The 72,089-nt window shown below is 45.7% G+C and overlaps 1 long non-coding RNA gene across 1 annotated transcript; it reads right to left on the bottom strand.

Annotated features, from left to right (window-relative positions):
- Positions 1-26,744: 26,744 nt before the first annotated feature.
- Positions 26,745-47,688, bottom strand: LOC106026308 (uncharacterized). Its single transcript, XR_010043198.1, has 3 exons — positions 45,698-47,688; positions 43,610-43,717; positions 26,745-28,091 (listed from the first exon to the last, which is right to left on the bottom strand). It is a non-coding gene; the product is annotated as an uncharacterized LOC106026308 (long non-coding RNA).
- Positions 47,689-72,089: the final 24,401 nt, after the last annotated feature.

Raw genomic sequence — 72,089 nt, 5'->3', positions numbered from 1 at the left:
CCTTAATGTCCTGTAACTTATTCTAGGGCAAAACTCTTCCAGGCCCCAACTCCCCAAGCATTAGTTACCTCTTCTCTAAAGCAGAGGCACCCCAGGAGCCTACTGCCTGGGGATGTGATGAGTATTAGAAGACAGAATCTGTCAAGGGCTCAGAAGAAACTCTGGTGTACAGTTACTGATAAATACTAGTTTCCTTTCCCTGGTTACTCCACTCCTCCAGGGAAACAGCCTTCATGCCTGGGTGTCCCACATGAGTACCCAATTCTAGAAGGTACACCCAGGGCTTGGCATATCTCGAGAGATTCCTAAACTTTCATTTCCTCACCTCTAAATTGGAACATCCAGTGCCAACTAAAGAACATCCTTGACAAGGTTAAATTCAATAATGAGTACCTGGTGGCTGGCTCTGGCTGCATGCTTGATGTTAGTCCCTGAATCATCTGAAAATGGTCCTCAACATGGTTAAAGAAAGGGTTATCAAACCAACGCCTGTGGCATAAGAGAAAAAAGAGCTATCAAAGCAACTCACACCAGACTAGCCTCCTTCCCTGCTGATCCAAGGTACCAAACTACCAGACCGAGTGCATTCCACAGAGTCATTCAAAGACATAAAGAACTTGCCAGAACAGACTCTAGTCAGATCACCAGTCAGCCTAGCCTTGAACCCCCAAGTAGACACGTGCTGCACTTGTCCAGAGAAAGCAGTGCCCACTTCCCTCTAGTTGGACAAGAAGAGCCAAGGACAGAGATCTGACCGCCAGGGATTTCCTCAAAAATCCAGGAAGACGTCTCAGCATCGCTGACATCTTTCATTTCTACCAGGTTTTCTTTTCCTTTTTTACTGTTTATTGTTTTATAAATGTTGTTTTCATTTTCTGCTCATGTAGGAGCAATCATTACTCTTAGATTCAAGTATTAATTTTTCTACCAAGATCTCTATAAGACAGATGCAGGGGATATAACAGTGAACAAAACCTATGAGATCTGTTCAGGACAGATAGACAACACACCTATTCTTACATAGATAGTCACTGACATGTTACTGATCACTGAGTTCTTTAAAAAATTACAGAAGGACCTACTCCAGTGCCTCAGTCGATCTCCTAAAAACTGTCTCATGAGTAGTGCCTAAGTCGTTACGTTCATTTTAGAGATGAAAGTGAAACTGCGGAGATCATACAACAGACACAACTACGCATTTGTTGTAGAAGGAAAGAAAAGAAGAAGAGAGATAGAGACAAAAACACTTGTGAACCGCACGGTATCTCGTATATGTAAAGGTTACAATGATGTCACACCTGTACGCTGGGTGCAAGCCCGCACCTCCATCACCCATGTGGTAACAGCTTGCATGACGGTTCCCACACTGCTGTCCTTTTTCTTGCCTTCTGTAGGATGGGCAGGAATAGGAACAGAGAGGAGGTAGATAATTAAGCCACACTCTGTTACCTGCCAAACAATTTCTTCTTGTGTAACAGTGAAGTGGAACAAATTATTCAGCCTTTCCAGATGTTCCCCTGCTTCACAAGAAGACGGTAACTGCAGTTACTGTCAGCAACCAATGAAGCAACATGTATACAGCCTGACATATACTAGGTGCTTCGGAAATAGCAAGAGTTTCCTTTCTCTTCCCTCCCTTTCCCTCCCGCTCCCTCAAGAGAGGTCACTGCACAAGAAGAGGGTCCACATTCTGGGGTCCTTGCCAGGAGCTGCTGTCAGACCTGTGCCTGCCCTGTCAGTGTGTGGCTTTGGTGTTGGCTCCAAGGAACTTAAAATTGGAAGGAAGGAAGAAAGGAAGGAAGAAAGGAAGGAAGGAACGAAGGAAGGAAGGAAAGAGATGAGATGCCACAAGACAAGAAAAACGTAGCCTGCCCCTCATGCTCAGATCCCCGCTGGCTGTTCGTGCCTTCCAATTGCCTGAAGGGTGAGCCCTTCTGAGCAACAGCAAGTGTGGGAGAGGTGGGGGAGAACAGGATGGAAGGTTTCGTGGTTTTTATTTACAGCTCTGACAGCTATGAGCAGTTTAATAAGAAACAATCTTCTCCCCATTCCCTGAGAGCTGAGCAGTGAAGCACATGAGTTCTCCTTAAACACGGAAAGGCTTGAGGCAGGCATCCCGAGTGAAGCTCGGTGGTCCTGTGCAGCATGTTAATGATCCAGGGTCTAGAGAATTGCTGCATACACCAGAACCCTCACGTGCAAAACTCACGGTGAAACTTGCACACAGAGAAGTTTTGCTTCCTCTAAAAAGCTCTTGCTTTTCTCCAGTGGTGAAAACAATATGTCCCAACTGCTACCTACCCTGTACCAAACTTTACTGGGTGCCCTTGGGCCTGGGGACGGGGCAAATAAAATCATGGCAAGTTTGCCCATGAGGCTCACAGATGACTTTCACAATGTAGCTGTGTAGGTGGGGATGGGAAAGAATCCCAGAGCGAGAAGCAAACACCTCGGGAAATAATGCTTATTATTTAACAGCTACAATGTGTCAGGGCATCACAGGGCTGCCTCTTCTTTCTTGTTGTCCATCTGGCCCTTTCATGACAATGAGGGGCAGGAATTTCCAGCTCTACCATCAGCAGCCTGCTGCTTATATCCGGGACTGGAACCCAGAGAACATTCGCAACACAGCTCCAAACTCAGGCCTGACTCCTTAGCCCATTCTTGTCTGGCTGTCACATAGCTAGCAGAGGGCTTGAGAAAGAAAGGCCAAAGATAAATAAAATTACTCTAGTAGGCAAAACTCAGAATGCACAGCACAGATGCAAAAATTCATTACTGAAGCAAATGTCACCTTATTTTTCTTAAATTATAATCTGTTGAATTAATGATCCCCCTGTCCTTAAGAAAAGGTTAGAATATGGGCAGGATCCTCTGCTGAAATAGGCAAGGAAGCATGTAATTAGTTTTAGAAAGACTTGCATCCAAAATGATTAAGTCAAGTTTTGGCACATGAAAGAGTCAGCTTCAGTTATTGGAACATTTGCTTAGGTGACACAGCTCATTTCCTGATGAAGCCAGATTAATGGGACATTACAAAACCTAATTCCTCTAGAAGTAAATGACTCACTTCTCCTCCTGCTGGGGTGCCCCGGGCTGAGCTTTCCCTGTGCTTGGCCTCCTCCCCTTCTGAAAGCCCAAGCCTCGGGGTGGGAAATTCAGCTGGTACAGAAAAGCAAGCAAATGGATTCTGTCTTGGGTTCCTTGTTATTCACTGATTAGATCTACAAGTAAATGGCATCTGAATAGCTAAAATAGATCCCCTTCACACCCGTTTGTAGAGTGAGGTATTTGGGGTCTACTGAGGAGGTCTGGGGAGATCAAGACGATCAGATGGGCGGAGTTCACAAAGAACAAGGCAAAGATGCTATCAAGGAAGTCTGGACAGGGGCCAGAACGTGAGGTTGTTTGTCTATGTAGACGTCCAAAAACAAATTATCCTCTACAAAGGAACACTCAACAGCCAGATGGTCAAGATGTGCTGTTTGTTAGCTGTTAGTTTCTTTCCCTAAACACCACCATGCTTACTCAGAAGGCTTATGATAATACGTTGGCCATAGTCACAAGGCAGGAAGTTAGTAATGCTATAGACAGATCAACTTTGGTGAGGAAAGTATGTTATTGGTTGCAGGTCTGAGTGAATGTCTAACCCATCACCAGCAGAGACAAATGCAGAGACTAGCGGATGGTATCATTTCCAGGGAACACACTCAGCCACTGGCCTAATCAGATGCCTGAGGCCTGCTCAGGACCATGAGTTATCTTCACCAGAATAGAGTCTAACAAGTATTTGGATTCAACCTCCCTGACCAATGTTCTCACAACAACACCCTCTGTAGACTTACAAACACCTTATTTTCAATCATGGAGTCTCACACACACTGTTTCTGACCAATGACCAAGGAATTCATTTTATAAGAATGAAGTGATGCAGTGGACTCACTGTGAGTCTTGCATGAATCCATCACTCAGAAGCAGGGACAGTGTAGAATGACCCACTGATCCTCACGTACATGGTACTGCTGATGAGGCTCCCTGCGATGTGGAGTATTTCACTACAAGCTGCATCATGCACTCTGAACGATCACTTCATGTTTAATGTCATTTTTCATTGGTGAAAACCAAGAAGTGGGAGGAACTTTTCCCACCATCACTCCTGAAGACCCACTCACAAAATGATTACTCCTATTGCAAATTTTGATTCTTCCAGTTTAGAGGTCTTCATATCCAAAGAGAGAAAGTTTCTATCTGGGGATACAATGTCTAAGTGGACAGAAGTTGGAACTGCCATGCAGCTGGCTGGTGTTGCCAGCTTCACTAAGTGGTAAGAGTTAACGGAGGCCATAGATATCGATACATGCAGATCTACTGTGGGCTTAAAACTTTCTACAAATAGTTAAAGTCACACAATAGGTGATGACGTGGCCAACTCAGGTACATGGATAAGAACAAAGAGAACGTAAATTCAACAGGAAGTATGCAATGTCATGATGTAGCTACACCCTTGCCATCAGAAGAACATCTACCTGCAGAGAAGTCAGTAAATTAGCCAACATTAAGGCAGGAAGACCAACTCAGATACAGGTCAGCCTGGACCTTTGCTCAGTCCCACCAGCACAAGTCCCCAGCTGCCAGCCCTCTTTCCTCCATGCAGCTGGAGAATCAAACACTCAACTGGAAGATAAGACACTGGAGTTCCTGGGTCTGGATCATCACAATACTACATACGTAGTGCTGGCCAATCCAGGCCTGGACTCCAAGGCTTTCCCCTGAGACGGCAGTGTGGGACTCAGGAGCTCTGGGAGTGCCTGCCAGCAGGAAACTCTTCATTAGCAGCAGGTCCTGCAAAGCATTCAGTCTCCCTTTTAGATGCAAGCCAAGCCTTGCCATATCCCTAATCTAAATCCAAAACCAAAACTTTAATTTCCTTTGTGGGAATAAGGGAATGGTCCACATAAGAATAAAAATGCTACTGGCCACAGGGGAGAGGAACTGAGAAAATCTGGGGACAAAGCCCACAGCTGGCTCCCCAGGAGCCCCATTACTGAGGACAATGGTCAAATTGTTCCCCCTGCAGCAAGAAAACCCTACAGCCCCCATCCTGGAAGCCACTCACTGTCTTTTTCTATTTTTTTCCCTTGAAATACAATTTATTGGAAGTTCTGCCAGATCTCCACGGGGAAAACAAAGGGCTGGCAGTAAAATGAAACACCTAATTAATGAAGAGGACTGTTCCTCTGTTGCCAGAGAGCTTTCGGCAAGCCTTCTGGCTCCTTGAAGGAAGGAGCTAGCGGGGACCCCAAGACCTCTAAACACCTGTAATTATTCTACTTTTCAAGGTTAATGTGAAGGTCAAAGGAGTTCGCTCATCTTGCAGAAGTACAAGCCATGTCGGACAAAACCAGCCACTGTCACAGTGTACCAGGCAGACTGTCACACTCATCATCACGTGACCCTTGCAAACCTCTGAGGTACAGGTCTCTATGCCCAACTCACAGGCAGTAAACTGAGGCACAGCAGCAGGTCAGTCACTAGTCTACACTCACACAGTTGAGGTGATGTGCCACTGTGCTCACTTTCCCGGGGACCAAGGACTTTCTCATCATATTGTTCAGACAAAAATCACAGATTGGCTGGGGTCTACTTAGGGCTGGTCCCTTGCCTCTCTGCTAGCCTCTCTGCTAGCCAACAGCACCAGTCGGGATGAGGGGACACGTAAGGGAGGAGAGGGCCTGGGACAAGCAGACCTTGCAGAAGAGTCCAGAAAGAGGAGATGAAAAGAGGGAGCACAGGAGAACGGGAAGGAAAAGGAAAGGGCCATGAGAAAGGAGGGCACAGACCTATCTGCGTTTATTTGTGCACTTACATCTTTGAAACCAGCCTTGATTTTAAAGGGTTATGCAGAAAAATAGCTGACAGCCTTTCATAGATCACCTGGATCCAAGGAGTCTCATGAAATCTCAGCCCAGTGACTGTCTCAGCTCCATCAATGTACGGCCTCGGCAACCAGCCTGCTTTCTCCACCAACTGCCCCCCGAGGAAGCCACAGAGGAAAACTCTAACAAAATGGGCAGGGCCCAGCTGGTCAACCCTGGCATTTCCCTATGGACCTGCAAAATGCCCCAAAGTCACTGTGCCCTAGGTTTGGAGTGCAGCCTTTCCTTCCCGCCTTGCCCAAGGCTCTGGGAATCTCCCTCTGCCAAGATGCCAGGCACTGCAGGCTAGTTTCATTTGTGTGTGTGTGTGTGTGTGTGTGTGTGTGTGTGTGTGTGTGTCTATGTCTTCCTGCAGGAGGAAAGCCAACAGAGCAGCCCGCCCCTCACCCCATAGCCCCAAATTGAAACAAGCTGCTTGCAATTGTGAAGGAGGCCAGCTCACACCAGCTGGCCCCACTCACAGTCTCAGAAAGCACTGTTTTATGTTCAGATGCAAATAACTGTTTCCTCTCCAGAGCATGCCCTAGACTGGGCTCCAGGCTGGAGGAGAGGGGACCAGGGGCTCCAGAGGGACACTGGGTCTTGGTTGTCAGGATGAATTAGGCCTGGACACTGTCCCTGAATCCGGTCTGCTTAGTGCTGGCTGCTCTGTTCCCCATGGCCACTGCTGAACCCCCAAGAATCACCATTTGCAACCTGATTCTAGAGGACTCAGAACTTGCCCTCCTGCCTCCAGACATGCCCTCTTCAGTCCTTCCAAGTGCAAGTTATACCAGAAATTTGATCATTATCTGAAAATCAGCCATCATTCCTAGCACACTAGGAGGCTGAGGAAGGAGGGCCACAGGTTCAAACCGACTGGACAAATTAATGAGACCCTGTTTCAGAATTTAAAAAGGACTAAGGATATATGTCAGTGTGAAGGCCCTGGGTTTAATCCCCAGGACCGTAGACAGAGAGAGACAGAGACACAGATCAGCAGTTGGATGCTGTTTAGGGACTACAGGAACAACTGAGCCATGAAGGGGAAAAGATTCCAGTCCTCAGGAGGCCATCACTCGGACATCCTCCACAGCTCCCCTTGGTCATGCGAATAAAATTAGACTTTTTATTGCAGATGGGACCCTCCAGGACCAAACCGAAGACCCAAATCTGCTTTTCAGGCTGAAGTTTCTGCTTCACTGCTGATGACCCAGTCACGAGCCTGTTGAAAGCCTTAGCCATTTGTCTTAAACCCTTTCTTCCATCACTAGGACAAAAATACCCAAGACCCTCAACTTAAAAGATGCAAGGTTTATTTGGGCTCAAGGTGTTCAGAAGTTTCAGTCGGCTGTCTCCAAGGCAGGAACCACACAGTGGAGGAAACCTGTAGAGTCCTGCCTAGAGAGGTGAGGTAGGTAGGGAGCAGAGGGAGCTGTCCCCTCCCAGGGCACGCCCCAGGGACCCGCCTCCAACCAGGCCCCACATGTTGGCACAGGACGCCCTGACCACCTCCTGCATCTATACCATAACACCCCTATGCAAGGTTCAGGGCCAGTGCCTTTTTGGAACCATCTAAGACTTCTGCTTTGGGTCCTCATAACAATTCCAGAACATTACAATGAGGGAAAATGGCAAACATGAGCCAAAAATTTACCCCTCAGCAATTCCTTTCCTCTAAGCTGTGCTGAGATTGATGTATGTTATAAATATGAGTCTGCATCCTTGGGGGGATTTAACTAAAATCTAGCGAGGTCCCAAAGTGACAAACTTTATCTCTGCCTGTACTCCACCTACTCACAGATGAGGAAACCAAACTCAGAAAGACAAGGTAACTTATCCAGGTCAGTACCAGATCTGCCTGCCTCTCCTGCTCATTCCCACAGCCACAGCCACCCCACCGGAGCACAGAAAGGCTCAAGCGCACAGCCAAGCAGGGCAGGCTCAAGGTTACAAGACAAACACGGGGCATCTACCTTTGGCATCCTTTGCACTCTGGTAAGTCCTTTAAACACTATTCGATGTCAAGAATATCTACATTAAAACCAGCCCAGATGCTGCACATTATGGACTGGAATGCTAAGACCGCATAAATTTTATAGATGAATGCGGGTCTTCTAATCCATCCTGCACCCGAGGAGGGCTGCTTTGGGCTGCGCTCCAGGCCTCCCAGCTGGTACCCATTCAGTGTCCTGTGCCACAGAGTATACTGGGACAAAATGGGGCTTTCGAATATTTCAAGGTCTTCCCAAGCCACGCATGGTCATCCCTCCTGAAGCTGGAGCCTGCATGTAGCAGGTCACTGGTGGATCTTGTGGTTTGATGGCTCTTTTCTTCAGGTTCTAAAGGGACCCTCAGTTCCCTCTCCTGAAATCCTCCACAAGGGTAGGATTTCAGCCACTGTGCCAGATAACAGAGAGGTTTGCATTGCAGGTGACCTGAAGGGGAAAAGACCCTCTGTCCCTCAGGTGACTCTGGGCCTCACAATTTAGAATTGATTCTTACTGGTACTGACTAGGAGAGAAAACATGTGTTTTGTTCCTGATTATCTGGCAGGAGAAACTCAAATACAACAAGCAGCGCATGAGCCACCAAGCTCCCCACCTCCCTGCTCTCATGTCTGTGGCTGATTTGACTAATCAGTCACAAACCTCATTCCTTCTGGATTCCAGACTGCAGTATCCTCCACACAGCACTCAGGCAACTGCTGCCTCTAAGACAGAGCAGGCCCAAAGCATAACTCTGCCTGCCCAGCCTGCTCTGGAGCTCCACTCCTTCCTGGAGGGAATCACTCCATTTCCTGGACAGCTCAACCGGCTGGAGCCTACTTTGCACCCATAAGCAGTGGAAACTGACCAGTGGTCCAGGTGCCGGCAGGGCTGAGAGTCCCTGGGGTCTCCACGGCTGCAGCTCCTCTGGACACGGTGTGGTGGAACACCTGGAAAGTCAGGCCAGCTCCCAGCAGAGGCCGGACGGCTCATCAGACCCTTCCAAGAGCATCAGAGCAGTGAGCTGTTCTGTGGCCCTCGGGCTCCGTGGGCGAGGAAATCACGGAGCACGGGCAGGCTAGGAGCACAGCTTCTCAGTTCCCCTGCTCACGCATCGCTCAGTGGTCTCCATGCACCCTCCCCACCCCCCCCCCACCCCGGCCTGGAGCTCCCCCTAGAAAGAGGCCTGAAGGAGTGGGGTGGCGCCCGTCAACTCTCCCTTTCCTTTGCTTGCTTGCTTACTTGGTGTTATCCCCTAACAAAATCAAGGGCAGAAGTGAAGTGGAATACACAAAGCTGAGAAGTGTCAGATGGAATATACAGGGTTCGGAGCGGATGGGAGCTCAGAGCTGTGCCTATGAACACAGCTAAACGGAGCACAGAGCACCGAGCCACACTGGCAATCACCCACCCAGTGCAGAGGTGCCGAAAGGCGACCCTCGCCGCGCCTGCGCAGTGCTGCTCTGAAGGCGCGGTGCTCGAGGCCTCTGTGGCTCACTTGCGCCTGGCCTGCGGGTCAGCAAACCACCAACACAGCCCCCCAAAAACTCCCTGAGGCGCCCTCAGCGCCGCCCAGCACCACTCCGGGCAGAGCTCCTCCTTCTGCATGAACAAAGGGCACCGAGGTCGGGCTGCAGCACCAGAGCGCGCGTGGACAGCAAGGACAGTGGACACCGCACGCCAAGCCCTGCTCTCCTGCAGTGGCCCACCGAGGGCCCACCGCCTGGCTTCCTGCCCCCCGACCCCCCAAATCCCCGCGGCATTCACAGCCCAGCAGCGCGCGCGCCCGCCGCACGGAGAAACTCTGGGTGACACGAAGGGATTGCAGCCAGAAGCCGGGTGTGGGCGACGTCCACGTGGGCCGGAGGGAGCCAGGCGGCCTGCACACGGGAAGCTCAGGGTTCCACTTTCATACAAATACCCACGTTTAACGGAAATCTCAACAAATTAGGTAAAATTTCAGCTTTGTTTCAATATTTTAAATTACTATATTCTTTTACTATGATTCATATTTTGCCTTTTGATTTATCTTAGAAAGTTAACTTCTGAAAAAACTATGAAGAACAACACTGATGTTTGTTTTTATATTTATTGAGGAAATACCCAAATGATACAGACTTTGAATACAATTACGTTTTACTTTTTAATCCTACAGAATAAATCATTGACCGTGAATATAAATCAAGATTATGATAGAAAGTATAAGGTGAGATCCAGAGAAGTAAAAAGGGAACGAAAGATTGAAAGGCATAGTCTTCTCAAAAGATTTAAACACACAGTCTTCCAACACAAATATGTAAGCGGTGCCTCTGTTCACTGACTTAATTTGTTTCATGATTGTGGGAAAGATGGCTTGGTTGTGTTCATTACCCAATGTGGAGTTCATAAATGCAAGTGAAATTTTGCTAAGCACTTCTGCTTGCAAACCAAATTGTTCATGAACAGACACGTTTTTGAACTGAGGTACCACTAATGTATTTCGTACATACATGTGTTTATATACATATATGTATACATATAAAACAATGCAAATGGTCACACTTCACTTGCATGCAAAACAGAAACAAGACATTTGCAATTCCTATTACTAAAATGAAGATTTTAACAAACAGCAAAATATTCTATTGCATCTGAAAGGGCAAATACTAGATAGTGGAATGTCATTTTCCAGGTAACATTATGTGTCCAGTATTTAGCCAAACACAATGAATAATAGTTTACTTGGCACTGAAAGCATGATATTTATAGGAAAGAAAGGAAGGAAGGAAAATGTTTAGGTTTAATCAAAATGATTTCAATGTTTGATGGTACAGCACCAGGGATTGTAAAATTGATTTTTAAAATAATGACACAAATCATTATTATCTAGAAAGAATTCAAAATGAAATTTCCTTTCAATGGGGGAAAAAATATTTTAAGTTTTAAAAATAACATTGAGTGACATTAATATTGTAATTAATGTTCCTCAGTTCAAGTAGATTGTAGCAGGTGTAAATGTCATGTTGACCAATTAGAAAACCAGTTGAAATTAGTGAATGGGGCTGGGGATTTAGCTTGGCTGCATAAGTGCCTTCCTGGCAAGCATGAGGTAGAGTTCAATCCCTGATACCAAAAAAAGAAAGAAAAGAAGAAAGAAAGGCAGGAAAGAAGGAAGGAAGGAAGGAAGGAAGGAAGGAAGGAAGGAAGAAAGAAAGATTGAAAGAAATTAATGAGTGTTACATTCATGTACAAAAAACGCAGGCTTTGACTTTGTACTGAACAGGTCAACCTCGGTGTCGGCTGAGGATCTGAAGCCTGCAGTGTAAGGCCGGCCCTGTGGGAAAGCGGACACTCAGACCAAACCCAGAGTAAGAAGACCTTACGGTTTGTAAGGCACGTATTTATTATTATAGCTCATTAGTAGAAGATTTGGATTCAACTATGCTAATATCAGTATCCCAGTGATTGCTCTTTGGCACCATTCAAAGACTATATTCAGTATTTTCAAGATACACTCAATGTTTTAAGGTCTCAGCGAAACATATATCACGTTTGACCTGCCAACTCTCTCAATCACAAGACAGGAATGTCAGCTATATGCATTCAAGTAATTAGATTTATTTTAGTTTTGAGACCTGTTTATCAGTATGTAATTTGGCCCAAAACACCGGTTTTGTGTATATAGATAAGCTGTGCCAAAGGTACACTGCAGTGTAGCCAGCACCGCAGCCAGGGCCTAGACACTCCCGTCACCCCAGAGACTCCCCCTGTGTATTTGCTGGTGTGTATTTCCTGCCTGACGCCCTCTCTCCTGCCCTGGACCACCACTGACCTACTGTGTGTACGAGGGGGTTGTTGGCCTGCTCTGAATTCCATAGCAGTGGATCATGTAGACTTACTCTTGGTTATCCGATTTCTCTCAATGGGTATTTCTTCTTTCAATTAGTTTGTGAGATGTGGCTGCATGTATGGATAATTTATTTCTTTTATCCTTGGTTAGTAACCCCACCATGTTTCAATGTTTAGTATTAAAGTACTTATACAAGATTTTATTTTCCTAAGTGTATATACATTTTTAGAGGACTCTGTATATGTCAACTATTTTATTGAATGATTCATAATAACATGAACTAGATACTTGAACTAGATTCAGTCTTCTGCATATGGATAAAGCAGTTTTCACAGGCCATTTGTTGAAGAGGCTATGTTTGCCCCACCGTATGTTTTTGGCCACTTAGTCAAGGATCAGATGGCTGAATGCACCTAATCTGCATCCTCTGTTCTGTGCCATTGATCTGCATGTCTGTTTTTTTCCCAGTACCATGCCATTTTTGTCACTGTAGCTTTGTAATATACCTTGAAATTTAGAATTGTGATGCCTCCTGCTTTCGTCTTGTCCAGGATTGCTTTTGCTATTTGGAGTCTCTTCTGGTTCCACACAAATTTTAGGATTTTTTTCTAGTTCTGTGAAGAAAGCTACTGATATTTTGATGGAATTAAATATCAATAGCATTCTTCACGGGGGACATCACATTACATTATGGAGATCTTTTTCTTCTTTGGCTGGGCTAATTCTCGAGTATTTAATTTTTGTGAAAGGGGCGTTTTCTCGGTTTCCTTCTCAGTGAGTCATACATTTCTAAAATAACTTTAGCTTTTATGTTTTTCTCAGTGATCAGTTTCTAGCTCATCTTCGTGTGTGGCATAAGGTGAAAATCAAGTGCATACCTTTTGAAATAAATATCCAGTTCCAGCACCGTTTATTTTCCCCCGGGACTACACTGGCACCTTGATCAATAACCATTTACCCTATTTTTAATTTCTTGCTCGACGCTACTGTGTTGCATCATCTGTGTGTCTGTCTTTGCACCATACCACTGTTATGATTACCATAATTTTATAGTAAATCTTGATGTCAGGTTATATAAGTCCTCCAAATTTGTTCTTTTCAAATGTATTTTGGTTACTTTGGGTTTGTGTTTCCATGTAAATTTGAGAATCAGCCGCCATCTTCTACAAAAATTTTTCTGAAAAGTTGTTTCAGAATTTAATTGTATTTATAGACCAATTTGACAGTTAAGTGACATCTCAAAAATATTGAGTTTTCTGATACTTGCATATCTTAATTTTAGTCACTGATGCTTTATATATGTCACAAAGCTTAATAAATATCTTCTAATAGTACTTTATATTATGTGAATTCACTTTCCAATTGTTCTTTGCTATATGTAGTATGCAATTGACTGTACTATATTAAATTTCAATTCTAATGGCTTTTTGGTAAGTTTACTTACTTCCTACAGCTTTTTGTAGTTTCTTTGGAATTTTCTACACATATGACCCAGTCATCAACAAAGATAATTTTACTTATTTTTTTGAATCAAAGTGCCTTTTCTTCATGTGCTTTATTGACGGTCCAGATCTCTAGTTATTATTGAACAGAACTGATAAAAATGCACATTCTTGCATGTAGGGGGAAAGGATCTATTCCTAAGATTATGAAGTGAATTGCAGGTTTTATTGTGAAGTGACTTTTATTAGAATACAGAAGTTCTTTACTATTCCTAGTTCACCTAGGAATTTTCTCATGAATGAGATTTTACTAGTTTCAAGTGCTTTATCTCTTTCTATTGAGATTATCATATCATTTCCTCCTCTATTCTGTTAATATCATTTTATTACATAACTGAAATTCAGATGTTAATCCAAACTTGCATTCCTGGGGCAAACAGGATATTGCTGGATGTGATTTACTAATGCTTTCCCAGTATTTTGCATTTATATTCATGGGGATATTAATATTGGATATTCTTTTAATATCTAAGATCAGGGTAATGCCAGACTCATAAAATGAATTAGAGAATTATTTCCTTTCTTTTAAAAAGATTCTTCAAAGACTGGTATAAGTTCTTTCTTAAAATTTTGGTATCATCCATTGTATATTAAAATGTTTTGTTGGAAAATTATTCATAACGTTTTATTCTTAAATCTCAGACATTCAGAAGAATTACTCAAAAAAGTACAAAAAAATCCCACTCACCTAAGTTTAATATTGCACATAACCTCAGTACAATTATCAAAAGATTTTTTTTAAGTAGCATTGGTATAGGGGCTGGTGATTTAGCTCAGCGGCATAAGTGCCTGCCTTGCAGGCAGGCAGTCGTGAGTTTGATCCCCGGTACCTATTAAAAAAAAACAGAAAGAAAGAAAAGTAGCATTGGTATAGTACTCGCAACTAAGCTGCAGGCTTTACTAGGATTCACCAGTGTTTTCTAGTGTTGCCCTATTTACATTCTAGAGTCTAATCCTGGCTGTTTAGTAATGATATCTTCTTAGTTTCAGTCCATCTGTGACATCTCCTCAGCCTTTCCTTGTTTTTCATGTGACTTTGAGGCTTTAAAAGTACTGATGAGTTACTTTTATCGAATGGCCCACACTTTTGGGGACTTGGACCCTACGTTGTGTAGTTTCGTGATGAGATTGAATCACTCATCACTGCAAGGAAAATCTCTGAGGGCAAGTGTCCTCAGGATGCCTGATTTGCAGGGGCACACGGCATTGCTGTGCTGTACCCATGATGTTAACCTTGACTGCTGCATTAAAGTGAAGTTTTCCATGCATAGAAATAGAAGGTCATAAGCCTTCTATTTTTACTTTAGACTAATTAAATGCTTATTTGGTGGAAATGCTTTGTGATGGTATCAATGTTCTGCACAGTTCTTAGAAGGGAGAAAACATTTTAAGCGTAGAAGTTACAGTATAAGTGATGGTGACTGACATGGTGAAATTGTCTTTTGTAACACTTATGATAATGATAATTCATCACATCTAACATATTTATACTATCTGAACATGACAGGTAAATGTTAGTTTCATATCTATGTGCTTTTTTATTTTAAAGACAGTAAAATCCAACAAAATAAGACAGAACAAAGCCAATCAGGACAATGCAGTGAAATTGGCACAGAACTTCAAATCAGGTTACCGGGATAACAGTAATAGGGACCATAGTATATCTCATTATCTTCACAATACTTGTGCATTCCATCAGGTATAGCAAAATCAAACCAAAACATTTTAAAACCAATCAAAAAGGATATGGAATAAAGCAAAGCAATTAATCAGAACAAAACAAAACTGTGGAAACAATATTGGACTTCAAAGATAGAAGGAAATCCTCCATATTTGCTATATTGCATACTGTCATCCTCCCAAGAGATGCTCAGACCTCTGGTCCCAAGTCAGCGTAATCAACCAAACAATACAAGCATTTAGTTTCTTTACATACCTTAGGTGCTATCAACTCCGGCTGACCTGAGAACCATCCCTTTGCTAACGGGGAGGGGGCCTATGGATGCACTGGCAGACTCACAGGAGATGCTGTCTCTTCTCTCCCTGGAATGCGCTTGGCTTGCACAGCTTACCAGGGAAGCTGGCTAGTTGGTTTCCTGGTTGGTCCCCCAAGTCCCAGCATTTGCGTGCTTTTTCAGAATCCAAAGTTTCATTTAAAGTTTGTATTGATTTGGGCTAGAGAAATAGCTCAGTGACATAAGCACCTGTCTGGCAGTCTCAAGGTTGTGAGTTCAATTCCTGGTACACAGTAAAGAAAAAAAGTTGTATAAAATTTGTATTGTTAATTCCTACTCCAGGAATGAATGTGAAGTTTCTCCATGTTAAAATTAAGTTTTACAGACTATTCATTAAAAGCACAATGACTCAAACAGGATGATATAACTTGATATTACTGTCAGTAGACTGTGAATTTGTGAAAATACTGGTAACAACATAATTGCTAATTCTGAAGAAATCAAGGTAAGAAACACTAGTTTTATAGAATAATTATATAAAAGTGGGCAAATTGTGTGTATAGTTAAACCACTCCACACATAGTTAGCTCATCAGTAGAACACAGACATTTTCAATAATAATTAAATTCAGTCATTTTTGTACTTTGCCAACTTAATTAATTTAAAAATTGTAAGTAAACATATTTTGTCACAATTTGCTACATAATACTTTATTGAGTTGATTTCTGACTTTTAAATACTTAGACGCATGGTGTAAGAGTTTTGTTGGAGTACCCTGCCTGTGTTGGGGATAGACTTGAATGCACAATTACACAAGCACTCACATCCCATACCGCCCAGATCTTCTGCTTCCATGTGGATATTCCCAGGAGACCTCCCTGTGCTAAGAGCCTCTGTCTTTCAGTGGTTGACACTGACACCCACGCCAGCCCCTGCCAGGATGTGACTCTCCTGCTGTCCGAAGGAGTCCCGATCCCTTTTATCCTAAAAGCCCTGCTCCTGGCCCTGGACTTCTGATTTACCTCCTGGAGGCTGCTGTTGGTGTTGGCCACTCCGTGGTCTGCTATCTAGTTTTTGGTGCAATTTTTCATCATGGTGTCACACGATAGCACCACCCAGACTCCCATTCCCATTTGGAGGCTGCTAGAACCAAGTAATACAGACTCATAGACTTGGTGGTTTAAAGGCTATAAAAGTAACAGAAACTTATTCTCTCACAGGTCAGGGAAATCAATTTCGTGAGGCCAAAATCGTGTGGGCAGAGCTGTGCTCCCTCTGGAAGCTCTCGGGGAGAATGTGTTCCTGGCATCTTCCAGCTTTTCATATCTAGCATTTCTTGACTTGTGGCTACATTTTTCCAGTATCTGCTTCACTGGCCCACGGCTTCCTCTTTCTTTGGGTGTCATCAAATCTCTTTTTAACAGCCTCGTACAAGGATACCTGTGATAGCATTTGAACTACACTCAGATGCTCAGGGACAATCCATCTCAAGATCCTTAGCTTAGAAAAGAAAGAAATTAAGACCGGATAGCATTTTGCAGCCTAATGAACACACACAGAGAGAGAGAGAGAGAGAGAGAGAGAGAGAGAGAGAGAGAGAGTGTCTGACCTATACTACCACCAAAGTACTTTTCTCCAAGCTCAAAATCTGGAGCCAAAATCTTCTTGAGCCAGTTCAAAATGTCACTCATGATCTGTCTCAGAATTAACAACTCCCAAAACAACTAACAGTGGAACTAGTTCCTCTACTCAAAAGAAAACTTATCCTGGCCACAAGCATGTGGCCTTGCCTCTTTAAACCCCAAAACAAACAAAAAATTATGAAACAGCATAAACTTGTGTGCCAAGCATTGGGAAACTCATGAGACCTAGCTGTGTTTACTTTGCTACAATTCTACATCATGAAATTCATTTGAATTTTTAAAATTTTCTTTCTCCTACAAACACCCTAATGTGGTGCTCTATATAGACACCTTGCTGCTTGGCACAGGGCCTGGCACTTCTGTCCCTCTTGCACACTCATCACCCCCTCCCATGGGCCTGCTGTTTGAGGCTTTGGAGGGATTCCTGTAAACCCAGAAGTCTTGTGCAAACTGAAAAGCCTGGGAATCCCTTTCTAAAGCTGTGTCTAACATGTTAGATGATTATAATAGCTACACTCAAGAACAGAATAGGGCCAAGGAGGAGACCTGGGCTGTCACAGCAGCTGTGCCTCCAGCTCATGGCACAGCCGGAAAGGCGTCCCCTCACCTCCCAGGCCTACCTTCCTCACTGGGATGGACGTACCTTCCTCACTGGTTGCTCAGGTCTCGTGGGGAATTCGTACATGAAAGAGCTCTGTACAATCCAGAGTTGTGCTCACTGCTTATTTTCATTCTCAACAACACTATGAGCTGGATATTGCTATCAGCAATTTTTAAAACAAACCAAGGGACACTCTGTCCCGAACCATATCTTGCTGGTAAGTGAGGGAGCCAATATCAAACCCAGAATCCAATTTTGATTCTACCCTCAGCAGTAAAGACCACAGATGACCTGTCCATATCCAGGGAGTAAATATGGGTGGACATTTTCCTTTCACTGTTAGAAGAAGGACAGTATGTCTTGATGCACACATCCTGTTCTAGAACTCTGTGTGAGGATGCTAGAACAGGGTAGGAGAAAACGGGCTATGAATGAGCACCAGAACCTTTTTAAATGTTTTCCATTCAGAGGTCTTTTTTGGCTTACTTCCCAATTTTCATATATGTATTCTAAAATATTTGTGTAATAATAAAATAAAAGCAGTAAGCACAATAATTGCTATTGTTATTTTCATGATTCCACTTTCGTTCTATTTGGCGTGGTCTCCAGCATTCACTAAGGAGGATGGGCAGGTTTGTGTCCTTTTGCTTTAATCATCTCCAGCATCTGGGGTGCTTCTTAACATTTACAGAACGTTTCCCACTCATGCCCGCACTTGAACCTCATGTCAGCAACACACTCCAGAGGAAGAAAATGAACCTCAGAGGGCTCCTGACCTTGCCCAAGGTGACACAGTTAGGAAGAAGTAGAACAAGGCTTTCAACATTGAATACTCTGGAAATCTCTGGTGATTAAAAGGAAGTAAAGAGCTTGCTTCAGACCTGCTGAATTGGACGGAAGTTCCCGCGGACACTATTCTAAGAAAGCAACAGAAAATGAGTGTTATAAAATAGTGGCATCGCCAAAGTCAAAAAAGAGCCACAGGAAGCTTCTGGGTGTGAAGGCTTCCATCCTGGGTCTGATATCAGCTCAGCCATCAGTAGCACAAGTCACACTGCTTGAGACAGAATTTCCATCTAATTTTTTTCTGCTTCACTATGTTGGTAAGTTCAATAGTTCAGGGACTCCATCATGCTGGCTCCCCACAAATGTCTCAGCACTCAGTCCCACATCTGTAGAGAATGCAAACCCTCAAAGCAAGCCCTGCACCCACTCTGAGACACAGCTCAATCATTTCTAGAGAGGGAGTAATGAGAACTAGTTACAAGGAGCCCTAGATGAAAGGACGGTAAAGCTTCACATGCAGCAGAGATGTGAACTGCTCAGGAAAAGACGGTGCTTCCATCTGCCCCTCAGCGACTCACCTCAGCTCAGTCCACCCTGGAACGCACGCTCTCCGACCCCAGAAGTCAGGCTGTTACACAGACAGGAATGGGAGTCTGGGTGGTGCTATCGTGTGACACCATGATGAAAAATTGCATTGCTATGCACATTTTAATCTCATTTTTAATTTTCTGCAGTTGAAATCTCAGGCTTCTCAAAGATCTCAGTGTTCAATCCACATTACCCCACTTAATGAATATGTTTTTTCAAGGAATAAACATTTCTGCTTGTTGAGAAAACCAAACAGAGATTTAGTAAATACACAATTGTTTGATCAACATCCATGCAAGGCTCCAAGCTGACTGCTGAGATGAAAGCCAAATATTACTATGAACAAAAATATAGCACCCCTACCCTGACTCCCGTTATCTGTCCCATGTGAAGAAGCAGCAGATTGAAATGGAAGTGACGAGATCTTATTGTCTTGATTTAAATTCCAGTTCCAACATTGGTAGATGCCTAAGTTAGAAAACATTCTGTGCAAGCCACAATGTCCTTCTTTTTAGATGACATTTATACACAATACCAAGAAAAGTGACCATCTTGTGGCAAGTGCCACGCTAAAGGCAGCTATAAGCGCTGGGCATTGCTGTGGACTCTGAGGATGCAGAAGAACAAGACTTTGCCCTTGTGGAGGTTGCTGTGGAGGAAACAGGGCAAACACACAAGCTGTCTGTTATTGGTAACATAGGAGTCCCAAAGAGACAGACTTAGGGTTAGGGAAGGGCCCCTGGAGAAGGCGGCACTTGGGCCCAGTCTATGAGGAGGGCCAAGTCTTGGCCAAGTCCAGGAAAGCATTCTGGGGAGCAAGAAGATCCTAGCCAAAAGGTTTAGGAAACTGAAATGCACAGTGTACATAAGTGACAGAGGCAAAAAGGTGAGTGGGTACAGGGAGTCGGAGCCAGAAAGGTAGGCACGGGCAGTGGGGAAGCTCCTGGACACCTGTTTTCCTGGGGCTGCTGCAAACCATTGTCCAGGACTGTTGGACGCACAGCTAGTCATGTCCTGCCACAGTTCTAAAGGCTGGTGTCCACTATCGAGGTGTTTGTGGGGGTCACGTCCTTCCCAAAGCTCTGAAGGAGCATCCAGTTGTGCATCCTTCCTTCACCCTTACGTGGCATCGTGTGTGTGTGTGTGTGTGTGTGTGTGTGTGTGCGCATCCAAATATCCCCCTCCTCTCAGGACACCTTCACTGGAGTAGGTTCCACCCTCACCCTCCATTACACATGATTCCATCTGCACGGACCTGTCTCCAGGTTAGCGCACGTTCACAGGCACAGAATTGAGGACTGGAACTCAACACCGTGGAGGACACTGTTCCAAAAGAAGACAAAGTAATGGACAGTGATGGCAGACTTTGATGTAGCACAGTCTCTCAGGCTCTGGCAGGAAGAAGAGATGACTGGAGGCTGCTTCTTAGAGCTGTGTTGTTCGGCTTACTGGCAGGTTCACAGACAAACACGCAGCACCACACACACACACACACACACACACACACACACACACACACACACCTGTTTTTTGGTTTGGGGGATTACACAAGTACAGTGAACCCTAATTTCTATTTCATTTATAACCATTCCTTCTTTTAGTTTTTAATCCTTTCCTGTCCTAGCAGGAGGGAGCCATGTACACCTAGAAAAGGTGTCTGGGCACCTAGGGAAGGCTCACCCACTAGAGACCGCTGGCAGAGGTGCGAGTCAGGGTCCAGTGGCAGTGAAACTTCACTCCTGTCCAAGTGGATGAGCAGCTACACATCTAGAAAACCTCTTGTAGAGGTCATTGGAAGAGGAGAGTGAACTCTATGGAAGGACAGAGCCAGTCCAAAGTGACTTCGTGACCACACTCCTCTCCCTCTGATTCCTGCTGGTGCCCCATGGACAAGACCAGTGTGGGCCAAAAAGCAAGCCACACAGTCAGGGTCCTGGGGCAGAGAGCAGGGCGGGAGGTAGGACTGTGTCCCAGAAAGTCTGACTTTCCCTCCCCAGGGCTTAGCGCCTGACATTGCCAAAACATGATGTCTTGACATACTGAGTATTTTAAGCTGAAGGAAACTGAGAAAATTGCAGAGAGAATGTCCCTCTCTGGCCTCCTCTGGTCCTGTCTCCAGAGCAGGTCCTGAGAATTCTGTGACCCATCCCGCCAAAGTAGGTCCCAGCCTGTCATTCCAGAAGTGTCCTGCCTGGTGCCTGGAGGCCAAGGAGAACCCGAACAAACAAGTCTTCCTCGGTGCCCTGGTTTACTACTGTGCAGCACGCCCTCTAGTCTGCCAGGCCTGCAGTGCAGGACTCTCCCTAAACAGCTTTCCCTTTGGGTCTTGGTTCCGGGAGATTCCTGTGCTGTCCAAACTTTACATGAAATGAAGTGGGTACTACTGTCTTCTCTTGTTAATCTGACTTTGTAATAGGGTCTTTCTAGAACCTTGCAGTGTGGGGCAAGAGATCTTTCCTCCCCCACACCCCCTCTTTGATTTCTGGTTTAATTTTCATGCTTTTGTTTTTCCTACTCTTTGCATTTATGTTAGCCATCTCAAACCTTTCCTTTTTTAGGATGCAAATACATCCATAGAGGAAGGAGTCCCTGTCCCTGTCACCATGGTACTCTCTGTCCTCCCGAGTTTGTAAACCACATGTGATGGTCAGTTGAGTCACCCTGAATAGCCACAGTGACTGGTCCACTGTGGAATCAGAACATCTGATTCCAGGCCGCTGGCCTCTGAGTGTGTGACAGACTTGTCACAGGCTCCTCATCTCCAGGACATCCTGGGGACATGCTTACAGTGGGAGTCATCCTGGCAAGTGACAGGGCTCTGTCCTGAAATGCATCAGACCACTCTGAACACGGCCTGAGAAGATCATTCCCCTCCCTGAATCCCAGTTCCTGGCAGTGTTTAGACCCAGGCACAGACTGTCAGGGCCACCCACGGGCCTACGCCCTTTGCAGTCAGATGCACAGACAGAGGGCCCAGAAGGGGCGGGGATGCGGGGTGTCACTGCTCAGGTTGGATGGCAGCTGCTCCCTTCACACAGCCTGTCACCCACCATGCCACTGCTTGTGGAAGTCAGCTGTGCAGGTGCCAGGCCAGGAAGTGAAGTACTCACAGGCCTGAAGCTAGTGTGATCCTGCCTTGTGGAATCTACTGAATAAAAAAGGCTTTGCACATCCATCGTTGATCCTTAGTATTACCCTCCCAGGTCAGGTCTAGAGGACAAAGTGACCCAGCCCACAGGCCACTCTTTCTTAGGAACCTGGAAAATGAAGAAAATAAGATGACCTCATGATCTAAGTGTTTGCTGGGACAGCACAGTCACCCCCAGGCCTGATGGAGGTACTGGTGGGGGAGGGCTGGGGTGAGGCCCAGAGAAGACAGATGGGGAACAGAGGCTGTCTCTAGGGAAAGCTCAACAGAGAGCCCCTCAACCCTTGTTTCCATTGAAGGAAGTAAGAGAAAAAGCCTATCTGCCTGACTGGAAATTGGATTTCTGTTTTCAAACTGGTCCTCTGACCACCAGCTGATCCTAACTATAAGCAAAGTTGGACTCAGCTTCTGATGGCCTGAGGCAATGAACTCCAGGCTCACTCTGGAAGGGCTGTCCCATGAGACAGCTCATGTCACCCTGAGGGAGGTGCACTGGCCCCTGAACCCCAGATGGAAAGAGCAGGGCCAGCAAGTTAAACAACCCTAATTAAAGTCCTTGCCCCACCAGGTAAGCTTTGGACTTCAAGCAAATCACTTATCCATAAGGAGACTCTGTCTTCTCATCTATGCAGTGGGATTATAATCCTTGCTGCAGGTCTATGAGGCAGGCACCAATTGATATTATAAACTAAAATGTTTAATTAAATGCCTCACGTTTAGTAAATACTCAGTAAGTACTCAGCAATTGTTATCATAAGTGTGATTACACATACTGAAATAATCTTATTAGTATTTGCAATAAGCAACCATTTACACTGTCTCTTGGTTCACAATGATCAAGTTTTTTCAATGGAGAGCATTATCTTAAATCAATTGTTACTGAGTCTAAAGGAGAATATATGTTCCTCAGGAAAGAAAGGAAAACTACAGAAGAGATTAAAGAAGAAACTACAGCCAGGCACAGTGGCTCCGCACTATTTTATTTTTTATTTTTTTCTTCTGCGTTGTTTTTTTGTAGAAGAGGTAACTAAAAGTGATAGGAATCTGAAATTTGTTCAGGAAGTACGGATTAGGTATCTGTCAAACTTGAAAGGCAGAAGAAAAAAGTCATAGAAGATTGTGCCTGCCTAACTAAGGCGTACAGACAAAAGAATAAGGTTTTAGGCTTTTCATTATAGGAAAATTTAAAACATGCAAAACAGAGATAACAGAATGAATGCTTGCGTACTGACTGAGTTTCTTCCAGTTACCAGTGTACACGCTGGTTTACACCTCATAACTGTGCTGTTTTGTCTATAGCTTTCCTGCTTGTTTAAGTGTGTAGGATCTGGGTAGTTCAACTGAATTTCCTTGAATATTGTAGGTTTAAGAGATTAAGAGGTTTGGAATTTGAGTCAGCTATATATAAAGTCAGCATTAATTATAATTTATGTTAAATTCTCCAACTATATAAATAAAATACGTATGTTAAAATATTATTTAAAATTAAAAGACAAGGCCAGGTATGGTGTCATATGCCTATAATCCCAGCACTTGGGAGGCTGAGGCAGGAGGATCGCTGCAAGTTTGAGGCCAGCCTTGGCTACATAGTGAACTCAAGGTAGGGCCTGCACTGTACAGGCCCTGCCTCATAAAAAGAAAAAAAAAAAAAAAAGGTGGAGTGGCCCAATCCCACAACACCCATAATCCCACAATCCAAAGATAACCACTATTAATTTTGGATAGATCTCTCCGATGTCTTTCTGTGTGTGAAAAGATAAATGTATATAAGTAAGACCACGATGTGCATGTATGACCATTTTCCTAAGAAAATGGTGCTAAATTCCTCTGCATCATAATTTGCACAGCCATTCTCTCATTGTTAGGCTTTGTGATTTTTCTCCAGTATTTTTGCTCTTATAAATCAGGTTATCATGGAATCCTTTGTATAGAACTATTTACATGCTTATAGTTTTCTGCTGAAGAAAATGATCTTTTCAGAATTTGTGAATCAAAAGACATAAACTTCTTAAAGTCCACAGAACATTTTGCCAAACTAGTTTCCAATAAGGTTCACTGAATTATCTTCTCATCAACAGAACACAAATATTCATTTTTAAAATCTTTCATTTCAAAGGAAAATAATCTTTGTGGATTTTCAGTGTGACACAACAAGTGAATTTCATGGATCACTGTCTGCCTTTTCTATTTCTGTTTTGTTTTGTCTTTTTGAGACAAGATTTCCCTATGCAGTTCAGGTTGGCCTTGAACTCACTTTGTAGACCAGACTGGCCTCAAACTTGCAGCGATCCTCCTGCCTCAGCCTCCCAAGTGCCGGGATTACAGGCATATGACACCATACCTGGACTTCTCTTTTAATTTTAAATAATATTTTAACATACATATTTTATTTATATAGTTGGAGAACTTAACATAAATTATAATTAATGCTGACTTTATATATAGCTGACTCAAATTCCAAACCTCTTAATCTCTTAAACCTACAATATTCAAGAAAATTCAGTTGAACTACCCAGATCCTACACACTTAAACAAGCAGGAAAGCTATAGACAAAACAGCATAGTTATGAGGTATAAACCAGCGTGTACATTGGTTACTGGAAGAAACTCAGTCAGTACGCAAGCATTCATTTCATTATCTCTGTTTTGCATGTTTTAAATTTTCCTATAATAAAAAGCCTAAAACCTTATTCTTTTGTCTGTACTCTTTAGTTAGGCGGTACAATCTTCTATGACTTTTTTCTTCTGCCTTTCAAGTTTGACAGATACCTAATCCGTGCTTCCTGAACAAATTTCAGATTCCTATCACTTTTAGTTACCTCTTCTACAAAACAACAATGCAGAAGAAAAAATAAAAAATAAAGAACTCCAAACTTACAGGATAGTTGGAAGAAGGAAATGAAATAATGCAATGGTATGGACCAGTGCCTGGCACACAGTAGGTGCTCAATAAAGGATTTCATTTATCATTATTATTATTGTTTATCATTATTATCACTATTATTATTACTGTTACTTCAATTTCTGTATTTCATGTTGCAAGAATTGGCAGCAGAGCCCGGTCAATTAAGCAGGAGACAGTGATCATGAGGAAACTGACAGGGCTGGAAGACAAGCTGACGACGAGATGGCAGCATTGCTGGCTCACAAGCCTGGCCAGGAGAAAGCCGAGACTGCCGCGGCCCTGCTGCTCACAGGTGGTGCCAGCCCTTGCCACCATCACCCTAGCCGGACCGCTTCTGCACCAAACCTGTGCAGCTCTGTGAAGCCATAGTTAGAGCGGCAGACAGAAAGACTGAAGTATGGGGTTTCTCCGCAGGCCAGAGAGCTTGGCTTGTGGGGTAAGCAAACCAAACCTTCATTCCTGAAGAAGCTGAGCCATTGATGGCCTTGCGGTCCCAGGGTGGAGACAGGTGTCTTCCGTACTTAAATTCCAAAATAATAAGAATTTTAAGAGTAGACAAGCCCACAGAAGAACTTCTGAATTCCATGCTTCCTCCTGCCTGGCTTTGTTAGCAATGTCTTTCACACCTGATAATCAGATTTAATCACCCCGGCTCCCGGCTCCCGGTGTGCTTTTCTTTAGCCCCTTTGCCACAGGTGTGAGGAGCCTGAAATAGCCACGTGGCAGCTGGGCTTCCTGACCGGCTGAACCATCGCTGTGTGTCCCGATGAAGGGATGTCACCTGGGCCCCAAGCGAGCAGAACCCACAGAACCAAGGATGAGAGGGTTGGATGGTAGAGATTCACTTCTGTTGTACTTTCATTTTCATGCAGCACCTCTGAAGTGATTGCTCAGAGTACACACACCACTCCTCCAGGGACAGACGGCACTCTGCTAACCTGGCAGCCTGGCACTGAGGAGGAGCAGTCAACTTCTCCTACTTCTGAAGGCCACGGGCGATGTACTTAGGCCACTGCAATCCTGTTGGCACTGAGATTCCTTAGAGCTGGTTCATACAAAGTGATTCCTTATTCAGCCATGAATTTATAATGTAAAAATACCTTGTCAATTAGATTGACAGACTTGATCACTCTAAGAGCAGTTATAAAAGTAGAAATTCTTCATGGCGTGGAGATAAAGAAAACCCCAGCTGGGATGACCCTTTCAAGGCTTCTTGACCTTCAGCATTCCGTGTGGGAAGTTGCTCAGTCTAACACTGGGGTACTGGGGAGCCCAGGTCCCAGTCACTGAGCACCAAGGGAGAGATCTGGAGGGATGCAAGCCTTCCCCTTAAAATCTTGATGACTTGATACCACTGGATCCCAAAAGTGTTTGTTACTATGGCCTGTTACCCATGAAAAAATGCTTCTAAATCTTGTTTGGCTGTCAACATAGACATTTTATAGACAAAGGAGCTGAGGTTCAGAAAGGCTAAGCTGATGTGAGGGAGAGCACAGCCAGGAAGTGAGGGCAGCCAGGAAGGGAAGTGACCCGGACTTCCTGTCCCCAAGCGCGATGAACTCACCTCACCGATGCTTCTGAAGACACTCAGACCCAGCCTGGTGTTACTCAGCCGAAAGCCGACACTTCCCAAACACTGAGTCACAGCCTCCCCTGTCCTCAGCTGCGTCAGCATCACAGCAGGCTGCATCCAGAGTGGCACACCCGCCCTCTGCTGTAGCCCCTTACAGGAAGGCACAGGACCAGAGCTGCCAGGAACCCAGAAAGGAGGTAGAGCTCTTTGCTGACCTAGGCTGACCCCATCCAGTGACCCAACCCGAACAAGCCGGAGGGGTGGGTTGTCGATGTCGCTCCCGGCCGGCAGGAAGGACACACGACAAAGTCTGGCAGTGGACAACCTTTTCTTTTATTTTCTCTCCGTACAGCCTGCCCTGGGATCGCTCCCAGCCGAAGCCTCCTCTGGTCCGCTCCCCGCGGCTCCTTCCGTGCTTCGCTCCGAAGCCTCTACCGGTCCGCTCTCCGCGGCTCCTTCCGGGCTTCTACTTCCCCCCAGGGGTGGCACCAGTATATATACGGATACAGTGTCCAATCATGTTAAAGTAAGCAAGGCAAGCTGATTGGCTAACATATTATTGAGCGGGTTGTTTACGCGGTAAGCAGGAAACTAACGTGCTCGATGGGAGGGGTAATCTAACTCAGGCTTTACTCTTTACCACAGGCCGCATGATCGCTATATGCGGCGGCTCGGCAATGTGGTGGCTCCCAACAGTGGGTGACGCTGCCAAGGACCACATCAGAGAGACATTTGAAGAGCAAAAGTTTCCGCAGAGAACATGGAACCCCTGAGTGAGTGAGTTCTCAGCATTCTTGGGGCCTGACTCATGTGGGGGTGGGGGGGGGGGTCAGGGCACAGATAGGGGCGGATAGCAGGCAACAGGTAGCAGGACGGCAGAGCTGGACAGCGTGGTGGAGACTACCTTTCTTTTTTTTTTTTTTTTTCATTTTCTTTTTTGTCTATTTCGTTTTTATCGGTACCAGGGATCGACTGTCTGCTTGCAAGGCAGGCGCTTATGCTGCTGAGCTAAATCCCCAGGCCCAAGCCTACCTTTCTTTCAGCAATGAAGAAACCGTAGTCGAGAAGACTGACTGTTCCAGAGTCACACGGCTAAGAAGGAACCACACAGGGAACCGAACTGCCGTGTTCTCCTCTGATCAGTGTTACTGAGCACTTTCCAGGCCCCAGAGGACAAGCAAGTACTAAGAACAGGGCAGAAAACAACACGAGCGATTCCACCTCCTCCCAGAGCTGACTCTCTAGCAGACAGGAGACAACTGAACAAAGGTACCCAGAAAGTATGAGGATACTATGGGGGGTGGGGAGGAGATCAGTCCCGCCCAGCCCAGGCGTTCAAGAAAGGGGTCCTGAGGGTCAACTGAGAGCTCAAGACTGAGATGTACTAACCGGGTAAAGTGAGATTTAGTAAAGGAATTTCACTTTGCTCTACCACAGCCTTACTTACCTCCCACAGGCCTGAGGCCAAGGGCAATGCATCCACGCAGCCACAGTTTGGAGCTTTGGGCTGTGACCCAGGGCTGTCCGAAACTCCTACACAACAGCCGGGGCTGTGAAGAGGATCCTGGAAGCAGAGCAAACGGTGGCGCTGGCCTCCTACACTGCGTTCCTGGGCTTCGGCTTCAGTGACGGCATCTGGATTTGGTTCCACGTTGGCACTGCAAAGTTTTCAAGTTCAATGCTGTGTTTATAATACTGAAAATTTTAGTGGTTTTTTGGGGTCTTTTTTGGTATGCTTGTTTGTTTTGGTGCCAGGGATCGAACTCACGACCTCGAGTTTGCCAAGCAGGAACTTACGCTGCTGAACTAAACCCCCAGCCTGAAAATTTTAGTTTTAAATAGAAGTTCATATTTTACTTAAGATGATTTTAGATACTAAGATTTACTGAATGTCATCTCTGGTTGATTTGGGTGCAGCACTGAACGTCTGCAACGCCCTTGCAAGCTGCCTTCCTTGCCGTAGGTCAAGCCTGTCGAGGCTGAACACCAGGGCTGCCTGGCTCCAAAGCATACGGGTCCGTTAAACACTGCAAGGCAAGAGAATTGAAGGGTCGACTGCTGCCGTCTCAAGCTGATGTGAGGTGCCGAGTGGGCAGCAGGGAGGCCTGTCCAGGCCTGCTGCCACCTCATGGCGGATGCCGCAGGGGCCTCCCCACATACAGCCAATAGCCGGAAGGAGAGAGAAGGTGGCAAATGACCCCCGATCAACACTGGAGGTGTGATTTCCCTAGGGGATGGCAAGTGGGTCTTCTTGGTCACCTACAGAGACAGCCCAGTTAGTTCAGGATGACACCGACAGGATTTTCTGTCCCCACTCCAAGCTCCTATATCACCTCCAGCCTGAGCAGACCCTACCAGAATCCTGTTCTCTGGTCCTGCAAATCCTTGTATCCTGTCCGAGTCATAGACAGCCCCGTTTCAAAGCGGCAGCAGGTGTCCTATGGCCTTGACCACCATTTCTGCACCAGGGTATTGCCAAGGACTTGTGAATGCCCCAGATCCGGCCACCTGAGTCTCTGGGCTGACATTTCTGCCTCTGCTGCTGGCTGAGCGTACAGAACCACTAGGTCTGAGGAGCACAAGACAGCCCACGGCAGCTGGCTCTGGAGCTGAACACTTACTAAGTGTCAGGCCCGCATGGTCCCCCAATGTTACTGTACTTAATCTTCCTAAGAACTTTGTGCAATAGTTATTATTTTCTCTTTTGTGGATGCAAAATATATCTCTCAGAGCCCCTGGTCCCAATTCCAGCTCTGCCGTTTATCAGCTGCATTTCTCTAAGTGCTGCTGTCCCCCTAATACTCTGGCTGCATCTGTTTCCCGGGATTTCAGGAGACACAGCAGTCACATCCCCTGTAAGTCTTTCTTCCTCATGTCCAAGATAAAACATCTCCAGTTTTGTTTATGTCTCTTAGGGTACAGTGCTCCAAGCGCACAGTTCTGGAATTATAGCAACCAGGATTTATCTGAACATTGATTTTCCATCTGTCTAAGATGCAGTAATCAGAATCTCATCCCATCATGTAGCTGTGGTGAGTAAATAATTTGACAAATGTTAGCACCTAGCACCCTGGCACACAACAGTGTCTTCCAAAGATACCGCTGAAGGTTTAGAAACTCTTCCTGCGCCCATTTCTGAGGAACTCACTCATGCCAGTGTGTTAACACCTGTGCTCACCTCATATGACATTCAGAACCACACATCTGGGCTGCCTTGTTTTTTAGGGGATACCGGGATCTGCTCTACCTACCAGTCGAGATTGTGCCTCTGGAGAGGGAGTAGGAGGCCAGGGTGTATGAAGGAGACCAGGGTCACACACTTCCAGGAGCCCACTCACGCTGTGCTGATAAGCCGCAGCTCAAGAACAAGGGATAAACATACTTGTGTTTACTCTGGAGTCCAGGAGGAAAGGCATCAGTCTATATGAAGCCCTTAGATTTTCATTTCATTAATTCCATCAGCGCAACCATTAGGAAAATCTCCATCCCAAGAATGTTAGTGTTTGCAATACCAGGAGCAGATCAACTTGAATGGTACCACGACCCTCACCTTCTCCGGTCTTCCCACATGCAAACAATGGCCTTCTTGTGGTTCTTAGGCCAGAGAGATTAGCCAGTTCTGCTCAAGTTTTGAAGTTCTTAAAAGCACTATGCCACATAAAACTGACTTTTGCACAAAGGTCCTTCATCTTCAGCCCTGGTAGGGCATAATTCCGCCTACAAAGTTTAGTCTGTGCAAGATGGGTGCCCACAGAGCTCGGTTCCACACCATCACAAGGACTCAGGCTCACAGAGGTCTGCCACCTTCTCTGTGTCCACAGCTTTGCTCTGGGCATCAACACTTAGCAAACAAGGAAGGAGAGGGGGCCAGGTGCAGATGGTGTTTCGTGAGCCAGGCCTGCAAGTCTGCAAGCGGCACGTGACTGCGCTTATGGTGCGAAGACCGGGAAATCTATGTTAACTTGCACCCAAGACTAAAAGGAAGTAAATTTGATGAATAACTGGCTACTCTCTGCTACAGGCAGCAGCGTGATTTGCCTGGTACACAGAGTAATGCACCTTTTTAATTGATTATGCATAACAGTTAAGCATCCTGTCCTCTGCCTCAACCTCTCCTTCTGGACTAGTTTCTGGCCATGTCTTCCCAAAAGCAGAGTCCAATTTAAGTATTTCTCCTAGACAATAAAGAATTCCCCCTCAAAAAAAAAAAAAAATCAATTCTGCTGCCAACTCTAGAATTCGTAAATATTTCCTGTTATTTTTATGTGTATTTTGTTCTCCATAGAAACAAATGTTTTTAAAAGTTACTCATAATCCTATAATTCCATTAATTTTAATATGTTTCTTTCTCATACATTTTTATATGCTGAATCTTGTATGATATGCACAGTCCTATGCACATGATTGATTTTCCTTGAAGCTGAACTTCGAGAAGGTTAATTAACCTGCCCAAAGTCACATTGCTAGGAAATAGAGAGCCAGACTTCTAACCATGACAGGAGCCCAGAGCCAGGGCTCTTATCAGTATCCTACCCACGGAATCCTTTGTATTTTTTTCTGACCTCTTACCTATCTACTGAGCGGTTATCTGTGACAATCACAGTGTGCTTAATCTCCTTCATTCAGTATCAGCTCTGAGAAATTAGGAGCTGTATTCAGTCTCTCTTTGCTACCACAAGGCCTGCCCAAAGTAGCTATTTAACTCTACCACTCACAAAAATAAACATTTGTCAGACATTGACATTGGAAGTGGGTCCTGGTGCAAACCGAGGCCAGGTCACGGTTCCCCTCTCTATTTCACACAGCAGCTAAATCACAGACTTCAGGACCTAACAGCCCTGAGATCCTGCTTCCCCACCAGAACTATATCACTTTGGCAAACTACTGAGCTTCTCCCGAAACTCATACATTGCACAGTCAATACACAGTATGGATAATATTATTGCTAATATTATCACTGTTACTATTGCTGACTTCTCCAACTTATTTATAAGGGAACAAAGCTTCTGAGGCCTGGGAACATCAAGGAGGTGGAATTTCAGGTGGCTTTGTGTGACCTTCAGAGAACAGAGTAGAATAAGTACTCTTTAGGGGAATTCTTGACCCTTCTAAAAATCCCATTAAACCTAAACACACATCTGTTAGCACACACCAAGCATGTAGCTCTGCTTTCACCCAGAATTGAGCAGCACAAGGAGGAATATTATATCCAGTAACTCATATGGAACTATTTATCCCCAATCACTTTGTGCTTTTCCTTAAACTTTTCCACAGTCTTTGGTTTCAAAGGCCATTTTGGAACGACTGAATTTCCTTCCAAAGTAAGCCCCCCACCACCATTAAAACAATGTTCTAGGAAAATCTCCTTGGGGCATAGAATCTGTGAGTTTCCAAACTTGCTTTCCCCTGTCTTCTCCTTTTCTTTTAAATAAAAATTGCCCAGGAAACCAAAATTCATTAAGAATGGTGGGGGGGGGGTGATATGACTGAGTTGAAAGGGACTGTGGCTCGCTGTTTAACAGGGAACTCACAAAGATCTTTTAGGGGAATCTACAGAAGCAGAGATTAGGAAGACTGGAAAGGCACCACGAGATCCCATAGTTCTAGCTCCTTATTTTGAGGCATGGAATGGAGTCCCAGAAAAGAGAAATTAATTGTCCAAATGCCACAGCAAGTCAACCAGAGTAGAAGCTTAAACCTAAATAACCCAGATGCCAACTGAATTAGATTAGGTCTTCTAAAAAGTAGAGTGAGCAGGAGTTACAACACTCATGCTTTACCTGGGAGGTGCAAGCCCAGGCAGCCCGAGTAATGAGAGAGGAAGTGAGGCAGGATACTGGCCGCCGCGAGATGTAACGCAAGCATCCTTGCGCCTGCTGTCAGGTCAGAGACTCAGCCCCACTATCCACAGGCAGACCTGCTCAACCAAGAAGCTCAGGAGCTGCCTGAAGAAGCTGGATCTGAGGAAGTACGGGGAATCTAGACATTGCATCGGTGCTGGCCAACAGCAGGAAGCGAGTTAGCAGACACATGACCCAGTTGGGAGAACATTATATAGACACTGCATTGACACCTGTGCTCAAGCTGACCATTGCATCTCAATATGCCTGCACTTTTCTGGGTTTTGCACTGAAGGTACCTCATCCCAGCAGCCCCTCATTCCCAAGCAAACTGACCCCAGAGAACCCAGCATGTCTGAGCTCTGTACCCTCTTCCTTCTCTTTCCTTGCCCACTTCCCAAGTTCCCCTGTGGGAACTTCTGGGAATACTGCCCAGCGTAACTACTGGCTCTTCAGTCTTCATCTCAAAGTCTACTTCTAGAGGAACCAAAGTGCCCACCACACAGTATACTTAACAGTAAATGTTATGAGTAACTATTTTAAAACAACATAACCAAGCCTCCTCCCTCTTCCTTCCAGTTGCTTTGGAAACTTGAAGTAAGTGGTCACCAAAGTCCCCAGGGGACTCCTCGGCTCCCACTGTGAGTCAGTGACCTGAGACGCTTGCATTTGGTTCTACACATTCTGACCAGAAGAATGATGCTCTGGTTTGCAGGTGGTCTGAGTGTGTCCTCCAAGTGTTCAGGCATGAGAAGCTAGATCCTTGTCTGGGTTACTTTTCTCTCATTGCTGAGACAAAATACCTGATGCCAAAATTAAGGAAGAAAAGGTTTATTTAGCTTACAGTTTTTGGAGGTTTCAGTCTATATCCAGCTGGCTCCAAGGCAGGCTGAAGGGTAGTTATTCATTGCAGCCACAAGCAACAAGGGCAAAAAGGGCAGAAAAAGGGGAAATCACGCCTCCTTCCTACCCCTTATATCGTATGCCGGTTACCTCCCCCGGTAGGTGTAGCACTCACACAGCCAACCCCAGCACTAGACCCAATGGCTTTCCCCCCATGCTCTGCATGGTTTCTGTAGTTTTCCTTCCAAGAGCCCATTCTGCTATTATCCTGTCCTGGTCTGTGCTAACACAATCACTTTTCAGGCAGCCTATGCAATCTGTCTCTGCTTCAGAATTTATCCAAGGTTCGCTGCAGGTCCAACCCACTATCCATCATGTGGCCCACAGTACTAACAATGAGTTACTATGGCCAGCACCCTTCCAGTCTCTTCTGAGCTGGGCCTGTCTGCCTACCTGATCTTGGATACAAAGAAAGGATGTGAAGCATAGTGCCTGGGCTACCATGATCAAAGAATGTTTCATTTCACACTCTCTTTGGAAGAAAGTTTGATTCCAGGACCCTAAGGAAAGTGGATTTTCCCTAGCAGGCAGTCCCTGATCACTCCTGTGTGATGCCTATAGCCAGCACCACTGCCACCTCTCCAGCGAAAACAGTCTCCATGTAGCTCACTGATCGATCACACATCTCCCGCCCTGGGGGCTCCTCATGCATTTCCTGAGTATCCATAGATTTCTTCTATCAGCCTATGGCCTTGTTAGGATGAGCATCGGATCATGTCTGATTGGGCATTTTGTTCCCCCAAAACAAACTCAAATCTCAACCATGAAAGGTATTCCAATAAACTTTAATGAGGTCAGTTTCTGTGTCATTGATTTCATTTTATTTTCTTCACAATACTGACCATTATCTAAAACTATCGAGTTTGTCTATTGGTACATTTATTTTTTGCACACACACACACACACACACACACCACCATCACCACCACCACCACCACCACCATCATCATCATCATCATCACAATGATGTAAACCTTTGCTATTTTTATGGGCTGAAATGTATCCTCCTAAAATTCATATGTTGAAGTCCTAACCCTCAGTGCCTCTTAATGTGATTATATTTGGAGATAGGATCTTAAAAGAACTAATGAAGTTAAAATGAGGGTGGGGGGGCCCTAATCCAATGTGGCTAGTAATCTTATAAGAAGGAGAAAGACCATATAAAGACAGGAGATGACAGCCATGTCCAAGTCAAACAGACAACCCCAGAAGACACTGATCCTGCCACCACCCTGATCTCAGAATTTCAGCCTCTGGAATTTTAAGACATTAAGTCGAACTCGCCAGATCCTCGAAGTCTGTGGTATTTCATTCTGGCCACCTTAGCAAACTAATGGAACAACAAAGAAGTTCATCTGCCTTGGCCAGTCCTCTATCCTAGGTTCCAGAGAAGTTCCTGCCACACAGTAAGTGTTTAAAAAATAATTTTCCAACAAACACCTGAAAATGCAAATAACTTACAGTTTTCCCCAAATGCACATGTGTTTCATACATATGAGTCTTTGAATCAGCTATTCCCAGCCTAAAACACCTTTCCCCATTCCTTGTATTCTGTCATATCCAACCAGAGCAATCCTATTTTTCCTTCAAATCTTAGTTCAGATCCATATTCTCTATGTGTCCTTGACCCCACTGGACAGAACTAAGTGCACCCTTCTCTGCTCTGAATTCTATACACAATCTTCTACATCTTTGTAACTAGAGTCCCTGCTTACTTTAGAATTCACATTTCTCTCTCTTCTGTGCCAAGAAGCAGTATCTGGCAGAGAGGAAATTCTCAATCATTAAGGCACCAAATCCTTTGATTTATGGAGTCCCCATCTGCAAGTGACTCACTTTCTGTTGGAAGACAGATTCATTAACACATGGATCTGGCACATTTGACAAATACTTATTGGGTAGAAATTAGTTTACCAAATTGTCTCATCATATTTCGTCCTTCCTAACAAATGAACCCCATGTTTCAAAGCAAAACCAAAGTCAAAAACTACTAGAACACCTGTGCTGACTTTTCCAAGCTCATTAAGTCTATAGGATTTTAGCATTTCAGAACATAACTCATTATAAAGAGCACTAACCCAACCCAGATATGTGACCTGGTACAAGTCTTTCAACGCAGACTCCAGAGCATAACACGACTCTGACACCAGCAACAACCAGGTTCCTTCCTACCTGCACTGCCCTAGCCTGGAAGGCCACTCTGCCCCAGGGGTACACAGTGAGCCAGCCTTGGTATCCACAGCCTGTGTTTTGCCTTAAGCAACAAAATCTGCAAGTAAAGAAAACACTGACTGGAACCATCTGCTCTCCCCCAAAGCTTGAAAGAATCTGCATGTGGACTCCCTAATCCTTCCCTCTCCCTTCTTCCAGGAATGAATTTCATTTGGAGGCAATATTAGGGGGGCTGGAAGGGAGAGGGAGCAGTGAAAGGTAGGCCAGACACATCTGGACAGCTTTTCTTTGTAAATTCAGAAGACTGGAGGGAATCACTTTCTCCCCCTGACAGAAGAAATGGACCATGGGCAGAAATTGATGACTTGCAAATCTCATGCAAGCAAAGAGGTTATTGCGCCTGGAGGTCTTTGGGGCCTAGGAAAAAATAAAGAGCTAATAATTTAAATGGGCAGTTGTATATAGGACCAGAATCCCCAGCACCAACACCATCCAGCATAGCCAGCGCTTCTGGAGATGTCACCAGAGGCAAGGGTCCCAAGGGCCCATTCACTTTTCCATCCATTCAGCTACTCAGCACACACGTCTGAATACAGATTTCAGATTCTTTTCTCTATGAGCCCCCTGGGCAAGGCTGTCACATATGCAGCAACATGCAAGCCACCCCTTACAAAGCAATCATCTGGAAACAAGAGCAGATGGTGCGGCAGGTAGTGCAAAGGAAAGATTGGAAAACACTACCAACTTCAACATGTTTTGCGGGGAGGTAATGGTGGCATTTCCTTGGCCAAATTTTGGTCAGGTTCATGTAATGCCTCTGCACCTTCGTCTTCAATGTCTCTCCTTGTAGAGTCTGGTTGTTAGCAAGAGTCCCGCTGGTCTGTTAGAGAGAATTCACTACCCTTGACCGCCCCACACCAAGTGTCTGGACCGATTCATCCCCTGCTGTCCCCAGCTCTGATACCAATCACCTGGCTTGACTCATGCAAGAATCCTGTGAAGTCAGCAGGAACTTTCCCTTGGTTCTGGTGTTTCTTCTTACTAATTTTCCATGTGGTGAACCCCAACTTGCTCCCTGCTTTCCATTTTTCCTTTCTGTACTCACAAGCAAGCCCACTTCATACCGAGGTCTCTTTTCTACTTTTGCAATAGTTCCTTTAAGAAATACCTGCTCCTACTGTTTTAACTACTGTCTAACTTTTTACTGAAATGTTAAAAGATAAACCTAGGCACTTTAAAACTTTAAAGGGCTTATTGGGGCACTCGGCAATTCATGAGTTAGGCAGCACCAGACCACAAGTGTTTCAGTGCCCTACCACAGAGGATCGAGAGGAAAATTTTTATAAGGTGTTCACAGGATCAAGAGAAAACAAAGTTGATTGGTTGAAGTGGAAACTCTGTAGCTAGAGATTAGTTGGAAGTCTTTGGCTGGTGAAGCTGAAGTTTCTTTTTATTGTTTACACCAAGCTGGACTTTAATTTGGTTACTTAGGAACCCAAGATGCTGGAAGCATCTCAGCCTGATGGCTTCTAACTAATTATTTTAACAGTGGCATTAAACAAAGCCTGGGGAAGATGGGGCATTGGATCCTGAAGATTTTCCATTCTACCTACAGGAAAACCCTGAGTTCAAAGGCACATTCCTGTGAACGACAGCAAAATTGTGTCAGTCAGCTCTCCATCACAAATGAGTGTGATACCCAACACTCGTGACTTTAAGGAGAGTTTCATTTGCCTCAGTGTTTCCAGAAAGTTCAATCCAAACTCAGCTGGCTCCAAGGGAGCCAGATATAAGCCAGATATAAAGGAATAGAAGAAGAAAGTTGTTCAACTCATGGCAGTCAGGCAACAAAGAGAGAAAGGAGTGGGGCCAGGAGGACATTTTCCAAGTCAGGCCTCCAGTGACACGCCTCCAACCAGATCCCAGCTCCTGAACTCACTTATGGGGGGATCCACTGGTGAGTAGAGCACCCTGATATCTAATCAGCTTCAAACATATGAGTCATTGAAGGATATAAACCACAATAGGCATATTTGGGGAAATGGAGTGGTCGGGTGGTTCGCTGTGACCTAAGCTTGAGAAACATGGTAGAGAGCAACAGGAGAGAATCCCTTAGAAGGAAGCAGGGGCCACAGTGGGACTATGTGGCATGTACCTGTACCTGAAATTTCTCCAAATGGTAGCTAAGACTACAGACGCAATGCAAGGACACCTGGGGAAGATCTGACTTTTAAAGTCACTTCTCATAAACTGCAGTCAAAAGCTCTTGTTTTCTCCTTTAAAAATCGTGTGTATGCTGCATTATGCTCTAAAAGGTAATTTTGGCCTGTATATAAAAAACAATATTATTTTCCCCAGTTCTTCACAGTAGAAGGCCCAGTAGATGGCCATATGTCCTCTAACACTTGTCACAGGAGTATGTAAACTGTAGCCCAAAGAAGAGCAGAGTTGACAGAGATGGAGACCCAGTCGAAGTTTTAATCAGAAGATGTGAAAGCTCTGAAGCCTGGTCTCCTAGCTCCATTTCTCTGTCACAGATCCTTTCCCTCAGCAATCAAGGAAATGCAGCTCTTTCTTGCCTCAAAGGAGGTGAATCTGGAGCTAATGCATACGAAGTCACCCAGCCACAATGCAACGCACATTTCTCCCATGTTTTTCCAGTACACGACATATCAGGTCTTCTCTAACAAAGTGACTTGCAACTTCATCTCAGACGGGCCTCAGTCCTGTCCCTAAAGGGTGTAATGTTCTTCTTTCAGCTTTTACAATGGGGCATGGTAATAGGTCAAGGCCAGCGGAATATCAGAGTTCCATCTGTATTTTGCTCTGCTCCAGTGGTGTATCCCAAACACTGTTTCCACTTACTGGTCAACCGGAGCAGCCAAGTGTTTTTCCTTTGTTTACCTCTTAACTCCAGGAACCCATTGGTCAAGATGTTTCCATGACTTCTAATTCACTAGAATTACCATTTTCACCAGTGAGTTCATTTTTCCTTGGTTACTTCCTAGGGTTCAACAGACAAACAGAACCACAAATCAATAAGCAACTTTTGGGCACAGTCATTAGGCCCAGTCACAATATGCAGCACTCAACCTCCACCTCTTGGTTCCAATGTCTTGGTCACCAAAATTTGGGCTATACATTACGTACTGAAAATAACACTCAATGCCTACAACTGGTCTCTTCCTACCTTTTGCCAGACTTACACCATTTTGCCTAGGCTCTCATCCCAAAATCAAAAACCTACCATCCTTGAATTTTCTTTGGTTTTGGTTTTGTTTTTTGTTTGTTTTGTTTTTGGTGGTTTGGTTTGATTGGTTTGGTTTGATTTTTACCAGGGATCAAACTCACAACCTCGCAGGCATTTGTGCCACAGAGTTAAATCTTTGGCTTGAATTTTCAATGTGATCATCCATTATCCTTTAAAGTCAAGTAAGAATGGAGATTATGGTAAAGTCAGTAACTGTCATAGTAATCAGTCTGCTACCTTATGCATCACACTGCACATACCAGGAACTTAAACTTGGTCAGTGAAGCTGGACATCTGTGCATTAGCAGTAAAATGAGCCTTATAGAGAAGAAATCTATGAAACCCATATCCACACATAATATATCTGTCACCTCTTGTGTTTACATCCATACTCAAGCTTCAATTCCACTATGATGATCCTGCAGGTTTAACATGGTGGTTATTTATCTCCTCAACTGCACTCTGTATTTCTGGCTTTCTGACCTGGGACTTTCTTAATATTGCAGCACAAAATATCTACTGAAGGGCTTCAGTAGTCAGGCATAGGCAAAACTAGAAAGAAGAAGGAAACAACCCTCCATAAGACAGCCTATGAAGGCAATGAACCTTCTGTCACCTGGGGGAGCAATTCTCAGGTCTATTTACTGTTGCTACAACAAAATACTGAAAAAGATGGATTTAGTTCATGTTATGGTTTGTGTCTGGGTGTCCCCCGAAATCCTCATGCAGTTATGGAGGCAGATGAGTCTAGCCTTTGTGATCGGTTTGTTGTCTAGCACTGGGATTGGCAGTGGGGATGCTGCACCCACCCAGGGGCGAGTAGCCAGCAAACAATACAAGGCAAGGAGGTGTGCTTTTCCCTTTTTGCCATTTTGCTCTTGTTGCTTGCCACCACCATGAACAATTGCTCCTTAGCCACTCCACCCTGCCTTCGAGCCAGATGATTATGGAATGAAACCTCCAAAAACTGTAAGATAAATAAACCTTTCCTTCTTTAATTTTGGGTGTTGGCTATTTTGTCTCAGCAATGAGAGAAAAGTAACCAAGTTCATGATTCTCATGATTGTGTAGTCCAAAAAATATGGCACCAGCATCTTACTGTACCACCACATAGCACAGAAATGCAAAGGGAACCAATCGCATGAAGAAAGGGTCAAGTGTGTGGGATGACCTCATTGTGTAACACCCTGCTGTCTCAAAAAGCCACTCAGTCTATGAAAGCAACATTAATGCCAAGGGCAGTGCCCCCAAAGACCTAACCACTCCTCATGAGAATCACCCTTTAAGGTTACACCACTTCTCATAAAAGAGACAACATGCAAACCAAGTTTTTGCACATGAACCCTTATGAGAAAAGCACCCCAGTAGTGACCAGCTTTATAAAGCAAACTCACGCTGCTTTCCTGTCTTCCCTGATCCCCTCTGTCCATGCCACCACCATCTTCCAAGGACTTACAGCCCCCAATCAACAACCTGCCCACAAGCTCTTGTCTCCCAATCTATTTCACTGGGAGAATCTAATGTAAGCAAGTTGCTCTTAGAAGCCATCCTAGAAAACAAATCCTCCAGATGGAATTCTGGAACTGTCACAAGCCACAAGCCAGATGGCAATAAGGAAGGCACCACTGGTGGTGAGAAGGTGGCGATTATCCTGGTCAGACACCCACACTGCTCATCTTAAGATGGAGGTGGACAGAAAGAGCTGCTGCAGGGTGGGGACACAGCATGATCTGAGAGTAGAGGTACTTACATGGGATGTAGGTTTGCCTTGCTGTGGTTATTGGTTTTAGAAACCTAAAATACAAACAGCTCAATTAGCTATCAACTCAAACTTTTCTGTAAACATTAGGAGGCCTTCATGAAGTTGAGATGGTGCTTTGTGGTTGTAACTTAAGTTGACTTGCAATATAAGGCACCAAAACTGCATGAGTAGGGCATGGAGCAGGAAGGCTTGGGAAGACAGGAAGGTTAGCCCAGAGTTCCCACAAGACACCAGCCAGCATCTCAGTTTCCTAGAGACAGCCGGAGCCCTATGGTGTCTGCAGTTCAAATGTGTTGGTGAAGGACCACCTGGGCTGTCATGAATGAGCTGAGGTTCTTTATCTGAACTTGTCTTAAAGCTAACACATTTTCAGTTCCCCTGGCACATGGGTGAGAGCAATATGCCCAAAATTACCCTCTGATTCTGAATTTCTAAGAGAACCTTTGCTACAAACTAATGTTTGTATCTCTCCCAAATTCACAATTTGAAATTCTAACCCTCCAGGTTAAGTATTTGGGGATAATTTAAGGCATGAGGGTAGAGCTCTTGTAACCCTCTTTCAACCGTGGAAGATATAAAGAGAAGTTGGATGTCTTTCACCTGGAAGAGGGCCTTCGCCAGGTTCATGGTGCAGCACCCCAGACTTATAGCTTCTGGAACTCTAAAAAATAGAAGTCTATTGTTTTGCCAGCAAAGTTATGATAATTTCTTAGCACAGCCTCCTCTGATCACAACACTCTCTTAACATCATGCCTGTTTCTTAGTGGGAAGAAACCTAGGCAAGGGCTCTGAGTCATCTTTGGAGGAGGAGTCTGGCATGCTGTAGACCAGGGCTCTGCAAGTGAAACCAAATCAAATCCACACCTTGTTTCTGTAAATAAAGTTTTGCTGGAACACAGCCATGCTCATCGGTTTGCACATTACCTATGACTGCCTTGGCACTATTACAGCAGAATGGAGTAGTGGGAGGATAGACCACGTGCTCAGTGCTAAAGTGATTTCCTAACTGACCTTTTAAGAAACAATTTGCCAGCCCTGCTCCTGGTCACTGGAACCATAGAGGAAACTGATTCTGCAGCATGTGAACCTTACCCTCTGTACACACACATATCTTACAAAACTTCTAGGAAACCTGCTATACTGTCCCCAGGCTAATGATAAACATGTCGACCTATAATAAGATAGTCAGGCCATCAAGATGTTATAGAATAGACAGTGGCACCAGTCTGAAGAATTTAAGTCCCAGAATCAAATCAGTAAATGTATTACCGCTCTCCCTACCCAAGAAGAGCAAGTTGTCTCTGCTGTTTGTTATGATCCAGAATGGAGAAAGGTGTATTTGTTTGTTCACCTGTTGCATTTCCAATGTCAGGGGCTGCACTGCTTAGCTCCAGGAGAATACACCTGAAACCACTGTTGGATTCCCATCTAACCCAGTTTATAAGTCTTCTCAGGAATTCTTTTGCCCTGGAAAATGGAAACAGTAAGTGGAGATGGGCTAGGAAGCCGTCTGCCTACATCTTTCAAGTCTGGTGTTTGCAACAGTGTTCAGTTCTCTTGGGAGTACAGATTAGTGCACAGAATGGCTTTCGTCAGTTCCTTTCCTATAGCAGACCTTGCAGTCAGCAGGAAGCTGTTCAAGAATTCTGTGCAAGAACGACTACACCTAGGTTGGGGTAATGACAAGAGGACTTAGACCTCCTGCTCTTCTACACAGAGGCCCCCTCTGCTCAGTTTGGAGGACGTTTCTGTTCCAGGATCAAGCAGTGTGCAACGTAATTGTTCCCATGCAGTATGTAGACCTGCCTACAGAAGAAACATCTAGAAGGATACAGAATGAGGTCAAATGGTGGCTGTCTGTGCACTGTGGGTTATAAGTGGATATTTTCCTCCAAAACTGGTTTTTTGTATGTTTATTTCCCACACAAACAAAAGCAGGCATTACTTTTGTGATAAGAAACAAGTGATTCGTTGTTTTCTTAAAAAGGCAGAAGTCTACACACTACTTTTGAAGCCATTTGACCCCTGGATTCTCGTTGCCACCTGCCTCAAACTGTACAAGAGTCTTGGCATCATGCCCGTGGTTACAGATGTCCAGGAGGGCGATCTAAGGCCCCAGGAGCAGAGGGGAGTCTCAGGCTCTCCCAGGAGGGCAGCATCTGGGACCCTGGTCCCAAGCCGAGAGCAGCCACTCTGTCACCATGCAGACAGTCTCCCATTGTTCCATACCTCTGCCCAGCTGGTGAAGAGACAGGGTGGCAGAGTCCCTGTGAGTCTTACAAACTTACCCACATGGCTGATGCAGACTGTTTCTCAAAACCTTCACTGACCTCAAATAGAACAAACAGTTGGGCCAATAGCTTCACTACCTTCGCACTGGGGATCATCAAAACATCTCGAATGCTTTCCCCAATATTTTGGGCTTGTCAAAACTCTCAGTCATGCTTGGCTGATTAATTTAAATGCACATGGCTTAAAAAGAAACAGAAGGACTGCAAATCGAATCCTGATGTTTTTGATTCATTCACACCTAATACAGCCCTGGGTGGGGGAAGGGCAGAGGCAGGGCACCAGATGCCCGGCATTGGATGGTGGTGATGGAGGTGTCACGCAGGCAGGAGGCTGTCAGTGAGTTGGGTATCAACAGGGAGCAGAAAATCTGGAATCTCTTTCAGTCTTTATTGAAAGGCTGACCTCCTCTGGGCCAGATCCTGTGCAACTCAAGTACAATGTCAAAGATGAATATAAAAACAAATAGTTCCCCGAAAGAATGTCAGGTCTGGGATTGAAGCTGCACTGGGCACAGGGGGACATCAAAGAGGAGGAGGCAGCTCTGCCCAGAGCATAAGGGAAGCTTTTGTAGGCAATGATGACACCAACACCTGCCGTTTTTTGAATATTTGTCCTGGTGTTCATTTCCTACGTTGCTTTGGACAACCATATACTGGGCAGCTTAAAAAGAGAACGGTGTTCCCTTACCATTGGGAAAGCCGGAAATGAAGATGCCACCAGGTGGGGGGTCCTTCCAGAGGCTTCCGTGCCTCTCTGCCAACTCAGTGGCACCTGGGCATCGTTGGGATTCTTTGGTCTGCTGCCGCATCAGCCTGCGCTCCCACTTTCACCACGTGATTGTCTAAATAAGACAGTGCCCTCGCTTGGGACATAGCCCAAATCCACTGATTTCTGTCTGTGGTTCCTATTCCCAAATAACCTGCATCCACAGGGAGCGATGTGAGCATTTGCACTTACCTTTTTGGAAAACTGACTCTATGGCTCAAACTTCAGCTCCACACATATGTGATATGATTCAATTTTCATAACAACCCTGCATGCGGCAGGTCCTAGTACCAGCCTTGCCTGTGAATGAGAAAACAAAGAGGAAAACACCTTACCAGGGTCATGTAACCAAGAAGGAGAAATCAGGGATGGAGTGTCGGGCAGATGGATGCCAAAGCACTTTGTTTAGGCAGTGTTTTGTCAGGTTTTCTTACAAAGTTGAATGTAGTCTTGCCCTGTGTTCTAACAATCATATTCCTAGGTACTTAACAAAGTGAACTAAACCTCAGAAGTGTACAGAAACCTGCATATGAATGTTTACAGCACCTCTTTGCATAATTGCCAAAACTTGGAAGCAAAATACCCTTTAATAGGTAATTCTGCTATAACCATGTAATGGAATATTACTCAGAGATGAAAAAAATGAACTATGGAACCATGAGAAGACAGAGGAACCTTAAATATTTATTGCTAAGTGAAGTAAGCCAGATTGAAAGGGCTACGTGTTGTATGACTCCAATTACATACGTAGCACAGGCCACAGGGGGTGGGCCCCACTCCTTCTCCCTGCCTGTTCTTTTCATCTCCTTCTTCCTCTGTTCTCCTCCTTTCTTTCTTTCTTTCTTTTTTTTTTTTGTTCTAGGAATCGAACCCAGGGCCTCACGCTTCCTAGGCAGGTGCTGTGCTGCTGAGCTATCCCCACTGCTCTCTGTTCTCCTCCCTGTGGAGAAGCTTTTATCACTGCTCACTTGGTGGAGGCAGGAGCAGCAGGCACCGAGGGGAGAAGTTGCTGCTGAGGTTCCTGGCGCTCACTCCCATCAGAGGGCACGAGGGCTTCTCGGTCACTGGCTCCTCCCTGACCCTGCAGCCCAGGGGCTCTGGGAAGACCCCTGTTCCTGAGCACTGCAGGGTTGCAGCACCAGGGCTCACATCTGTCCTGCTGCCTGCTGCCCAGAGTTCCTCGCGCTTGTTGACAGGACTGACCGCAGAGGCGGGGACGCTGCCGCGCATCTCCAGGGCTGGAACGCTGTCCCTCCGGCCTCCTCTCCTTCCACCTTCGCCTCCCAAGAGTGTCCTATGTCCTTGCCCCAGTGAACCAGCCTGGCCTTTTGTCCCCTGGAAAGGTCACACCCTAGCACTCCTCTGGCCCTTTGTTGGTGCTGTTTCCTCTTCACTGGAAAACTTCTACTTAACCTTTGAGACCCAGCTGCACTGCTATCCTTCCACCGACACCCCGTGCTCCTGAAGCACTTCCACCTGGCTATGCTGCCGAAGCTTTTCTTTATCATGTAGTGTAAAGCACTTTGAGAGCATCTCTTTTCATTCCTGTCCTCCCAAACACACTCGCAGTCTCCTTCCTACATCCCTAGCAAAGAGCAAAGGAAGAAGCATACAGTAGGTGCTCAGTAAATGCATGTGGGTATCTGCATGGGCAGGAAGCAGTTAAGCATTGCTTCATTCCCAGAGGCTGGACCCCCTCAGCACAGATGGAAGCCACTCGGGGTGCTCGATAGCCCTCTCCAGCCCCATCCTCCAGCCTCGATGCTACCTGGCATCTTCCTGGGAAGGCAGCAATGCCCAGTCAGCACACTGTGGGCCTCTCTCCGAGAGACCAAACCCATTCTTCAGTTCCTTTCCATGTTCCCCACCACGGCCCTGGTTCCCAGCTTTGGCCACCATCAGGCTCATCACGGCCTCAATTCCAGCAAGGATGGGAAAGGGACCGGCTAGGCCCTGTCTAGCAGCCAGCATCACAGAGCACTGTGTGCCCGAGGAGCTCCCATTCAAATGAGGATGGCAGATGAGTGAATGAACACTCAAAACACAGTGTGGTTCAGGGCGAAAAGCAACTCTGGATGTGGTGATCACCCCTGCAATCGCAGAATGCTGGAAGGCTGAGGCAGGAAGATGGTCAGTCTGAGTCAAGCCCAGGCAACTTAGTGACTCAGTGAAACCCTCTCCCATAACACAAAAAGGCTGCGACATAGCCAGAGAGTAACACTAGTGTCTCCCTGTGAGTTACTGTAAGGATGAAATAAGATAAACACAGGTGAACCTCACCCTCCAAGCTTCTTATCGCCCCTGGGCAGTGTGCATGTTTCCTCCTCCTCCTCACAGCTCTCCCTGGGCTGGAAAGCTCCTCCGTGGTTTACCATCTCATCCCCAGTCCGCTTCTCAGGAGCGCTTCCCCCAGCAGCTGAGGACCAATTCCCTTGATCAGAGAGTGGCACAGGATTTGTTTTTGACACTGGAGGTTGAGAGCAGGGCCTTTGCACAGAGCAACTCCCCAGCATTTTTCTTCTTTTGAGACAGGGTCTAAGTCATCAAATTGTTCGGCCTGGGTTCATACTTTCAATCCTCCTGCTTCAGCCTCCCACAGTGCTTGGACTACAGGCATGCACCACATGGCCGATGCTGAATTTCCTTTGCATCACGCTCAGCGAACCTGAGCGTGGCAGATGGTCGTAGAGTTATATCACTGCCAGCCCACGGTGAGGAAACGGAGCTTATCTGTCTCATTCAGTGATTTGTCTCCAACTAACCACACATCAGGCACACAGCAGTTTTCAATGCTCATGGACTGGACGGATGCAGAAAGCAAATGAAAAGCGGGAGCTCAGGCCTGGGCAGCCACCACTAGCACTATACTGTGTCCATGGATTACTCGGTGTGTTACCTCACCTGAAAGATGGGAAGAAGGGATTTTCAAAACCACTGGCAAAAACAAGTGCTGATCTAATCAGATAAGACATTTGTGTCCTGGAGAGATGGCCCCAGTTAGCCACGCTGCTAATCTTACAGGCAAAGCTGAGAGACAGCCTCTGTCACGGGGCCCAAAGAAGTGTTTCCAAAGGTAAGCAACGGACGGTGACGCTCGCCCACCTCCCCCACACTCCTAGGCAGGCTCACGGAGGGAAATCTGGCCAGTCGCACCAGGCCTGCTCCCGGGCAGCTGCTGCGGCCCCAGTGCGGGGGTGCAGTGGACCTGCTCGCCTGCTCCTGCCTGGAGGAGAAAAGCAGAGAGGGAAACGCTGCCAACGGCCTTGTGCGGATTCATCATTTGAATCCTCGCTCTGAACATATGTTTTCGATCCATGCAAAACATGGATTTCTGGTTTCCATTACCTTTGTTTCATTTTAGAATATAATGTTTTTTATAGCCTGGGGAAGGGAGGGCAAAGCAAGCAACGAGTGAGCAGGCGTGTGAGCGTGGACGCTTTCTACTTTTCCACCAGAAGGAGGAGGGATGAGGAAAACAAGAAACCGGCAATGGCAGGCCCAGCACGGGCTCCTCCAGGTCACCGCTGGCTCCCCAGCGTTTACTGAGTGCCTGTCATGTGCGTGCACGTAGCCCAGATATGGCAAAGGCCAGACGCACTCCTGCAGCTGAGCTCTTCAGACAGACTGAGGGAGGCAGAACGTGGCACTCAGCGGGTAATCCAAGGCGGATCCTTCTTCTGAAGAGACAAGAAGAAGCAGAGAGGGAAGGAAGGAAAGGGGATGAAAGGGAGGGAGGAAGGAAAGAAGGAAGGAAGGAAGGGAGGGAGGAAGGAAGGAAGGAAGGAAGGAAGGAAGGCAGGCAGGCAGGCAGGCAGGAAACGTGTCCATCCTTCCTCTCTGCTAGGCCCTGCGCTGCTGTCTTTACCTCTTATAATTCGTTTACTTCTCATAACAGCGCTGGAGGGGAAGCCCATTTACCATTTTACAGGTGAGAAAACAGAGCCTTAGGTAACGTCCAGGGTCTCACAGTGGCAGAGCCCAGGCCACCTTGCCCCTGCCCTCCCCCTCACTCTGCTGCAGTTGGGACCCTCCTTCTTGCCTGCGCAGGGACCCTGTTACTCCACTGGCTGCTCCAAGGCTTCCAGAACCACCGCCAGTTAAAACCATCGGGCCTTGAAGCTGATGGAGTCAAACCTGCTTGAGGAGAAGCAGGCTCTGAGCAGGTGGAGGCTTGCCTGAGGTCTCAGAAAGAGCTCCTCGGAGACCTGGGGCCCAGTCTTCCCCTCCAGAGCTGCAGGGAAGTCAGCAGTGCCAACAGCTATGGCATTTAATTGTTTCCAGACCCCGGAACACTGCAGTCCACCCTCCCTCCTCTGACCCATCCTGGCTGAAGCAGTCTCAGGTCAGCTGAGCAGAAAGGTTTGTTTTGGCAGAAAGCTGGGTGCTGTCCAGCTCGATAATCGCCCGTGTTAACACACCATTATGTGTGTCGTTAACAGACTTGGCAACTGGGATTTGGCCTGCTTTTTTTTTCTTTTCTTTACATTTTCTAAAAATAGAAAAATAAAATGCAAGCCCCCTGAGTGAATCAGAAAAACCAAGACTCCCAGTCACACAGGTGCTCTCTGACTCTACCTGAAGAAAAGTCTTTGTGCAAGACTCACCTTCCCTGCCATCAGGAAGTCCTTTGTGGCTTTGTTCTCTAAAGAAGCTTCATCGGGCAGCATGAGCAGGGCTTCCAGCCAGCGCCCTGGCACCTCCGAGACAACCCCAGCCTAGCAAGGGCCCAGAAGGGTCATGGCCGGGCAGTCAAACAGGCCCCAGGTTAAAGACCAACTTCACCATCTGGTAGTTTTGGGGAACTTAATCAAGAGATTTAACCTCTCTAAACCACAGTTTCTTTAACAAAGAGCTACATATATCCCTTCCCCCCATTTGCATTGTCACGCTCAGCAGTTCATCAAAAGGCAGGCGGGCGGGCAGGCAGGGATGAGAGAGGCAGAGACAGAAACGGAGAGATTGTAATGCATTCAGAATATAATGATAAATCAAACACATGCCCTGTCTTCCAAAAGCCTGAAGTCTCACAGCAGAGCTAGGTATGAGGAAAGTGAGCCCCACCATTTTCATACCAATACAAATCAAGCAGCTCTCCCAACCCTAATGCCCACGCCAGCCCTCCCCAAACCAGCCGTGCACTCCCCTGGATTCCTGCAGTGCCCCTCCCATGGGCTTCCTAGCTGCCTCTCCTCTGTACTTGGCAGAGCGACCAGCAGCAGCGGCAAACCCTCCCCCTCCTACGGCATCTCTCCCCTGCCCCAGCCTCCCCACAGCTTCCCAGGAAACGGGGGAGTCTAAAGTTCTGGACTGGCCTGGAAGGCCCCATGACCCAGAACCCCACCTGCTCCCCCCCTCACCTCCCTCTGCTGAAGCCACACCAGGCTACTTGCTTCACTGGAGCAACCCACCAAGCCGTCCTTCCTCCTAGGATGGTGCTCTCCGGATGTTTGGGGCGCCTGCCTTCGCTTACTCGACTCTCCCCTCCATTGTCACCTAGTCAGAGGGGCACCCTATCCAGTCCCTGTGTTAGAGTTTTCTGGCACAATAAAGGAGCAGAATGTAAGAAAATGGCCTTTTTATTTAAAGGACATGGAGAGAAGCCCACAACCAGCAACAGTTTGGCTCTATCCTCTGACCACATTATGGGGGTGTGGGGTATATGTGGATGACTGGATGTGGTGACTGGATGTGGTGCTTAGGGCAGGCACTGATGACATGCAAGGAGCTGGTTGGAATTTTCTTCACATGCACTGGGAAAGGAAGGAGGAAGTTGTAATCAGGGAAGAAGGAGGAAGTGGCCATCAGAGTAAGCATCCCCAATTTGGCCTTCCACCATGTTGAACTACAGCCATAATGTCCTGTAATTTATTCTAGGGCAAGACTCTCGCACCCTGCTTGTGCCTTTGCTCTGCTTTGTTTTCATCCACACACTATATATTCTAAACCACACTGTGCATCAGTTTGTGTACTTTTAACGTCTGTCTCAGAATACCAACTCCCAAGACAAAGAGACTTTAGAACAATGCCCTGCGTGTATTATGTGCTCAATAAATATTCACTGGGTGGGCAAATGAGAGAAGAAATCAGCACACGCTACATGCCAGGTCCAGTGCCAAGCCCTGATGAGACCCACAGCACAGAGCCTTCTTTCCTGGTCTGTGTGGGGAATAGGACAGAAAAAGCTCAGTGGGGTCCCTGAGAAGGTACCTGCGGCCACAGTGGAAAATGAGAGCCAGTGCATCTCCTCAAATGCAAATGGTTTCTAAGTGAAGTCTTAAAAGGTGAATTGGAACAGCTACCCAAGACCGGGAAGTCAGGGGTGAGGAAGAGCACTCCAGATAGAAGAGACACTATTACGAAAGGCCTAGGGGAAAGAATTTGGGATGTGTTTTTAAAACCACAAACATTCCAGTTTTGGTGGCGTTGTTGGGAAGGGACAGTGAAGAATGATGAGATGAGCCAGCAAGGGAAGGATCGAAACAGGCCTTCTGTCTCTGCAGAAGATTCTGAATTTTAGCGCAGACACTCTGGTTAAAGCACAGTTGGGTGCGTGCATTTCTGCTGATCCCTGAGTAAAGGACAGATCTGAGGGATGCATGGAGCATGATGCAACTAACAAAACAAAAACAACAATAACCAGAACCAAAACATTACTCATCTTCTGGAGAGGCTAGACTCTGTTAAATGGAAGAGCAACTGTTCTCAGAATTTCTGCAAATTTGGCGCTACAGATTTGAGAACAGGAGCTGTGAGAACTTGTATCCTCTGCATGATAGAAGAAATCTGAGAGTTGCCAGAGATTTTCAGTGCAGAAACAGAAAAGGAACCAAAGGAAAAAGAGAAGGAAAAGAGAAACCAGCTAAACAGTGTGCCGTCAGCCGCTGATAGGGTACGTTTCCAACAAGGAAAGCCTAGCAGCAAAGGAGTTTTGTTTTGTTTTATTTTGGGATCCTGGAGATTGAACCCAGAGTCTCATGCATGCTAACAAGGCACTCTCCAGTGAGCTCCATGACCAGCTCTGCAAAGGAGCTTTTAAAAACAGGAGTACGTTTTTAAAAACAGGATTTACTATTTTAGGTTGTTTACTAATTAATGTGGGCTCTACTTCTGGCTGTGACAGAGTCACTGGGATAAAGTAGCTCTCCCACCACTAAAAACAAAACAAACATAAAAATGGACAAAATAGAGAAGGCAACAGTCTCTGGCCTTGGACAACAGGCAGCACAAATCACGATCCTTCAGAGGAGGGAAGCTCACAAATAGCCCCGCAGCTGCCTCCTTCTGGGAATAATTTCCTCAGAGCAGAGTGCAGACCTCAGGTCTGCACAAAGCACAGCAGATCTGATGAGGCAGAGACAGAAGCAGCAGAAATGGCTGGAATCTGTGGGGGCAGCAGAGAGGAGGGAACTGTGAAGAGGGGTCCCCAGAAGCCTGTGTTGGGGGCGCTATAGGATCCTTAACCAAGAGATAGGCTACACAGGCTCAAGGTAAGTGCACGCAGGCTAAACACAAACACAAAACAGCTACAACAGGGTAGAAAGCAGAAATACTAGAAGTCAAGCAGTGCTCGAAGACAGAGAGGATACAGACGACCAGAGTGGAGAGACTTTGTTCCGTGTTCCATGTCTCCAGGTAAGACCCCAAGATGGTGAGAGCCTAAGGACCATGCCCTAGACAAAGACATACTCTCCGTAAGTGCCATCCAAAGGCACTATTTTCTGTCCAAAGTGATAACCACTAGCCACACCTAGCCAGTGGACACTTGGAATAGCTAGTACAACTAAGGAAGTGATTTTTTAAAATTTGTTTCATTTATATAATATGAACTTAAGTTTAAATAGCTAGCTACACATGGCTACCATATTGTACCATACAGCTTTAGATCCATCTTAAAAAAGTCCTTAAAAGATTCACAAGGAACATGACTGTGAATTGACCTCATTAAATTAGAGGAACCTGGGGAGGACACTCTGCTTTTCACAGATGCCACCTATAAAAACATAAAAGCAAACCCACAAAAACTCAAGGTGATAAGACAATGTCTATATCCCTTGCTGCCTGGTAGAATAAAAATTGTTTTCAGAGGAAGAAAACAAAACCCAATGTCTCTATAAATACTATCATCATCATCCAGTACCTCATCAAAAGTTCCTAGACATGCACAGAAAACAAAACTGGTCCATATTCAAGAGACCAAACCCATGGTATGCAGATATTAGACTTAGTGCTCACTTTAAAGTAACGATTATATGATTTTTAAGCAACTAGAGGACAGCAAACAAGTAGAACTCAGCAGAAATGTTGACACTCTTTTTAAAAAGAGCTATAATTAAAAAGAATTGCAAGATTTTAAAAGTTGAGTGGACAGAAGGGGGAAGCAGAAGAGAGTGAACTTGAAAATAAGTCAAGAAAAATCAGTCAAACTGAAGGATAGAAAAAGAGAATGAAGAAGAATGAAAAGAAACTCAGTGCTCTCAAAAGCAGCACACCATTAAGTCTAAAGAGATTATTAAAGATGAAAATCGTCACGTACTGAACAACCACTAAACAGTAATAAAGGGAAGCAGGACTGAGAAGCCAACCTAAGAGCCAGACGGACCTCCAGAAATAAACATAACTAGGAAAGGAGAGAAGAGAGAAGTCAGTGAGAACAGACAGCAAGGTGGAGACCGTAGCCCCACCGCACGGATAATCACGTTAACTAACTGTAAGGAGACTGAAACTTCCCAACCGAAAGACAAAAAGAATATGATGAGGGGGGGTGGGGGTGGGGGCCAAAAGTCAAGATTCAAGAAAAGAGCACCGATGTGAGATGCCTTTAAATTTTAAAACACGTATATGTTGGCAGGAGGTGTAGCTCAGCAGCACAGCCCCTGCCTGGCAAATGCAAGGTCCTGAGTTCGATTCCTGGTACAAAATAAATAAATAAATAGATAGATAGATAGATAATAAAACACACATATGCTGACAGTAAGGACGGAAGACCAGACCATATGTTGTGGTCTACATTGTTGAAGCACTAACCCCCACAGTGACTGTATTTGGAGACAGAGTAACACAGGTTAAGTGAGGTCATAAGTGCCCTAATAGGACCAACACCCTTCTGGAAAGAGGAAGAGACCCAAGATCTCCCTCAGAGGACGGGCTAAGGAAGGACACAGAAGGAAGGCAGTTGTGGACAAGCTAGAAAAAAAAGATTCCAAGTCACATCCATTTACTTATAAAAGTCTCAGTGTGGTCGTTATAGCTGAGTAGTACTCCACTGCATAAAAATACCTCACCCTTTTTATCCATTCCTCAGTTGATGGGCATTTGGGTTGTTTCCAACATTTAGCTATTATAAATTGTGCTGCTATAAACATGGGTGCACACTCATAAGTGAAATAAATCAAACTCACATGTGTGAATACCATATTGTCTCCCTAGAAACTGAAAGAGTAAATAAGATACAAAATCTTCAATAAATGTTGTGAAAGGATGAGAAACTGCTCAAAGAGGAACAGATCGCTCAGGGAAAAGGAGAAAAGGAAGAGAAAAGAAATAAGATATAAATTCGTATATATACACTTAGGGTTACTAAGATGATTGTACTACTCATTCTATTAGTTCATGGAACAAAACAGGCAACATCTGTAGGGTTACATCAATTTTGCATAACGATTGGCTAATTTGAGTAAGACTTTTGAAGATAACAACAAAAATTGTTATGTCCTACCACCTTATTTCAAAAGCCCACATTGTTATTGCTTTGGGCTCTTAGAATACAGTTATTTATTTGTTGTTTTGATTTTCACTCTAGTAAGTAAGGATAGATGTACACATATAGGCTTATACATGCCTAGAACTTCACCTAAAAGGTTTACAAGATAGTATGATGATCAACTACACTAAAGAAAATGAGACACCATTGTAGCCACTGATTTCCTATCATTTTGATTCAAAAGCCAATAACGCTTTTACTCTTGGTTTTGATTGGTCTGGGTCTGTTTTTCAGAATTTGATTCCAGTATGTATTAAGGTATGGACAGCTACTTTGAAGAAAACAAGACCCATTATGGTGGCCACTGTTGATTTCTTGTAGTCTTTTCCTGAAATCCTGTATTATTTGCATTGTTTTATTCTGTTCTGTCTTGTTTTGTTTTGCTTTGCTTTGCTTTATTTTATTCTCTTTAAGATAAAAAATGAAAAAGAAAGATTTCATCAGAAAACTGCCCTGATGCCACCTTGACCTGAAGTTAGCCTCTGGAGCTGGGAGAAAGTAAACGTTTGTTGTTCTGTGGCATCCAGCCTGTGAGCTTTTGTGTTTGTTTGCTTTTTGTTTTTCACATTTTTTTCAGTACCAGGGGCTGATCCCAGGACCTTTGCACTGAGCTACATTCCCAGTCCATTCTCTTTTTCATTTTGAGACAGGATCTCACTAAGCTACCCAGGCTGAGTTTAAACTTGCAATAGTCCTGCCTCAGCCTTCCACAATGCTGGCATTACAGACACGTCACCACACCTGGCTTGCATTTAACAAGTTTTAAAAACATCATAAGGATCCTAATGGTGGAGGAGGCAAAAATGACAGAACCAAGCCTGGGTCTCTTATGTCCGAGTCCACTACTATACCTCACTTCCTACCTTGCAGAAGCCAATTTCAGAGTGACGATCACACTAGATAACTCAGGACCCAGGCTGCTGGAGGGATTAGTAAAACCTTCTTAAAGGAAGGCCCACTTACACGGGCCCTTAAAGGGGCTCACCTGGAAAATATGGAATGAGGCCAACAGCGAACAGCACACAGGAGGGAGGCGGCAGGCTCAGGCCTGAGGATGTGGGTGAGGAGGGACAGGGGTTCGGGGCCAAGGGGTGGCTCCCACGATCCTGACCTCTGTAACCACCAGCTTTTAAAAATGCTTCATTTTGTTTTGTTTTGTTTTATGACATGGCCTCACTAGACTGCTGGTGCCCGGCCAGCCAGCCCACTGCCCCCGCCCTCGAGGGGCAAGGGACCCGTCCCCATCTGTGTGGCTGCATGGCATGAAAGCTACTGCATGAGAGAGAAGGCGTCTCACCTGCAGCCCAGCATCCAGGAAGCTTCCTGGAGGACACAGCCTTGAATTGGGCCTGAGGCCAGCCACCCTGGTACCACCCATCACACTGGTACACAGAGACACTCTCCCAGGCTGGGGCACAGCTCCGGGGTGACCCGAGGGCTGGAGGACTCCTGCGTGCACCCTCAGAAGGGAGCCGTGGACCTGCTGCTGGGCACCCTCTGGGCTGGAAGAGGGGTTCCTGGGACAGTCATTATTTCTTTTTCCACCAGCAGGAAACATTTGTCTCATGAAGGTCATATTTTCTGAGGTCCACAGCAGAGCCAGGGCAGGGTGCTGGGGCCCAGACCGGGGACCCAACAGAGAAGTGTCCCGAAGAAATCGCCAAAATGTAGGTAGGACTCCTAACAGAATAAGAACCCCACAACAGCACCTGTGGTGTCACTGAACCGGTACTGGAAGTCACCTGAGGAGAGCACCACCCTCGCGGAACAGAAAGCAGAGCGTACCGGGCACAAGGGCAGGCAGAGCAGTAAGGTGATCCAGGACCCCAGCATGTCCTAGCACACGGCAGGTGCCCCTCACCCCCTATCTTCCCCTTCTCCCTGACACGGGGCCTCTGCAAATGCCAGTGCCGTGGCATCACTACAAGGCAGCTCTCTGTCCTGCAGCAGCTTGCACTGGAAAACAGTGTATCCAAGATCACACCGGTCAGCAGCTAATGCCAAGGCGGGGTGCAGCACGGGGCTGTAAGGTCCGTGACCTTCACACCCTACTCTGCTCCTTCCTATAGGAAGCGGTCCCTGCTGGCTGTGATGCCAAGGACATTTATGAGTCCAGAGTAGGCTGTTTGAAGCTCAGGTGAGAATTTAGAGCGTAGTTCAGGAGGCACTGAGGAGCCACTGAAGGTTCCTGAGAGGGAGAGTTGGTCTGGTTTGCACTTTGGAGACCCAAACATGACTCTTGATAAAGGATCTACACACAGAGTCTGGTGGTTTCTGGGCTTTCAGAAAGGGACCCTGAGGGTTGGCTGATCATTACACACCTGGTGAGGACTGTGACAGGTGAGTCACAGGTGTGACTGGTGGAGGCAAAAGCATCACACACTCTGGTGATCCTTCCAGCAGCAGAGCCTGCATCTGGTCCTGAACAGACTTCCAGATGCACACCGGCACGCCCTAGGACCTGGAGTCACAGTTCCTTCTAGGACCTGTGTCACTGCTATGAGGACAATGTGTCCCTGTGGGCTATCTGTCCACATGTTCCTTGTGGGAGTGAGTAGGCACCAGGCTCCAGGCTCTTTTGGCCTGGGAATTCTAGTGGGAGGACCCTGTCCAGGCCCTGGTGCTTCCAAGACAGGCTCTGGAGTCAGACTCCAGATACAGTCAAAGCCCCACCATCCTGATTGCCTACGTGGACAAGTGACTTCCCATCATGGCCGCTTACTTTCTTTACATCATAATAATTGAGTACTTTGTAGATGAGCACAAGGGTTCACCTGGAAATGCCTGGGGCAGACTCGAGCCCTCACAGTGGGGACATGAACTAGAGGCACAAGGCAAGAGAGCCCCTCCAGAGCCCCAGGACAGTACTGTGAAGTCCTGGGAGGGTCAGAAGCAACCAGACAAAGAGATGGCCAGGGACTGTGTTACAGAACATGCTGGGCATCTGGGCTCCCTTGAAGCCCAGGGAGTCTCTCTAGGTGTCTCTCTAGGTGTCTAGGAGTGGACCTGAGCTGGGGTCACTGCAGACATGGGGAGATCAGATGCAGAGACAGCTCAGGAAGTGGATGGGGTAAGGTGGGGAGGGATGGGGAGCAGAGGGCACAAGATGCCCTGGAAAGGAAGCACGGGTTCCCAGGGATTTTCAGTTCTCAGGATTCCTGCAGGACCTCCCATGTCCACTCTGGGCAGGATGCATGCATCTGGGACCTGGTCTGCTCTCCAGGGCTTGAGAGGCAACAGCTCTGGAGGGGCGGCAGAAGGCTCCCCACCGGCCGCACCACTTTCTCCCACCCTCTCCCAAGAGTCCTGGGAACTGCAGTCAGAAGCTGAGCCAGGATCTGCACACCCTCTGCGGGTGCCCCATCTGCTCATTCCCATCAGTCCCACTGGTGCCCTCATTACAGACACCTGCATACAGCTCCTGCTGTGAACTTTTGCAGACTGCCCCCTGCGCCAGTCGTGCTTGGAAAGGCTATACCACAGCCTGCCGGGGCCTTAGGGATAATGGGCCTGGGAGGAGGAGGAGGGGACAGATGGGCTGCCCAGGTGGGGAACAAGACTCTCCCCCCCACCGGGAGGGGGGGCAATTGTGCAATGGAGTTGAGCAGAAGGATCTGCTGCTGGGCCCATGCCAAGAGTCCACTCAGTGCTTTGCCTCAGAGCCTTCCAGGGAGCATTTGTCACCATCATTTTACCCACGCAACATGAGAATCAGAATGGCAGAGGATGCGCCTATATCACATGGCTGTTAGCCCGCATGCCCAGGTTCAGCCTCCCAAACCCTCGCATGCAGCTACGGAAGTATCTCCAGCCAATGAAAATGTATCAGGGGCTGCAGGGCACCGGGCGCCACGCCAGATACCGGAGATAAGAGACACACATCTCTCTCTGGTCCACCTAGGTGAGACCGGCAGTGCCTAGCAGATAAACCAACAGGTAGGACCCCGGGGGTTGAGCCCATCGGAGCCAGGCTTAACCGCAGTCGAGGATCCAGGTCCGCCTCCCCTCTACGGATGGTGCGTCCTAGAGGGAAACAAAGGAGCAGGCGAAGCAAACAGTGAGCCCCACCGGGCCACGTTACTGTCACTGCCCAGGAAGGTACTGGCCTGGAGACCCAGCCCTGGTAGTGGTCAGGGAAAGGCCCATGGTGGTGTCGGGAGGACTTGGATCTGAGATGCAGTGATGGAGAAGCGCCAGCAGGAGAAGAGACTCAGAGAATGAGAATCCAGCAGAGGGAAGACGCCGGAGTGGAGACAAGGTTAGTGTGTTCAGGAAGGAAAGGCCTGTGTCGCAGCAGGGTAGGGAGCTCCAGGAGAAGGGGCACCCGGGAGCTGGGGTGGTGGGGAGAGTGAGAGACACATGTGAGGCTCTCTGGACCAGATGAGGGTTTTCCTCTCCACCTCAGCCTGCCTGTGGAGGACAGCTGAGAATCCTGCAGATGTCAGGCTGGGTGGGTCCGACCTGGCGGAGAATCCTAGTGAGAATCCAGGTGTGTGTGACCTGCGGGAGTACCACTCTCAGAGGACGGGTTCATTCATCCAGGGCCTCACTCCGAGGCCAGAGCGCAAAAGATGGCCCTGCACAGACAGGGCTGCAAGGTTTGGCAGGAGGTCAGGACCCTCACCAGGCTCACTGGGACACAAGGCAGGGCTTGATCTCCAAGCCTAAATGGAGGAAGAAACAAGAACGAGAAGGAGCAGGGGCCGTGGAGGAGAAGATGAGAGGAGTGGTGGAACAGGGGCCGCCGGAGCTTCGGGCCGCCTACGCCTCGGGTCAGAAGATGGGACTGCAGCCACACTACAGAGGGGTCTCCACACCCTGCTGCAGCTGCAGGGCTGCAGCTCACCGTGCAGGCTGACGGGCACCCACGCAGGCATGGCCCACTCCTCCGCGCATGCAGGCAGGGGAGGGAATTGGTCCTGGGCTGCGGGGTGGTTTGTTCCTTGGCGACCGCTTGGTATTTTTTTTTTTTTTTTTTTTTTTTTTTTTTTTTTTTTTTAAGAGGAAAAAGAGAAAAACACAAAACAAACCAAAGCGGTGTAAGGGTACACGTAATACAGAACTACAACAAAACAAAACAAAACAAAACAAACAAACAAAAAAACATAACAGTAAGAAATCACCTGTTAGTAGATTACATATTATCATCTTGAAAATAGTTCCTCAAATCACAGTATCAAAGAATACAAGGTGGACATTCAAACAGGGAGACTGCAAACAGCTGTGTTCAATGATCCAAAAACATTGATATAGTCAGCTATTTAACACCCCTAAACACACTTGCTGTTATATCCGTTAGAGCTCTTTTTCTTTTTTTTTTTTCCCTCTCTTTTTTACAACAAAATTTACACATTTTGGATTTTATTACTCCTTAGTGCTTATTACTTTTTTTGGGGGGGGGGGGAGAATACAGTCAAATATGGCAAAACAAAGCTGTCAGTCAATACCAAGGATAGACATAGCACATGGTGTAGAACAGAGTACAAGTTTATCAACAATGGTTATCAACGTTGTCCCTTGTTTCCTTAAAAAGAATTGTCTATCTCATTAGATATTATAAAGTTGGACAAAACAGTAGAGAACAAGACCAATAAAACTTAGGCATTGTAAACATTACAGGACTTCCAAAGAAGACAATAGTCAAACCAGAATGGGTATCTTAGTGAATCTTACTGTCTTCAAAGTAGTTGCCTATGTCTTCAAACTTGATACTACCATATAGAATGGAACAGAGTCTAATCAGTCAAAACAAGATCGTGGGAGTACTACAGGACTTCAAAACAAGTTAATAGGAAATCAAAAAGAGTTACTATTTATATATCCTAATTTTTTGAATTTTTTCTTTAATTAAGACAAACATAAGAAATGACTAAATAATTTTTTTAAAACAATAAGGGGAAGATTGAGATAAAACAGGACATAACAATATAACAATAGAGGTCACAGCTTGACTGTTTCAACAACCTAGTACTTCTCCACCATATAACCTGACTTAATAGTAGTTACCATAGTGTCTTTTTCCTTGAAATATTTGGATAAAACTTCATATACTCTAGCTTCAAATATTTTCATATCAAGAAGCCCAGAATAAAGCCTTTCTAATTAATGAGTGAAAACTTTATAAGGCTCCAAGGCCACCTAATGGGGAATCATGATTACCACATATTTTTATATATTTGAATCATTACTTACATTAGGGAAACTATTCGGTATTCACACATGCGAGATTGATTTATTTCACTTATGAGTATGGTCTCAAGCTGCGCCCATTTATTGATAAATATCTCAATGTGATCCTTCTTTATAGCTGAATAATACTCCATTGTATAGAAATACCACAACTTTTTTATCCATTCCTCAGTTGATGGACACTTGGGTTGTTTCCAAGATCTGGCGATTACAAATTGTGCTGCTATAAACAGCTAGAAAAAGAAGAGCAAGTCAAGCCCAAAGCCAAAAGAAGAGAGGAAATTATAAAAATCAGAGCAGAAATCAATGCAATAGAGACTAAGAAAACAATCCAAAGAATCAACGAATCAAAGAGTTGGTTCTTTGAAAGAATAAATAAAATCGATAAGCCTCTAGCCAACCTTATTAAAAAAAGGGAAGAAAAAGCTCAAATTCATGCAATAAGAAATGAAAAAGGAGAAATCACTACAGACCCAATAGAAATACAGAGGATCATCAACACCTATTTCGAAAACCTCTACTCTCAAAAGTTTGATAACACAGAAGAAATAGACAGATTCTTAGAAGCATATGAAGTACCAAAGCTAGATCAAGAGGATATAAAACTGTTGAATAACCCAATCTCTGCTAATGAACTTGAAAATGTAATTAAGGCCTTACCCACCAAGAAGAGCCCAGGCCCAGATGGATTCACTGCAGAATTCTACAAGAAATACAAAGAAGACCTAATGCCGACACTCCTCAAACTATTCAATGAAATTGAAAGGGAAGCAATCCTTCCTAAGTCATTCCTGGAAGCAAATATTACTCTAGTACCAAAACCTGAGAAAGACCCAACTATAAAAGAGAACTATAGACCGATCTGCCTAATGAACACAGATGCAAAAATCCTCAATAAAATATTGGCGGTTTTAAATGGCTCTTCTCCTGAGCATGTCCCCAGGCAATGTGTGTGCTTTAATTTGATTTTTTAAGAGGCAACTTGTTCTTTTCTCTCCTTATGAAAGCAACACATGTTTCTTCCTGAAAAAGTCAGAAAATACAGAGAGACCAAAAAGAAAATAAAAACCACCCACCCTCTCACCCAGTTTCCTGCTGTCAGCTGCACTTTGACATCCGTTCCTCTCACCTGTCCCTCTGTCACTGCGCGACTGCTGCGTGGCCCTGCCACCCTTCTTGCCCCGCCCAGGAGGCTGCGCACCGCCTCGTTGCCCATCTGCCCTGCACCCCCACCAGCTGCCTGGAGCCCCTCCGCTGTGCCACCCATGACTCAGTAACTCTCGCAGGCTGTGTGGTGCGCCTGCCTCCCACCCCTGCTCTGCCGGTGCCCCGCCCCGGGGAGGGCTGAAACCCAGGGCTGGGGATCCTCTGGCGGATGGGAAAGGCAAGTCAGAGCCCCGGCCTGTGTGTGAAACCACTGTTCACCTGAGAATGGCCTCTGGTTCCTTCCCCGGTGGCACCCTGCAGGGACCTCCTGCCTCCTCAATAACCTCCCTTCTCCCACCTCCAGCCCTGTCCCCCACTGACTGTTCCAGACACATCTGGATGTTCAGCTGAATTTGTGTTCACTGTCCCCTGTTCCAGACATCTAAATGTGGCCAACACTTTTAAATATAAATCAAATGAAGCGAGCTAATTCGTAAGTGGAAAAATGCAGAATCCCTCATCAACCCCAGAGTGCTGGAGGAAATTTTTCTCGTCATCTATTGATTCAAGTGGAATCAAGCACCTCCTAAATGTGACACACAGCTGAGAGTAACCCACAAAGATCTAAAAGGAAGGAGAGATTCGAATACAGGTGGCCCGAGGTTGCAGTCTCCTGAGAGGCAGACAGGACAGAAATGGCCCTGTTTCAAGACACAGCACAGCTCCTCCTAACAAAAAGGTGACAGCGTGGTGCCCGGAGAACCGTGCAAGCCCCAAGCAGCACGCCAAGCTCCTTGAGGGCCTGCAGGGTGACTTAAGATGTGCTCAGGACTGGAGAAAGGTGGCCGGTGAGGACGGGGAGGGTCAGAAGGCAGCGTGGGGAGCGGGGTGACAGGAATGGGTGGTGGGAAACATGGCCAGAGAGGTGACCACTGCACTGGACCAGGTCCAGAGGCAACAAAGGGCACTGCCGATGTCACGGCAGGGACAAGACCGAGAGTCCAAAAGGAGGAATCTGCTGTGTGGTAGTGCCCTAAGCGGATTTGTTTCCATTGTCTCATTAGCTCATGCTGGGTATTATCATCACATGAGCACGGAAAGTTGTGCTAAATACATTGTTCTGAGCCTAAAGCTAATGACATTGGTCTGCAATGAGTACTAAAACTAAAACTATACTTTTGATCTACCCAACACTTCAGGGATTGCTTTTCCCTGTGTACATGGCAGAGTCATGAATATTCCCATCTTTGTTCTGAGAAGGTGTGAGGATCTTCCGTGACTTCCTGTCTCGGGGCCTTTGCACTCACTATCCCACACCCCTTCAACTTCATCTGCCAACACCCCACCACTGTGTCTCAGACTTCACTCAGTCATCACTGTCTCCTGTGCCCTGAGTCTGGGTGCAGACCATGTTCTCAGGTAGTTAGTCCTTATCACCATTAAAATTAAATGGTGTCTTCCTCATTTTGTTTTCTGCTCCATTGACAACAAACAACAGAAAAAGAGCTCAACAGAAATGAGGCAGAGAAGATCGGAAGGTAGGAACAGCAATTTTGGAGAAAACAAGACATCATAATAGCTAGTGCTGATTTAGTATCATCTTGTTTTGAAGTCCCATCAAACGTATATTCTTCTGTCTCCATCGGTCTTAAAAGGCTGTATCTTATTGGATTTTATTATATATGATAATATAAGGAAAAACTTTTATAGACAAGGAGTTTATATAGAAACCATTGTTCACTTTCTGTTAATTGGTTCTAAGTACCTTGTAATAATGTCATTCTCTTGAATGGTTTTATAGTGTCTTGATATGTTTGGTGCTACAGTATAAGAAGTTATACTCAAAGATTTCAAGGAAAGAGACACTATGGTAACTATTTTTATGTCAGGATATCTTGTGGTGAAACACTATTTTGCTTAAATGGTTATGATTTGACCTGCGCTGTTCTGTTGTTATGCCCTCTTTTATCTCAATCCCCCTTTTTTTTAATTATTTACTTTTTTCTCTTTATTTTTTTAATTAAGGGAAAAATAAATTTAAAAAATACCAGTATACATTATAGTAACCTACTTTGATTTCCTATTAACTTGACTTGAAATCCTGAGCCCTCACCATCTTGTTTTGACTGATTTTCCTCTATTCTGCTTTGCTTGATAGTATCAAGTTTGAAAGTATAGGCATAACTGTGAAGACAATAAGAATCATTATGATGCCCATTCCGGTTGACTATTATTTTCTTTTAAAATCCTGTAATGTCTCTAATGCTTTGGTTTTATTCTTTACTGTTTAGTTCAATTTTATTATAACTGCCAATTCTTCTTAAAATAGCAAGAGGCAGTATGTTTACCATTGTTGATCACCTTATATTTTATTTTTACATTATCTATTATGTCCATCCTTTTGATTTGACTGACTCTGTTCTGATATGTCGCATTTGGTTTTACTCTCTTCAAAAAAAGTAATGAGAACTGTGGGAGTAATAAAACCCAAAATGTGTAATTGTCATTGTACAAAAGAAAAGAAAAGAAAAGAAAGTGCTCTAAAGGTTGTAACTGCATATATGTTTAAGTGTATAAGATAGATAACCATATTACTGAGTGTTTTTTTGGATCATTGAACAAAACTATTTGCACTATCACTGTTTGAAAGTCCACTTTATATGCTTCAATTTTGTAACTTGAACAACTATTTCTAAGATGAGAATATGTAATCTATTAACTAGTGATTTCTTACTGTTTATTTTTTAAATTTTGTATTGTTTTACAAGTAATTACACCCTTTTTCTGTTTTTTTCCTTTTTCTCCTTAAATAAAAAAAACTTAAATGGTGTGATGACCTTCCCATACATGTGTGTTTAAACGCGAGGAGTCAAGACTTACACCCCCACCACCGCCACCAAGGGTGGGAGCCTTCTGTTCTCAAGTGTTTTTGCACAGACATAGAATCCTCAGTTATTCTCAAGTGAATAACCACCCACTACTCAATTAGGGTCCTCCCAAAAGTTTTTTTTAACTCCAAGATGAACAAGTGTCTTTCAGCACAGCAGCCAAGCAAAGTTTTATAAGCATCCCTTTCATCTATCTACATGTGAAGTTTCTGAGCTCACTTGCATCTATCTAGAAAGGATTAAAAGCAAATTTGCAAACAAAACAACAGACCAGGGAAGATTTTAAAATCTAGATGGGCCCAGATTGGATGTACAAAGTGATTTAAATCCAGAATCTCAGTGATACCTCAAAACCCTTGTGAGGAATTTTTGTGGATTCAGATTATCAATCCTAAATGGTTGAAATTAAGGACCAACCAGTCAACTAACCAGTGTGGGCATTTCAGGGATTTAAGAGCAGGAGCCACTTTGCTCTCTGCTGCCTCCTATTGGCACAGGGAGGAAAGAACAAGTCAGAGTTTGTTAGAAGCCAGCACAGCAGGTCCCTTGTCCTTTGTTTGCCCGCTCTGACCCCTGCAGATCGTTGGAGTATCCTTTCTGCAGACAAGTGGCAGAACCCACCCGGTAGAGCAGGAGACTTCAAAGTGCTCATCCTGGCACCAGTCACTCTTCTGGGCTCCAGGCTCACCCCTGGGAAATGACAGGGACGGGCGTAACCCAGGACACTTCCACCACGTGGTGTCTGCCAGCTGCGTGTCTTCACACAAGGCCTTCCCTCCCTTGGCCTCGGTTTCCTCCTGTGAATAGAATCAGGACATTGCGGCTTCACCAGGACGCCGTGACAAGAGCTGGAGTGCGAGGCTCTGGAAATGTCCATGGCCCTCATTTCCCTTTCTGTTTTCGCTGGCAGTTCCAGCAGTGCCTGGAACACTGACTGCTGTCCTGCCCTGCTCCTTGGCCAGGGCCTCAGGGCCAATTCCCCAGCAGTGAGGTCATCTGGGCCAAGCCAGGAGGACAAGTAAGTGCTGCTGACTCCAGCTGACCTGTGCCTCATACTGGTGACTGGGGCAGGAGAAGTTTGGACTCCTCTGCCTGTCCCAAACCAGGCCGTGACACGCAGCTCGTGCTGAGATGGAGCAATGGCAGCCAATCAGGCTCTAAATCCAGGGGGCTTATAAAGTTTTTGTGTCCCTCCAAACTCAAATAACACTAAATCCCACGGGCTGGAGAAAACATGCTGCAATTGTTTATCATTACAACTGCATTTTTCAGAGGAAAGAAGAGGCCAGGACCCAGATGTCACTGGGTACATCACCCGGAGCAACAGGGGAATGGCTGCACGGGGGAAAATCTGACCTAAGCGTGCTCTTGCATGGGAAGTGGGAGAGGACAGCTCCAAATAAAGACCGCTACGTTAGCAGGACTGAGGCCCAGAGTTCCTTCTCCCTGTGCAGTTTGCAAATGTGCTTCTTTCAGAATGGTTTGCTCCAAGGAACCAGAAGAGAGTGTAGGACATCTGTAACACCAGGTCCAGGAAGTTATCAAAACACACAACTAGTTCAGAGCTGTGGGATCACTTACTGTCTGGGTGAAGACAGAAAAACAAATTGTTACACAAGCAATAGATAGTGCCAACATGGCAAGACTGGGAGCCTGTGGGGGGTTAGGAAGGCTCACCCCAGATACTCTTTAGCTATCACCAACAGAAAGCCAACTCGGGAACAGCCTTCAAGTGGGAAGAGGCTACAGAGTCTTGCTGGCCCTGGCCAGGTACAGGTCAGCTCCTTGTTGCAGAAATTCCAGGAGCTCTTGCTGGATGGAATGGGCATGTCAGAGAGGAGGTACACTTCAAAAGGAAGTTCGGTATATGTGTGTGCATATGTATATGTATATGATGATTAAATTTTTTTTTTAAAAAAGGATGTTTGGTGACAAAAGTACCTTCACTTTTAAAACAGGGTAAACAAAAGTGAAGAACTCTGGTCAGTGCCGCCACTCACTTAGACACATTCTGTGGCCTCTTGCTTGTCCACAGACAAGCCGGGTTCCCTGCAAGAGCCCTCTCCATGTTCACACTGTGTCTGCTTCCCTCGCATCCCAGGAACTCAGAGCTGAAACTCTGATTGCACTCTGACCAGAGGATGAAATTTGCCTCCTTAAATTGAAGCACTATGCTCCTTTCAATATTGCCTTTTGAACAACCACAAGATTGATTGCAAAAATCAGGGTTTGGGGAGCCAGTTTAAAAAATAAAGTTGTACCCAGTGATGTACACCTGTAATCCCAGCACTGGGAAGATCGAGGCAAGAAGCCTGCAAGTTGGAGGGCAGCCTGGGCAGCTTAGATCATTGGAGTACTACACTGCCACAAAGAAAGGTAAATTTGAGGCATTCATAAGTAAATGAATGCAACTTGAGAACATAATCTTAAGTGAAATACGTCAGACACACAAGCTCAAATATCACGTGCCTCCTCTTATATGAGAAATACAAATAAACAATGAAACAGGAGAGATAAATAAGAAATAGAAAGAAATTCAAATACTTCCCCAAATTATAAATTCCATTGTCTTAAAAATATTTTAATATACATGCTAATTGGTTTCATTTATACTACTATTTTATCTTGTTTCATTGAAAGAAAAGGTTTGTGCTATTATCTGCTTTTTATAAGAATCTTTTATTATCTGTTCATGTCTTATACTCTGAATAATTACTTTAAGATAATGATACACCATGCAATAACTATTGCTATTTTTTTTGTTTGACTATGAGATTTTGTCTTATTTTTCATAAAATAAAAAAATAATGTTTAGCCTTGAAATGAGAAAATTCATGGAAAACATAACTATTTTTACTTATTGAAAGATTGCCAACTGGACTTGGTGATGCACTCCTGTAATCCCAGCACCCACGAGGCTGAGACAAGAGGATCGTTACAAGTTCAAGACCAGTCTGGGCTACAAAGTGAGCCCAAGCCCAGCCTGAATTGTACAGTAAGACTCTGTCTCAAAGAGAAAGAAAGAAAGAAAGAAAGAAAGAAAGAAAGAAAGAAAGAAAGAAAGAAAGAAAGAAAGAAAGGAAGAAAGAAAGAAAGAAAGAAAGAAAGAAAGAAAGAAAGAAAGAAAGAAAGAACATATTGAGATGGGTCAGGAAAATTAGATCTGCAAAATATCCAAAAGGAAGAGGAGGGTGAACGATTCAACCTATGCGGAGACAAATGTATAGATCAAGCGACTGAGGCTCAGAAAGGCTGAGAGACTCAGCTGCCTTCACATAACACATTGATCCTGAGTGAGAATTCCACTGAGACGGCTGCAGAGTCAAAGTGCTGCAGACAAAACGTGTTCAAATCCAGTTTCCACCACTTCCTCCATGAGGCAGAAGTCTCTTCATGTTTCTGAAACTTCTACTTACAAATAGGGATGCAAACAACTGGGGTTCCAAGAACCAAATGACACGTTGCTATGCTTTACACATGAAGCATCTACTCAAAAGCCTCAAGTCTTGGGAAGGTGGTGGGTCCTGTGGGTGGTTTCATTCACTGATGATTCGGGAACTAACGTGCTGTTAAAAGATGAGTCTGGTCAGGAAAAACAGGTTGCTGGAGCCGTGGCCTTTCTAGAAGGGTCTGTCTCCCTCCTTGCTCCTCCCTCACTCTCTGCTTCCTGACCACCATGAGGTGAGCAGCTTTCCTCCACCCAGATTCTTTCACCTGTCGTTCCTGCCTTGAAGTCAGCCAGCTATGGACTGAATCCTCCAAAACCATGAGCTTCATGAAACTGCTCTTTTTCTTTAATGTGTGGGTGCTGGGCATTTCATCTGGGTAATGAGATGGGAACTAAGATACACACTGTAAACAGTGCATCCACGCCAGGGCTCATCTCATAGTAGCATACAATAAAACGTACTTCCCTTTCCTCACAATACATATCCTCTTCTCCTCCTATAATTTAAACATCATAAGCTCCATCTGAACCCAATGACACAGTGAGATTTTCTTGCTTTATTCAAAAGGTTAGATTCATCCTTGATCTGGTCTCATAAGATAAAAAGCCATCATTGCATCAGGTAGGTGCCCAGGAAGGACGTGACAAACCTGAAAGATGTGATGTCATCACCACACTCTTCCCCTCACTAGCTGATTCTCTGCACACCACCACCCCCTCCCCAGCAGCAGCAGTATCTGTTCCCTCCTCCAGCCAGATCCCATTCTGCCCAGGCCAAACTGCGCTCCCAGAATACACCTAGCCACCTCCAGCCTCCAAACACTGGCATATGCTGCTTCCTCTGTCTGGACATTTTCCTTTCCTTTTTCTATGAAGCCAACATCTTCTTTATTCACAATTTAGATGATCATATATCACCTTCTGCAGACTTACCCTAGTGTTTGAAGGTCTCTTAACTACAGTTTTGCTTGTTTTAAATGAATCAAATTGCCAAGCACAAAAGACTCAGTAGAGCTTAAGTTTCACCATCATCTCCAAAGTCAATACTGGAGAGAGTGAGTCTTCCTTGGACCATAGCTAAAGAAAATGCTAGTGAGCACAGCAGTGGTAACCAGGACGTGGCACAGAGCACTCAGGTCCTAACCAGGGAGAACAGATTGTGCAGCTCAGTGGGCTTCTTACAGTGACATCCATCCTCTTGGAAAATGTACCAATAGATGAGGAGGAACCTAGCCCACCTGAGCTAGCGAACGAGTCTTACAGCCCCAGCGCCCTTTAACTTATTGATGGTAGGAGCAGAACTGCTGAGCGAACGTGGAATCTTGTTCTTCCAGCATGCTCACCATGCAGTGAGAGGAGGGTTAGGCTTCAGTGTACATCTTTGGGGCCGTTTCTTCAGTCCATATGGCTTGCTCTCTACAGAGAAACATGTGGTTCTGGATCCTATCAAGATTACCTGAAGGAGCACATGTGTGGCCCATGATGGTCCAGCAGGGTACAGGGTATCCATAGTAAGGCTGGGGATCCAGGAGCTAGCTACCACACAGCATGAGTCCAACTTGAATGTAGCCATGCGTCTTTTTTGATCTTCAATTCAGTTTCCTTATGTGCAAAGAATTGACCACAGGGCTGTTTGGGTACCGAACAAAATGCACTTCCTCAGATTCCCAGAGAGAGGAAGTATCCCCCAAGCAGCACTGTGCTCCCCAGGAACGGCCACATTCCAGCAGCATTGGGTTTACAGGTCTGAGATGACTCTCTCCTGACTCACACCTAAACCAGCACCAGAGATGCCAGTGGCCTGCTGTCTAGAAATTGGTCCTCTTTTCAAAAGTGGCAATACTTTGACTATAAATCAGAGGACAACCTCTCTTTCTGCAGTTTCAAGCCTCTGTGTCACCCCTTTGGCCAAGCCTTTAGGCTGCCAGGAGGCTCTCATGACAGACAATGCCACAGCTTCTCCACCTAGTCTAGTGCCTGAGAAGCTGTTGGCTGTGGCTGGGACGCAGCAGGCATGAGAGTGTGCACTTGGCTTGAAGCTGCCAAACCAGACCTGGAGGGCAGCTGCTCACTGGCTTGTGCCCCAGCCAGGTCACGCTGTCTCCACAACCATGCAGTGGTACGGCTGTGCTGCTGGGAGGGACAACCACAACACGGTAGCGTAAGACCTGCAAATGTCGCTTCAATTACATAGTGCCCAGAAAGTGAGCTCACAGGCCCTTTGACGTGGTGGAGCCCTGAGGGCTATCCAGTCCACTGCGTTGCATTTGTAGATGGAGATGCGTGTAGGGAACTGCAAGCTCACCCAGCCAAGGGAAGCGACCCGCAGGGCAACAATCGGGATGATCCACACTCAGGCTTGCGTCAAAACCTGACAACTCATTAGTGCCAATCCGGAGAGCTCTCTGCTCTGTGCCTGACAGGCAGCAGCACGGGGACACTGCCAGCATCCTGGAAGTTGTGGACTATGTTTCTTAAATGCGTCACATTACCAGTCTCTATTACCCATCCCACCTCATGAATTAATATTTCTTTATCAAACTGCTAATTCTCTCTGTACAGTACCATTGTAGGTTTACTGCTATGCACTACCCTATTGATTTAATGTTGTTTTAACTGGAATAACATTTTGATTTCAAATTTTAAACACTATTTCTTTCATATACACACAAAAATTTCTAAGGCTTCTTATCAGCCAAAATATATCAATTGTCACACTTTTTATATGTTGAAAACTGAACAAATTAAGGCAATGTAGTTTGGCTATTAAAGGTGCTAATTTATTATGTGGAAACATTTAAAAACAGATGCTATGTCAGTCACCTTGGGTTTAGTAACAGTTCTTCAGTTTTTAATATGCAAAAATCTCAAAACATGGAAGGGATGCACATCTCTCCTTTGCTCCCGAGGCTTCGCAGGAAGATATGCTCAGTAAGTACAAGTTTATTGGAGGTGGAAATGACAGGGTGGGGAATTGAAATCGTCTTGGAATTTTTTTAAATTATTATTATTCAGGAGCTTTATGAAGGCACTGGCCATCAGTGTTACACTCAGATAGTTCCGAGCTCCCTGTAGTCTGTAGTTAGGTGGAAACTGAATAATATTAGCATTTGCCATCACACATAAAAATAACACAAGAGAAAATTTCACAGAATTTCAAATGTCAACACCTAATTAAGCATTTTTCCCCAGAAAGTGTTTTCTAAATCCTTTTCTCTTGTGCCTTTTCTAGCAAATGAATGGAGAAACAGGCCTGAATGCACAGTAGGAAGTTAGAGGTGAGCCCACCTACTTGGCAGAGTAACAGGAAGCAGGACTTTGTGACACACCAGTGCCACAGATGTACCAGCCAGACACCGGAGCTCTATTTTTGAGGTGAAAAGCACCAGTTTCTCAGTCCCATCCCCCTGGAGCTATGGTAAGAAAAGCCTCCCAGAATTATTTGCATGGTCACTCCTGCAGGTCTGTCGCAACTGTCCATCTCAGCGTGTGCTTGGGAGTACTCCACGGGAAGGAAGCAAGCTAGAAGAGGCGCTGCCAGAAACCCACCATGGCATCGCCCAAACCCCTCATTCTGAACCACGGAAAACTCCACCAGCCCATGCTTGGTTTGCACACAGTTGGTGACCGAGGTCTGGCATATTTCTGATCAGCTTGACATCAAAAGCTCTCGCATGAATTTTGTTTTGTATTTTGCCACCAACTCTCTTCCAAATCAGACACACACAAAAGGTAACAAGTGAGGACTTTTCCAGTCATGCAATGTCACTATAGCTTATTCATTTAGTTAGCAAAACTTAGTGAAAACCTACCGTTTTCCAGACCTTGGCTTGGCCCTGAGACTCAAAGATAATTAAGCACAACTATACATATTTCTCCTAATGCCATGGAAACCTTGTCTTGTTTATGGCCTGTATCTTTTTCTGTCTTCTAATGGTGAACACCTGGTCAACATCATCCATGTGATTATTCATCAGTTAGTTCTTTTCGCACAACATTCTGTCCCTAGATGATCCTCAAGGATGAATTTCAACCGGGACCTGATCCAAGATCCAGATGTGTATGTTCCGAAGGGTCTCCAGACCCTTGGAATAAAGTTACTTTAACTCAGTTCAACTACAGAAGACCTTTTCAGACCCTGCTCAGGTCTAATGTTGCTTTCCTGAGGCTTGTCTGTTCTCCAGTGCCTCTTATCTTTGGGCCTTCCAAGCCACCTGCTCTAGCTGGCCTGGTTTCACTCCCTCGGAACTGGAGAGCCATTTCCTGTCTTGAGCATTGGAAGAGATTCTTAAGAAGATGATATAGAGCAGCTGTTTTCTCAAGCAGCAGAAGATGGAACAAAAGAAAGAGCACTGGCCACAAATAAAGAGTCTCAGGTTCGCATCCACTCAGGTTCCACTTTGCTGAGCGGCCGTGGACTGTCCCGAGTGTAAACCCCCGCCTTTCATCCGTGTCAGCCTCATGCCCACCCCTTCACCGCATCCTGACTGCCTCTTAGTTCCCTTCCCCAAGGTCTTTCCCAAGTCCTACACAGGACGACAGGAGCTGATGTGCACTGAGACGTGTAATAACCGTGTGAGCCAGTGTTTCAGACTGGCGGGCCTGGGGAAGGCCTCAGCACACATTCGGTGTACTTCCTTGCTCTCACAGCACTTCCATTTCCTGAGCTCTTACGCTAAAGCTGGCCATCTGCTGAGGATAGAAAGACAAGAATGAAGCGAGGCTGGGACGTCAGCATCCAAGGGAGCTCTGGGAGCTGGAGGGAGGCCGCACCATCAACAGAGGCACACAGAACCCTGCCTAAGCCACAGCGTGGCTTACTGGCCCTGGAAGAATGCAAAGGGGTCAAGCAACGTGGGGAGAAAGACGTGCTGCCTGCACGGAGCCAGAAGAACACCGAAGTGTGCAGGCACGAGGGTAGCCGGAAGTTAGCAGAAGCTTGTAGTTACTAGAGGCAAAGCCTAAGCCTGGGGCAGGCAGAGGAGCACAGGAAAGGGACGAGGGGCCAAGACCCAAAGTCTCTGCCAGGCCAAGAATAAGCTCACTCTTCAGTCCCAGGCTCTCGAGAGCGCCCTCGGCGCCAAAGCGAGGTCTGCGTTCCAACCAGCGCTGCACCCTCTGGCCGCCCGCGGGGCAGGGCAGGTGCCTGATTCACTTTGCGGGGTTTCTCAGAGGTTCTCTGGGCAATACGACTTCCTCTAACCAGAGAAAGAGGAATGTTTTTCTCTGTTTGAATCTCAG

Source organism: Cavia porcellus, unplaced genomic scaffold (genome assembly GCF_034190915.1).
Source record: "Cavia porcellus strain 051 isolate PalLab524CR breed Dunkin Hartley unplaced genomic scaffold, mCavPor4.1 scaffold_25, whole genome shotgun sequence".
Taxonomy (NCBI): domain Eukaryota; kingdom Metazoa; phylum Chordata; class Mammalia; order Rodentia; family Caviidae; genus Cavia; species Cavia porcellus.
Note: the sequence above shows the minus strand (reverse complement) of the source record. Positions and strands in the feature narration are given on the sequence as shown.